Below are 72,089 nucleotides of genomic sequence, written 5' to 3'. Positions count from 1 at the left end.
GAATTTATCTCATTTATCTTTATCTCAATAAAGCTTTTTAAAGACACTTTAAAAAGACATATCTGTATAAGCTACAAAAATAACACACTGAGAGACTAAAATGCTTAATTTTTCCATTTTTCTTCTTCAGCGCAATCTCAAGTCCAAAAGTCTTTCCTTCCTATATATGCATATTTTGTCCAGTGAAACAAGAAACTCTATTAACCTTTTTATTAGAAATAAAAAAAAAGCCATGTGTGCTGGCTCACAGCTGTGCTTCCAGCTATTCAGAAGGCTGAGGAAGAAGGATCACTTGAGGCCAAGACTGGGAGTTCAAGACCAGCTGAGGCAACATAGCTAGATCCTGTCTTTAAAAATATTTTTTAGGCCAGGCACGGGGGCTCACGCCTGTAATCCCAGCACTTTGGGAGGCCAAGGAGGGCAGATCATTTGAGATCAGGAGTTCAAAACCAGCCTGGACAACATGGTGAAACCCCATCTCTACTAAAAATATAAAAATTAGCCAGGTGTAGTGGTGGGCACCTGTAGTTCCAGCTACTTGGGAGGCTGAGGCAGGAGAATTGCTTGAGCCAGGAGGGTGGAGGCTGCAGTGAGGCCAAGATCATTCCACTGCACTCCAGCCTGGGTGACAGAGCAAGACTCCGTCTCAGGAAAAAAAAAAAAAATATATATATATATATATATATACACACACACACATATATGTATATATGTGTATATATATATTTTTAGGTTAAAACGCTACTGAAATGAAACTAATAAAATAAAATTCAACTTAATTAAAAAATAGTTCCTGAAATATTAATTTTCAAACAATTCTATTTTAGCTTTGACTCTGAACAAAATATAAACGTCAATTTCAAAATATCACAAAGATTGGCTGGGGGCAGTGGCTCATGCCTGTAATTCCAGCACTTTGGGAGGAAGAGGCAGGTGGATCACTAGAGGCCAGGAGTTCCAGAGCAGCCTGGCCAACATAGGGAAACCCAGTCTCTACTAAAAAAATACAACAAAAATTAGCCGGGTCTAGTAACCCCAGCTACTCAGGAGGCTGAGGCATTAGAATCGCTGGAATCTGGGAGGTGGAGGTTGCAGTGAGTGGAGATCATGCCACAGCACTCCAACCTGGGTGACAGACTGAGAGTCTGTCTCGAAAAAATAAAAATAAGGCCAGGTGCTGTGGCTCACACCTGTAATCCCAGCACTTTGGGAGGCCAAGGTGGGCAGATCACTTGAGGTCAAGGAGTTTGGGACCAGCCTGGGCAACACAGTGAAACCTCCTCTCTACTAAAAATACATAAATTAGCTGGGCGTGGTGGCACACACTTGTAATGCCAGCTACACCAGAGGCTGAGGCAGGGGAATCGTTTGAATTCGGGAGGTGGAGGTTGATTGTGCTACTGCACTCCAGCCTGGACGACAGAGTGAGACTCCATCTCAAAAAAAAAAAGAAAAAAAAAAGAAAATTTAAATTTAAAATTTTAAAAAGTCACAAAGACTACAAATACTCAGGTTTAAGCAAATTCCCACCTTTCTTGAATTAACAGTAATTCATATTTGCTTTGTCAAAAATGTAGATATTTACCTGCCTCAACGGAATGAAATCCTAAAAGCCTAGTGTTCTCAAATGATGAAGACAAAGAAACATGCATATTTTAATTTAGAATTTTGATTCAGAATTAATTTTAACCTAGCTGGAGTATACATAATCATTTATGTATTTATTTACTTATTTCAGAGACTGGGTTTCGCTGTGTTATCCAGGATGGAATGCAGTGGCACAACCTTGGCTCACTGCAACTTGTACTTCCTGAGCTCAAGCGATCCTCCCACCTCAGCCTCCAGAGTAGCTGGGACTGCAAGTGCACGTTACCACACCCAGCTAATTTTTGCGGAGACGAGCCTCGCTATGTTTCCCACACTGGTCTCTAACTCCTTGGCTCACTACAGCCTCAAGCCCCTGGGCTCAAGCAATCTGCCTCCCAAAGTGCTGAGATTACAGGAGTGAGCCACCACAACCGGCCTAGTCGATAGTGTATACTAAGCAACATATACCCTGCTTTTGCCTAGAACATACTGAAAACATGGCATTAAAAACAACCACAAAAGTTGGGAGCTGAGAAAAATATACTGTAAAACAAATCTGACAGATATTAATCTCAAGAAGCTCCTGAAAATGTCTCAAGAACTCCTATGCTGCACTCTCCCTAATAATTTAGACTTTCTACAGATATTTTCTGATCATCTACCGTGTGCCAGGCACCGTGCCAGGTACCAAGATGCCATGGTGAGGTATACACAAAACCGGCTCCTGCTTGCGGGAAGCCTACTCTCTAAAACAGTGCGTGCCAAGCTCGACTGATCACAACTTGGGAGCTTGTTTAAGTTCCAAATCGGCTTCCCTGCTTAGGTGAGCCACAATCCATGGCATTTTTATCAGGCGCTCCCTGATAGAGCGTAGAATCTACGCTCTAACGGGTTTGGGAGGAAAGGGTGGGGGTAAGCTCGAGAGCCCAGACCCATCCCGTCCAGCGGGAGCCCCACCTCTAAAGTCCATGTCGCTCAGCATCCTTCCCCCTGACTAGTGGCCCAAACACAGCACGAAGCTGAGGTGGGTGGAACGCTTTCCAAAACAGCGCTCTGTGATGAGCCACCGACAGACTTGCTCGCCTCCGGGAACGAAGAGCTCACTCCTCACAAACCCCACCAGGGAAAGGTAGCACCTGAGCCTCCCGGGCTGCGCGGACACCTGTCTCCCCGCGGGTGCCGCCTACTGCTCCGGTGGACTCCAGTCCCCAGGTTCCGCCCCACGGGGACTGGGGGGAGGGGGGAGGCGCCGCGCGCATTAGGCGCTGACAGTATACCGACCCCCCCTCCGGTGTGCGCAGGCCAACACCCATACACACCCTCACACACCCGCACACACTCCCGTGGAAACTGAGGCAGGCAGGCGGCGGACCAGGTCCCGCCGCCTGACGGCTAGCGGCTGGGATGGAACCCGGACTGCGAGACGCCTTCCGCCTCACAGGCACTCCTCAGCCGCTGAGGCCCGGCCCGGCTCCCACCGCCGGAGTTTCACAAAGAAAGTCTCCGGGGCCGAGCCCCTCACGTACTCACCGGCGCCGACACCCGCGGCGACTGGGGCTCCCGCCTCCTTCAGCTCCTTGCGGCGGTCGGCCCTTGGGTCGGCTTGGGCGCCGGCAGCGGCGACTGCTCCATATCCACCGGGTCCGGGCCGCGTCCGCCTCGAGCTAACGGTCCCGCCAGCTAGGCGCGCGCGCCAGTTCCGCGCGCCATGTTCCCGCCGTGCTGCTCGCCGCCGAGGCGACCCTCACAGCCCGCCAACCGCGCGCGCTCCCGCGGTCATACACATGAACTGCGCACGCGCGTGTTCGCCGCGCCCCCCTCCCTCCCCGCGCGCCCCGCCTCGTGCCCTCTGGAGCTGGCCGCTGTTCCCAGTGTCTCGCCCACCCCCGCCGGGCCCGTCCGACTCCGCGGGTGAGTGCGTGGTTCCCGGCTCCGCACCGCCGCCTGCCTCTCTGCAGACCACCCCGGACCCGACCCTTCGGCCACTTCCCCACACTGCCCCTTTCGCTTCCCCCACCACGCGGGGCCTAGTACGAGGGTCTGGGCCAAGAGGAACTTCCCTGCAAGAAGTGCCGAGCTAAGGACGCTACTAAGGGGGCGGGATCGCCACCGTGGAGGTGTGCAAGCAGGTGCCTGCGTCCCGGAGACAGCCAGACTCAACGGAGAAGCTGAGTTGAAGTCCCACATCTCCACTAACCCTTGCGTGTTACGATCAGGGCTTCGGGACTTGTTTCTCCTAAATCTTTTTTTTTTTTTTTTTTTGAGACAGTCTCGCTCTGTCACCGAGGCTGGAGTGCTGTGGCGCGATCTCGGCTCACTGCAAGCTCCACCTCCCAGGTTCATGCCATTCTCCTGCCTCAGCCTCCCAAGCAGCTGAGACTACAGGCGCCCGCCACCACCTGCTGATTTTTGTATTTTTAGTAGAGGTGGGGTTTCACCGTGTTAGCCAGGATGGTCTCCATCTCCTGACCTCGTGATCCTCCCGCCTTGGCCTCCCAAAGTGCTGAGATTACAGGCGTGAGCCAGCGCGCTCGGCCTGTTTCTCCGAAATCTAAAGACTCAATATCATAATCAAGAGAACGCCTCAGCACCGCGCCTAGCACTTAGTAGGTAGTGATCAAGAGAGAAGACCTCTTAAGTGGTTTTAATGGTTAAGGACCACAGGTTCTCAAGAAAGGGAAATCTCAATTCAAGTCCCACCTCCATCTCTTGGAAACTGAGAAACCTTGAACAAGTCACTCAGAGGAGCCAAAGATCCTTGATTTCTACATGTGCAAAAGGGGAGTGTGGCAGTAGCACTGCACAGGGTTGACTGAGCTTTCAGGGAGATGATGACTGTACGATCATGCCTCTCTTAATCACGGGATGGTTCTGAGAAATGCCTCCTTAGGTGATTGCAGCATTGTGCAAACAGCAAAGTGCATTTACACAAACCTTGTATAGCCTACTAAACACCTAGGCTGTATGGCCTATTGCTCCTAGGCTACACACCTGTACCACCTGATACTTTACTGAATGTACCATAAGCAGTTGTAACACAATGTAAGTACTTGTGTACCTGAACATAGAGAAGGTACAGTAAGAATAGAGTATAAGAGAATTTAAAATGGTACTCCTGTATAGGGCACTTACCACGAAAGGAGCTTGCAGGACTGGAAGATGCTGTGGATGAGTCAATGAGTGTGAAGGCATAGGACCTTACTGTACACTACTGTAGACTTTATAAACACCATATGCTTAGGCTACAGCAAAATTTTTTAAAGCTTTTCTTCAATAAATTAACCTTAGCTTACTGAAATGTATCTTAAAAATTTTGCCAGTCGTGGTGTCTCACGCCTGTAATCCCAGCACTTTGGGAGGCCGAGGCAGGCAGATCATTTGAGGTCAGGAGTTCAAGACAATCCTGGCCAACGTGGTGAAACCCTCATCTCTACTAAAAATACAAAACTTAGCCAGGCATGGTGGTGTGCACCTGTAATCCCAGCTACTCAGGAGACTGACGCAGGAGAATCGCTTGAACCTAGGAGGCGGAGGTTGCAGTAAGCCGAGATCGTGCCACTGCACTCCCGCCTGGGCAATTACACGCATGGAGATGTCATCTCCTGTGATAACAATGCCTTCTTCTTCCAGAATGCTTCCTGAAGGACCTGCCTGAGGCTGTTTTATAGTTAACTATTTTTTAATGTAAGTAGAAGACATACATTCTAAAATTATGAAAAACACTAAATACACCAGGGCTGGGCACAGTGTCTCATGTGGGTAATCCCAGCACTTCAGGTGGCTGAGGTGGGCAGATCATTTGAGGTCAGGAGTTTGAGACCAGCCTGGGCAGTGTGGTGAAACCCCATCTCTGCTAAAAATACAAAGATTAGCTGGCCGTGGAGGTGGGTGCCTGTATTCCCTGCTACTCAGGAGGCTGAGGCAGAAGAATCGCTTCAACCTGTGAGGCAGAAGTTGCAGTGAACCAAGATCGCGCCACTGCACTCCAGCCTGTGCGACAGAGCAAGACTCCGTCTCAAAAAAATAAAATAAACAGTAACGTAGTTGTTCATTATCAAGTATTATACATTGTATGTAATTGTACATGCTATGCTTTTATAGAACTGGCAGCACAGATTTGTTTACACCAGCATCACCAGAAACACAGAAATGTATTACCCTAACATTACAATGGCTATGTCACTAAGCAATAGGAATTTTTCAGCTCCATAATCGTCTTATGGTACCACTGACTTACATGTGGTTTGTCATTGACTAAAATGTCATTATACAACACATGACTGCATATCCCAGGGCCCAATGCCTGGCACACACAAAGCTGAGTTTCACTGGTGTAATTCCCACCCTATCCATCCAAGAATCCTAAAAGTTTAATGAAAGGGGCTCTGCTCCCAAAACCCTGTGGTATAAGTAGCTGGGAGGAGTTCGCCCAACTTGGGGTTGCAAGGACTCTTTCTTCCCACCTCTTTGCTTTCCTTTCTCTCCCCCAAACTTCTCTGAAAACCCTAAAGTGGGCAGAAAAATGGAGAATGTTTTCCCTACTAACAAAAAGAATCTTCAAGAGTCTCTTGGGATTTGTAAATGGTTGCATTTACTAGTCTGGTTTTGTTTTTGTTTTTGTTTTTGTTTTTTTTGAGATGGAGTCTTGCTCTGTCACCTAGGCTGGAGTGCAGTGGCACGATCTCGGCTCACTGCAACCTCTGCCTCCCAGATGCAAGCAATTCTCTTGCCTCAGCCTCCTGAGTAGCTGGGATTAAAGGCACGCACCACCACGCCTGGCTAATTTTTTTGTATTCTTAGTAGAGACAGGATTTCACCATGTTGGTCAGGCTGATCTCAAACTCCTCACCTCGTGATCCAGCTGCCTTGGCCTCCCAAAGTACTGGGATTACAGGCGTGAGCCACTGCACCCAGCCTTCTAGTTTGGTATTTTTCTTATTCAAGTAACAAGGAAAAAAAAATAACTCCACCAAGAGTAAAACAGAAAAAAGGAACAAAACTGATAGCATGACTGAAAAGGCCTGGGGTGGTACCTCACTTCAGGCATAGCTGGATACAGGCACTTATACAAGATAAGTCTCTCTAATCTCTCAGTGCTTGCTTCCCTTTGATTACTTCATTCTCATGCAATTCTTTCCACATAGTGGCCTGAGCAGCTCCTAACTCACATCTGCGCAAGAAAGCAGAGGCTGTTCCCCAATAGTTCCAGCCAAAGTCCCAGGACTGACTTTCACTGGACCCGTTTGGGCCACATGCCCCTGCCTGAGCCAACCACCACATCCAGCCTGGCCAGACCTGGCTTTCATGAAGCCCCTTCAGGAAGCGGTTGGGGTCATCCCCTCCAGAAGGACATGGGGAAAACCAGAAAGTGGGAGGAGGGATGCTTCCTTCTGAAAAAATAGGGATGCAATTACCACAGGAGGTATCAGATACAGGGCTGGCACAAACAAGAGCTATCCACGGCACCATCATGTAGGCATGCAGCAGGTCCACCATGAAGCAACCTGGCTGCTCCGCAAAATGGAATCACAGTTAATTCAGCCAATGAGAAATATCCCTCTACTTGGGTTCCCACCATTCACCCCAGGCCTGGCACGTCCCAAATTTCCTTGGTCAAAGGCAAGAAAATTACCCGCCTTTTATGCTGCACAAAAAGCTGAAAAGATCATCTTACTTCTCTGGCTCAAGAACTTTCTATGACTCCCTCTGGCTACTTATGTGGCTCCCCCACCCTTAATGATAGAAGCCAACATTCATGAATCCCCTACCACATGCCAGGTACCTTATGGACCTACCTCCTCCAAATAGCATAGAAGAGGTTGGTACTCTTACTGCACCCATTTTATAAATATGGAAACAAAGGCTCAGCAATTTGAGGTAATTTACCAAGAGCCAAAGTTAGGAAGTGCAGAGTTCAGATTAGCACAATATTGTTCCCGCCATTGCCATCCCAGCTCCATTTGTTCATGTTTCAAAGTCCTACACCCACCTCTAGCTAGGGGCCAGTGGGAACAGCTCCATGGCAGAAGTAGCCTCTAGGAACCCCTTCAGCTTCTGCAGTGGTGGGGCTGGTGAGTAGGTGCAAAAGATACTTAGCTTTACCATCCTCTCCGATAACTTTTTTTTTTTTTTTTTGAGATGGAGTCTCACTCTGTCACACAAGCTGGAGTGCAGTGGTGCAATCTCAGCTCACTGCAACCTCTGCCTCCTAGGTTCAAGCAATTCTCATGCCACAGCCTCTGGAGTAGCTAGGATTACAGGTGCCCACCACCACACCTGGCTAATTTTTGTATTTTTAGTAAAGATGGGGTTTCACTATGTTGTCCAGGCTAGTCTCAAACTCCAGACCTCAAGTGATCCACCCGCCTCAGCCTCCCAAAGTGCTGGGATTGCTAAGCCACCATGCCTGGCCCCATCTCCCATAACTTAATGGGGTAGGGAAAAGAATTCCTCCAAGATAAAATTAAAGTGACGTTAGGAAAGGAAGTAGATGTTTGGTAACCTTCAATCAGCAGCTGATTTCTCCCATTGGTGAGTCAATTAGTTTTCTATGGCTGCTGTAACAAATTACCACGAACTGATTGGCTTACAACAACACAGACTTAATATCTTATTGTTCTATAGTTCAGAAGCCTCAAATCAGTTTCACTTGGCTAAAGTCAAGTTGTAAAGGACTGATTCCTTCAGGAGGTTCTGAAGGGAAAATCCGTTTTCTTGCCTTTTTCTGCTTTTAGTGGTTACCTATATACCCTGGATTGTGACCCTTTCCTCCATTTTTAAAGCATATCACTCCAATCTCTGCACAGTGCTATGCTTTGAATGTGTTCCCCAAAGTTCATGTGTTGGAAATTTAATCTCCAATGCAACAGTGTTGAGAGGTGGGACCTTTAAGAGGAGATTAGGTCATGAAAGATCTGCCCTCATTAATAGAGTAATAATGTTATCTCAGCAGAGGGTTAATTATCATGGGGATGGGTTCCTAATAAAAGGAATGAGTTCAGCCCCCTTTCTCTCTTGATGTGATACCTTCCATCATGGGATGACACAGCAAGAAGACCCTCACCAGAAGCAGGCCCCTTGATCTTGACCTTCCCAGCCTCCAGAACTCTAAGAAATAAAACTGTTCTTTATAAATTACCCAGCCTCAGATATTGCATAGCAATACAAAAAAGACTAAGACACTCAGTCATCATCGCATTGCCATCTCCACTGACTGCTGAGTCCCTCTTAAAAGAGCACTGTAGGCTGGATGTGGTGGCTCATGCCTGTAATCCCAGCACTTTGGGATGCCAAGGTGGGCAGATCACGAGATCAGGAGTTCGAGACTAGCCTGGCCAACATGGTGAAACCCCATCTCTACTGGAAAAACAAAAATTAGCTGGACATGTTGGCGAGCACCTGTAATCCAGCTGCTCGGAAGGCTGAGGCAAGAGAATCGCTTGAACCTTGGGAGGTGGAGTTGCAGTGATCTGAGATTGCATCATTGCACTCCAGCCTGGGCACCAAGAGCAAAAAACTCCGTCTCAAAAAAAAAAAAAAAAAAAAAAAAAAAAAAAAAAAAAAAAGCACTGTGATGGGACACTGGGCCCACAGGCAACATAGGATAAGTTCCCATCTCAAGATGCTTAATCACATCTGAAAAGTCCCTTTTGTCATGGAAAGGAACATAGTCACAGATTCCGGGGATTAAGTTGAGGACACTTTGGAGGGGCCATTATTCAGCCTGCCATGGAAGATATCATGAGAGGGAGTTAATACAAAATGCTCTGGAAACAGAGAAGGGCGGCCGGGCATGGTAGCTCATGCCTCTAATCCCAGTACTTTGGGAGGGAGGCGGGCGGATTGCCTGAGGTCAGGGGTTCAAGACCAGCCTGACCAACATGGTGAAACCCCATCTCTACTAAAAATACAAAAATTAGCTGGGCATGGTGGCAGGTGGCTGTAATCCCAGCTACTCAGGAGGCTGAGTCAGGAGAATCGCTTGAACCCAGGAGGCGTAGGTTGCAGTGAGCTGAGGTCGCACCATTGCATTCCAGCCTGGGTGACAAGCGTAAGATGATTGTCACCTTCATCTCGATTAAAAAAAAAAAAAAGAAAAAAGAAACAGAGAAAAGGTGGCTAACTCTCCACAGTGGGAAAAATGTCCCAGGAAACCACAGCCTCCACATTAAATATTCAAATGAGCTAAAACCCATCTAATTGGCAATCTCAGTCTTATTCCTTTAAACATGCAAACCACCTGAATTCCCAACAAACCCCCTACACCCGGCCAGCCAAGTCTCAGAATGCTTACATACCCTTTAATAGAAATTTTCAACCACCATCCCTATTTCCTAAGGAAATGGCTGTGTGCCCTCGAGCCTGCCTTGACTGAATCACCAGTGGCCTTTGAACCACGGCACTCAATTCATGGCATGGCCAGTGAGCTACAAAGTGTCCTAGCATCGACCAAGCAAAGTTATAAAAGCAGATTCAGTGGACAATAAGGAACATTAGTTTTAGAGTCAAAAAGACCTGGGTTGGGTCCCAGCTCTGCCATTTACCAGCTGCGCGACATCAGAAAAGTTACCTTCATCCTCCAACTTTGGTTTCCTCACCTGTGACATGACAGTGGCTAGAGGACCTCATAGAATCACTGTGAGGACAAGAGCAGCCAAGGGTAAGTCTTTGCACAGGGCCTCCCCGGTCATTATTGGGTCATCAAGACATAACCGTGCCTTATCTCCACTTCCAAAACCCAAACAGCTCTCAAAAATGAGTCATTGTAGCTCATTTGGAAGAAAAGACTGATATGAATCAATATGCAACTACCTATAATCTTTCTCTATCCCTCTTACTGTGAATATTTGCTGTGGAAATATTAACATGTTTGGTCTCCACTAGGGTAGGACTCCACATGTGTAGGACTCCACTGGGGTGCTACACATACACATAGTAGATCTGCCTTACCACCTTCCTAAAATTGGGTAATTAAATTTCACAACTTATCTAGCCCAAGGGTTTCAGAGACTGTAGACCTGTATCTTTATGAGGGCAAGGATGAGAATATAACCTGGCCTGTTATTATGAACCAAGGTACCTGCTGTTCTCATGAAGATGTCAGCAGCCAGCCAGCCAGTCTCTACAAACTCCTCCCCCAACCTCGCTATGCTCCTTTCCCTGGAACTTTCCAAGGGGCCCTTAGAATTTGCATTCAGCTCTCACAGGCTGAGACCAGGGTGACGTCCTGGGAAACCTGCCTAGTGATAGCCAAGGTGTAGCTCCAGATGAAAGGCACACAACAACTTTAAATATAAAAAAGCCATTCAGGCTAGGCATAGTGGCTCACGTGTGTAATCCCAACACTTTAAGAGACCGAGGCAGGCGGATCACCTGAGGTCAGAAGTTCAAGACCAGGCTGGCCAACATGGCAAAACCCTGTCTCTACAAAAAAATATAAAAATTAGCTTGGCATGGTGGCGCATACCTGTAATCCCAGCTACTCAGGAGGCTGAGGCATGAGAATCACTTGAACCTGGGAAGCAGAGGTTGCAGTGAGCCAAGCTTGCACCACTACACTTCAGGCTGGGCAACAGAGTGAGACTCCGTCTCAAATAAATAAATAATAAAGCCATTCAACTAAAGAACCGATTATCAAGCAGAAGCACAAAGCCCAGGTTCCATCAGGTTTTTAATTGTACATCAGTGACTGTGAAAAAGCAATTATTTCCATAATTAATATACAAACTATAAAAAAACAGACTCAAAGAAAAGAAAGATGACAGAGTGAAAGAAGGTACATTTCTTTCATGTTCAAACCACGGAGTTCACAACACAGCAGCACACACAGCCGGGCGCTTTGTGGTCTCGGCACCCTCGGCTTCCCCTTTAGGAGGCCGCTTTCGACTAGTAGAAGGCTGAAAATAAAGGAAAATGGAGAAATGTTCAAAAGAAAATCACTGGCTTCTTTAAGATTATCAAAGTTCCTCAATGTACTTCCAGTAAAGTGGGGTCTCTACCAAACGTACAGAAATTAGCTGGACGTGGTGGTGCACACCTGTAATCCCAGTTACTGGAGAGGCTGAGGCAGGTGAATCGTTCGAATCCGGGAGGTAGAGGTGGAGGTTGCAGGGAGCCAAGATCATGCCACTGCCCTCCAGCCTGGGCGACAGAGTGAGATCCCATCTCAAAAAAAAAAAAAATTAGCTGGGCATAGTGGCATTTGCCTGTAATCCCAGTTACTCGAGAGGCTGAGGCATGAGAGAGGCGCTTGAACCCAGGAGGCAGAGGATGCAGTGAGCTGAGATTGTGCCACTGCACTCCAGCCTGGGCAACAGTGAAACTGTCTCAAAAAAAAAAAAAAAAGAGAATGAAATTAATGGCTAATATCAGTCTGTCTTATTTGTGATGCAATTTCAAAGGAAATCAAAGATGTCAATTCACTCCCATTAAATATTTGAATAACCAGTCTTTGCTTGTGTGTCCCCCTGCCACGTTCCTGCGTATCTGGACTCCTCTCCCATTTGGCAGATCCTCATAAGCCCACCTGTGCCTGGCACTGTGCTGGGTGCCAGAGGTGCCACAAGCCCTGCCTGCGGGGCCCTTGGGTCAGTGGGGGATTCAAGTGGGAAGTGGAAGGGGTGCTTCAATGGAGAACACAGGAGAGACCGTGCCCCGAGGCTGGGGCCGGGAGACCGTCCTGTGCCTGGAATACCCTCCTCTTCCTTCCCTCTTCAACTCCATCAATTTGAGTTTTTAACCAGTCACCTCCAAATTCCATCAAGGAAGGGAAAAGGGATGAGATGCAGGGTGGCCCAAGTTTGCATCATGCAGCCCAGGCATTGCTTATAGGAATTAATCCTAGCATCACGAAAATTGCTTCGAATAAATATTTTATGTTCTTTTTTTTTTCTTTTTCTTTATTATTTTGAGACAGAGTCTCACTGTTTCACCCAGGCTGGCATGCAGTGGCATGATCTTGGCTCACTGCAACCCCTGCCTCCTGGGCTCAGTTGATCCTCCCACTTCAGCCTCCTGAGTAGCTGGTAATACAGGCGTGTGCCACCGTGCCTGGCTAATTGTTGCGTTTTTCTTTCTTTTTTATTGAGATGGAGTTTAGCTCTTGTTGCCCAGGCTGGAGTGCAATGGCATGATCTCGGCTCACCGCAACCTCCACCTCCTGGGTTCAAGCGATTCTCCTGCCTCAGCCTTCCGAGTAGCTGGGATTACAGGCCTGTGCCACCATGCCTGGCTAATTATGTATTTTTAATAGAGACGGGGTTTCTCCATGTTGGTCAGGTGGGTCTCGAACTCCTGACCACAGGTGATCCACCTGCCTTGGCCTTCCAAAGTGCTGGGATTATAGGCGTGAGCCACCAAGCCCGGCCAATTTTTGTATTTTTCGTAGAGACAGAGTTTCCCACTGTTGCCCAGGCTGGTCTCAAACTCCTGGGTTCAAGCAGTCCTCCTGCCTCAGCCTCCCAAAGTGCTGGGATTATAGGCATGAGCCACTGTGCCTGGCTTATTTTACTTTCCATGATAATCCTCTTAGTTGGCTCATCTTGGACTACTTTTAGTTTAGAAAAGAAAACATCTTATGACATTTTGACTATTACTTTTTTTTTCTTTCTTTCTTTCTTTTTTTTTTTTTTTTGAGCTGGAGTTTCGCTCTTGTTGCCCAGGCTGGAGGGCAGTGACGGCCATCTCAGCTCACTGCAACCTCCACCTCCCGGGTTCAAGTGATTCTCCTGCCTCAGCCTCCTGAGTAGGTGGGATTACAGGCACCCGCCATCATGCCTGGCTAATTTGTGTTTTTAGTAGAGATAGGGTTTCACTATGTTGGCCAGGCTGGTCTCGTACTCTATCCACCCGCCTCGGCCTCCCAAAGTGCTGGGATTACAGGTGTGAGCCACCGCTCCTGGCCAACTACTACTTTTAAAAAGCAATTGGTTAATACTTTGGAAGCACTTGACCTTCATTCTCAGAGACAGTGAGTTGTTTGACATAAATAGAGGCCTTTTTGACTGCTGCCTTGTTTAAATCCTGTGAGTTTGGGGTTTATTTTGGGACTGGAGAAGGGAAGTTGGTATTCTGAGTGTTTCAGGACTCAAGTTTGCTGGAAAGTTTATGTTCTGGGTAGAAAGCAATGAAAACAATCCAAGAATTGCAGCTTTATGCCACACTGCCACAGCCTGCCTGAACTTTTACGTGAGACTTATGCCCAGATGCAATGGTTCACACCTATAATCTTAGCGCTTTGGGAGGCTGAGGCAAGAGGACAGCTTGAGGCCAGGAGTTGGAGACCAGCCTGGGCAACAGAATGAGGCCTTCTCTCTCTCTTTTTTTTTTTTTTTTTTTGAGACACAGTCTCACTGTGTTGCCCAGGCTGGAGTGCAATGGTGCAATCTCAGCTCACTGTAACCTCCACCTTCTGGGTTCAAGCAATTCTCCTTCCTCAGCCTCCTGAGAAGCTGGGACTACAGGCATGCACCACCATGGCCAACTAATTTTTGTGTGTATATATGTATATTTTTTGAGATGAAGCCTCGCTCTGTCGCCCAGGCTGGAGTACAGTGGTGTGATCTCGGCTCACTGTAAACTCCACCTCCCGGGTTCAAGCAATTCTCTGCCTCAGCCTCCTGAGTAGCTGGGGTTTTTCAGAAACCCACCACCACGCCGGCTAATTTTTGTATTTTTAGTAGAGACAGAGTTTCACCATCCTGGCCAGGCTGGTCTTGAACTCCTGACCTCATGATCCACCTGCCTCGGCCTCTCAGAGTGCTGGGATTAGAGGTGTGAGCCACTGCGCCAGGCTAATTTTTGTATTTTTAGTAGAGACAGGGTTTCACCATCCTGGCCAGGCTGGTCTTGAACTCCTGACCTCAGGTGATCTGCCCACCTTGGCCTTCCAAAGTACTGGGATTACAGGCATCAGCCATCATGCACAGTCATCTCTTTCTCTCTCTGTCTTTTTTTTTTCTTTTTTAAGAGATGGGGTCTCCTCACTACGATGCCCAGGCTGGTCTTCAGCTCCTGGCCGCAAGCGATCTTCCTGCTTCCACCTCCAGCAAAAGTGCTGAGATTATAGATGTGAGCCACCACACCCAGCCCCATCTCTATTTTTATTTAAAATATACGTGTGTATATATAAATGCAAAAATAGATGTGACTTGCCACTGGTCTGTGGGACTCAAAACAATCCACCTGTTTGGAAATGTCTGTTGCTGCTATTGTAGAAGTTTCTTTACGATTTAATTTGTCTGTTGCTTGGTGCTGGGCTACAAGAATGTAAGCATTATTTTTTGAGATGGAGTTTCACTCTTGTTGCCCAAGCTGGAGTCCAATGGCATGATCTCAGCTCACTGCAACCTCTGCCTCCTGGGTTCAAGCGATTCTCCTGCTTCAGTTTCACAAGTAGTTGGGATTACAGGCATGTGCCACCATACCCAGCTAATTTTTATTAGCAAAGACAGGGTTTCACCATGTTGGCCAGGCTGGTCTTGAACTCCTGACCTCAGATGATCCGCCTGCCTCAACCTCCCAAAGTGCTGGGATTACAGGCGTGAGCCACTGCGTCCGGCCAAGAATGCAAGCATTTCAAAGGAAGAGTCTCTTGGAGAAACTTAGGAATTTTATAGGCATTTTTAAGGATTCAACTGGGTCATGTTCCGAATTCCACATTAAAGCAAATGAAAATATTCACATGTTGTGGACATGGCCAGCTGCCATTAGGCACAGGCTTCCAACCATGTCATTTTAGCCTAAAAGAGACTCTACAAATGTCAGTCATATGAAAATGAGAACGTTTGAGGGACTTTCTGTTGTATTTTTTCCCTTCCATATTTGAGAGAAACACAGGTACTGCAGAAGTGGTTCAGCAGACTGAATTAGGGCAATTCCATTTCAACTGTGACTTGTGTGTCCGTGTGATTTTTTTAATAATCAGTGAAGCTTCACAGTGTGATTTTGTTTTATTTTATGTATTTATTTATTTAGAGAGGGAGTCTCGCTCTGAAGCCCAGGCCGGAGTGCAGTGGCACAGTCTTGGCTCACTGCAACCTCTGTCTCCTGGGTTCAAGCGATTCTCCTGCTTCAGCCTCCTGAGTACCTGGGATTACAGGCATCCACCGCCACACCCAGCTAATTTTTATATTTTTAGTAGAGACAGGGTTTCACCATGTTGGCCAGGCTGTTCTCGAACTCCTGACCTCAAGTGATCCACCCACTTCAGCTTCCCAAAGTGTTGGGATTACAGGCGTGAGCCACTGCAGCTGGCTGATTTTGTTTTATTTTGAGGAAATAGGGCCAGGGACAGTGGCTCACACCTTTAGTCCCAGCTACTTAGGAGGCTGAGGTGGCTTGCTTGAGCCCAAGAGGTCGAGGCTGCAGTCAGCTGTGATTGAGCCCCTGCAGTCCATCCTGGAAAACAGAATGATAGCTTGTCTCATAAAAAAAAAAAAAAAATTCGAATCAATGAAAGAAAATGAAATCACATCTGTTCTTCAGTAAAATTTAATAGTTTTCTGCTTAATCGTATTAATTTTATCCCTAGAAATGTATTTTTGTTGCTATTGTGAAAGGTATTGTTTCTCTGTTAGGTTTTGTTTGTTTGTTTGTTTGTTTTTGAGACAGAGTCTCACTGTGTCGCCCAGGCTGGAGTACAGTGGTGCAGTCTTGGCTCACTGCAACCTCTGCCCCCCAGGTCCAAGTGATTCTCCTGCCTCAGCCTCCTGGGTAGCTGGGATTAGAGGCACCTGCCACCATACCCACCTAATTTTTTGTATTTTTAGTAGATACAGGGTTTCACCTTGCTGGCCAGGCTGGTCGCAAACTCCTGACCTCAAATGATCCGCCTACCTCAGCCTTGAAAACTGCTGGGATTACAGATGTGAGCCACCACACCTGGCTGTCTGTTAAGTTTTTCTAATTGGTTATTGCTTGTATAAGAAAGGAAAAATATTGACTTTTATTTTTTACTATTGACTTTCATGTGTTAACTTCTTTGCCACTTTATTGAATTCTTATTAATTTAGTAATGTTTCAGTTGACGCTATTGGGTTTTATAAACATGCTGTTGTGTTGCAAAAAATTATTTTGTTTCTTTCCAAGATTTTATGTCTCTTATTTTTCTTAATGTGTGGGCTAGAGAATGTTTGGAATTAGGCTAAGTAATAACAGTGATGGTAGAAATTCTCGTTTTGTCCCTAATGTTTACAGTGAGTTAGGATTTTTTTTTTTTTTTTTTAGATGAAGTCTCGCTCTGTCATCCAAGCTGGAGTGCAATGGCTCAATCTCAGCTCACTGCAACCTCCACATCCTGGGCTCAAGCTATTCTCCTGCCTCAGCCTCCTGAGTAGCTGGGATTACAGGCACCTGCCAGCATGCCTGGCTAATTTTTGGATTTTTAGTAGAGATGGGGTTTCACCAAGTTGGCCAGGCTGGTCTCGAACTCCTGGCCTCAAGTGATCCACCTGCCTCGGCCTCCCAAAGTGCTGAGATTACAGGGGTGAGCCACCGTGCCTGGCCAGTTAGATAATTTTTTTTATCCCACTAAGTACATTAATTTACCCTAGTTTACTAAGTTTCAAATTCAGGATCACATATATAATTTAATCAAAATCCTCTTTGACTTTTATGAGGTGAACATAAGATTGGAGTGCAGTGACGTGATCATGGCTCACTGCAGCCTCAACCTCCTGGGCTCAAGTGATCCTCCTCCTGCCTCAGCACGCCTGGCTAATTTTTTTATTATTTGTAGAGATGGGGTTTCACTATGTTGTCCATGCTGGTCTCAAACTCCTGGTCTCAAGTGATTCTCCCACCTTGGCCTCCCAAAGTGCTGGGATCACAGGCATGAGTCACTACACCTGACCCCTTTTAACCACCATGCCCAGCTATTTTATTTTTTTATTTTTTTAATTTTTAATGGAGACAGGGTTTCACCATGTTGGCCAGGCTGGTCTGGAACACCTGACCTCAAGTGATCTACCTACCTCAGCCTCCCAAAGCACTGGGATTACAGGTGTGAGCCACCATACCCAGCCCATGGCCAAGTTTAAAGAAAAGAGGCATAGTCAGCCGAGCGCAGTGGCTCATACCTGTAATTCCAACACTTTGGGAAGCTGAGGTGGGAGGATCACCTGAGGCCAGGAGTCCAAGACCAGCCTAGGCAACATAGGAAGACTCTGTCTTTATGAAAAATAACAATATTAGCTGAGTGTGATGGTGCACACCTATAGTCCCCTCTACTGGAGAAGCTGAAGTGGGAGGATGACTTGAGCCCAGGAGTTCAAGGCTGCAGTGAGCTATGATTGCACCATTGCACTCCACCCTGGACGACAGAGCGACACCCTCAACTCTTAGAAAAAGAAAAAGAAGGCACAGCAAAGTTGTATATTTAGTACAAATCCATTTTTGTAAGACAAGTGTTTGTCTGTGTGTCTGTACATTGAACACACAAAAACAGGAGGAGCTTTAATGTAGAAGTTGTGTAAAGAGGTTACACAGTCACTTGGGAAGACATAATTGAGCGATCTATGTGATCACCTTTCTTGCAGCTTGGGGGAGCCAGCACTTGTAGGGGCAGCGGTGGGGTGACGGGGCAAAACCCCATCTCTATTAAAAAATACAAAAATGAAATTAGCTTGTGGCACGTGCCTGTGGTCCCAGCTACTTGGGAGGCTAAAGTAGGAGGATTACTTAAGCCCAGAGAAGTCGAGGCTGCGGTGAGCCACGATTGCACCACTGCACTCCAGCCTAGGCAACCACGTGAGACCCTGCCTCAAAGATAAAATAAAATAAAATGCCTTTATAACATGGTTAAGGGTCTTCTTGGCAAAGGAAACCTGTATCTGGGGACTGTTATGACAGTCCTACCCTCAGGGTCTGTGCTGGGAAACTTGTCTGGGTCCTGAGGGAGGCCCAGAATTGCAAGTCTGAGCCCCTGAATATCTGCAGTGTTTGCAGTATGGTTGAATGTATAGTCCATAGACTAGTCTCAAACTCCTGGGCTCAAGTGATTTACCTGCCCTGTCTTCACAAAGTGCTGGGATTACAGATGTGAGCCATGATGCGCAGACACAAAGACATTTTTAAGCAAAAAATTAACTTCAACTCTCACTTTTACTGAAGCAACACAGCATTTAAAAACATACGCATGGGGTGCAGTGCTCACACCTGTAATCCCAGCACTTTGGGAGGCTGAGGCAGATGGACTGCTTGAGCCCAGGAGTTTGAGACCAGCCTGGGCAATGTGGTGAAACTCCATCTCCACTAAAAATACAAAAATTAGCTGGGCATGGTGGCACATGCCTGTAATCCCAGCTACTTGGGAGGCTGAGGCACGAGAATCACTTGAGCCTGGGAGGTGGAGGTTGCAGTGACCCGAGATTGCAACATTGCATTCTAGCCTGGGCAACAGGAGTGAAACCCTGTTTAAAAAAAAAAAAAAAAAAAATCTATGGCCGGACACGGTGGCTGACATCTGTAATCCCAGCACTTTGGGAGGTTGAGGTGGGTGGATCACCTGAGGTCAGAAGTACAACAATTAGCCAGACGTTGTGGTGGGCGCCTGTAACCCCAGCTCCTTGAGAGGCTGAGGAAGGAGAATTGCGTGAACCTGGGAGGCAGAGGTTGCAGTGAGCCGAGATTGTGCCACTGCACTCCAGCCTGGGCTACAGAGCAAGACTCCATATAAAAAAAACTACATAAATTAAGAAAATAAATCCCCCCACTTTGAAAATCACTCTAAGGTTTTCTTTATTCTGCCTTTTTAGAAACAGGTTCACAATTGACATATTACTGTTATGCACATACATGGTTTTCAATCACATTTTATAGTATCTAACCTCATTTTTCTTTAAGGATTTTATCCTGGAACATTACAGTGAAGATGGCTATTTATATGAAGATGAAATCACAGATCTTATGGATCTGAGACAAGTAAGTTTTTGTGTGCAGCAGAGAGGGGAGGGTGGCTTTTCCAAGTTTTCAGGGAACCCCATTATTGCATGCCAGCCTAGTCTTCAACTCCCGAGCTCAAGTGATCCGCCTGCTTCAGCCTCCCAAAGTGCTGGGATTACAGGCATGAGCCACTGTGCCCAGCCTTTAGCCATTACTTTCAATGGCAAAAACTGCAATTACCTTCAAACCAACCTAACAGACACAAGAATACACAGATGGACAAATATGTCAGGAAGCAATGCTGACAGTATGTTCTTGGAAGAAGTGAGTACACAGGGGTTTGCTAGAAAATTCTTAAAATTTTTTGAAAAGTCTGGAAAGTTTCATAATAAAATGTTAGAGAAAAAACTTTAGCTATTCTTCCAAAGACATAACCTAAACTGGATACATGATTTAAGAAAAAAATACACTATTAATAAAAGAGGATGTAAGTTTTAAATTTCAAAGAATATCCACGACAGACACTTCTGACGCTTCCCCTCCAGCTCTGAAACCACCCCGGTGCCCTGTGGAGGACCAGCACCAGGAAACACACATTCCATAGGTGACTCAAGGTTTCCAAATCCAGGGAGCTATTTTCCGACTGAGTTTCCCCTGGGGCCCACCTACTTTTTGAGAAGTCTCATGCCCACACTGAAAAAGCACGTAAACCCTTCTTTGAACTGTCTCAAAGTTATTTCTCCTTAAAAAGAAGCATTTCACTTAGGGTTTGGTTTTGTTTTTGTGTTTTTTGAGACAGGACTTCTTTCTGTTGCCATTACTGCAGTCTCGACCTCCCTGGCTCAAGTGATCTTCCCACCTCAGCCTTCTGAGTAGCTGGGACTGCAGGTGTGCACCACCATGCCCGGCTAATTTTCCTATTTTTTGTAGAGATGGGGTTTCACTAAGTTGCCCAGGCTGGCCTTGAACTCCTGGGCTCAAGCGATCTCCCACCTCAGCCTCCTGAGGAGCTGGGATTACAGGCATGAGGCAAGAGGGGCATTTCTTTCATAGTTAGATCTCCATTTTTGGAGATGTATTGCAATTCTGAGGGATGGTGTTGTTGGCTTTCACCTTGCAGAAATCGATTCCAAAATTGAGTTATGGAGAATGATATGATAGAGTGCCTTCAAAATTGACCTAGGAGCCAGGCACAGTGGCTCACATCTGTAATCCCAGCACTTTGGGAGGCCAAGGCGGGCAGATTACTTGAGACCAGGAGTTCAAGACCAGCCTGGCCAACATGATGAAACCCTGTCTCTATAAAAAAAAAAAAAAATAATAATAATAATAATAATAATAATAATAATAATTAGCCAAGTGTGATGGTACACACCTGCAATCCCAGCTACTCAGGTGGCTGAGGCACAAGAATCGCTTGAACCCAGGAGGTGGAGATTGCAGTGAGCTGAGATCTCGCCACTGCACTCCAACCTGGGTGAGAGAGGGAGACTCTGTGTCAAAAAAAAAAAAAAAAGAAATACAACCTTAAAAGGAGACTGGTGTGTTACTTTGTTTTAATTTGGATTTTTCTGTTTCAGTTTGTCACCTCCAGCTAGGAAACAGACTGCAGTCCAACGTAAATACAGTGCACAGAATCTCTGTGTGTGCATAGTGGCCTCCCCTTACAGGGTCAATTTTGGCCTTTGGCCTTAATCCCGAAGTATTTGCGTATGCTTTTTGTTCCTTGGCAAATAAATGAGAAAATAATTAGCCAACATTGGAAAGTTATTGTCCTAACAATGGCCCTTTAATGTTTCTTAGGAAAATTATGGTGACTCACTAAAATATCCTTGCTCAATGTCCGTTCAGTTGAATTTAATAACATATCTTGCTAATGTTTGCATGTCTATGAAATGTGACTATGCAGAATTACTGAAAATTAACTATAAAATCCAAGGCATCTAACTTTTAAACTTATCTTGGTTCATCACGTATATTTACACTAGATTTTATACTGTCTTCATTTTTTTTTTTTGTCTGTTTGTTTGTTTTGAGACAGAGTCTTGCTCTGTCAGCCGGGCTGGAGTACAGTAGTGTGATCTCGGCTCACTGAAACGTCCAGCTCCCGGGTTCAAGCAATTCTGCCTCAGCCTCTGAGAAGCCAGGATTATAAGTGTGCACTACCATGTCCGGCTATTTTTTTTGATTTTTAGTAGAGACGGGGTTTCACCATGTTGGCCAGACTGGTCTCGAACTCCTGACCTCAGGTGATCCACATGCCTCAGCCTCTCAAAGTGTTGGGATTATGGGAGTGAGCCACTGTGCCCGGCCTCACAAATGCCTTTTTGTTCAACACTGCAGATATTTCCCAACAAATGGGCTCATCCCTTCCAGTCTAGCACCTCACTCAACCCCAAACCTGATGGTTCTCTCACTTCCCAAAGTTGAGGCTGCCATACCCCAGTCTAGAACCCTATCTAGCCTCTGTGCAGATAAGGTTCGTACCCAGGTACCTCTTCATACCCTGGATGTATGAAGGATCTCTGGCTCAGAGGCTTCTGGAAGGTGTGCTGCTCCCACTTACTCTGTGTTCTGATAGACGCCCACCGAGATGTTCAGCCCCTCCAGCTCTTCCTTGAGCATCTGCAGGTCTGAGTTGACGAAGCTCAGCTCCAGCCGCACTTGCTCCCGCACCTTTGGGTTTGCGGCCACTCTGTTCAAAGAGAAGAGGGAGACAAGTGCCCTCAGCCAGGTATCCCAGCTTCTGGGTGAACAGACCCAATCCCCAGTCCCTGCAGGGAGGATCAGGGCACGGCTTGCAGAGGAGGGCCGGGAGTGTCGGGTAAGGTATCCCACAGACACAGAGCACCTGCCCAGCTTGCAGCACACCTGCCAGTACGTGGAGCTGGGGACACAGACAATGACACTGTGAGCTGCAGACATGAACTCTATGACATCCTACAAAAACTCTGTCTTGAGAAGAGAAAACAAAACTGCTCCTAGCCATGCCCTAAAATACCATAAGATATCCACTTGAAAAGAAATGAATGATTCTGGTCAGGCATGGTGGTTCACATCTGTAATCCCAGCACTTTGGGAGGCCGAAGCAGGTGGATTAGCTGAGGTCAGGAGTTCGAGACCAGCCTAGCCAACATATAGTGAAACTCTGTCTCTAATAAAAAACACAAAAACTAGCTGGGTGTGGTGGCGCACACTTGTAGTCCCAGCTATGCAGAAGGCTGAGGCTTGAACCTGGGAGATAGGGGTTGGAGTGAGCTGAGATTGTGCCACTGCACTCCAGCCTGGGCAACAGAGCAAGGCTCCCTCTCAAAAAAAAAAAAAAAAAAAAAAAAAAGAATGATTCCTTTCAGTAGGAGAAATCCAAATAAATAAATAAATAAACATAAAATTTGTTTTAAAAAAAGAAAGAAATGGATGATTAGCTGGGCATGGTGGTGCATGCCTATAGTCCCAGGCAGGAGGATCGCTTGAGTCCAGGAGGTTGATACTGCAGTGAGCTATGATCACACCACCGCAATCCAGCCTGGGTGACAGGGCAAGACACTCTCTCTAAAAACTAAAATATGATAATATGAAATTATATATATATATATATATGATAGTAAAATAAAATGAATGAATGAGAAAATGAAGGGAGAGGTAATGCTTCCCAATTCATTCTGTAAACTAGTAATAGCAACCCAAGCCTAGCAACATATAAATAGGATTATACACCATAACTAAGTGGGATTTATCCCAGGAATGCAAGGTTGGTTTAACATCTGAAAATCAATATAATATATTATATTAACAGAATAAAGGACAAAAAATACATGGTGACTTCAACAGATATTGGAAAAACTATATGACAAAATCCATCACAGATTCATAATAAAAATTCTCAACAAAGTAGGAATAAAAGAGAATTTATGAAATCTGATAAAAGACACCTATAAAAACCCACAGTTAACATCACACTTTGTGGTGAATGACTGCTTTCCTCTTCTCACCACAAACAAGGCAAAGATGCCCACCTTTGCTATTTCTAATCAATGAGGCAAATAAAGAAATTAAAGGCATCCAGATTAGAAAGGAAAAAATAAAACTGTCTTTATTTACAGATGGCATTATCTTATATATAGAAAATCCTAAGGCATCCATAAAATAAATATTAGTACTAATAAATTTAGCAAGGTCACAGGGTATAATCAATATACAAAAATCAATTCTTTTTTTTTTCTCTAGACAGGGTATCACTCTGTCACCTAGGCTGGAGTGCAATGTCACCATTATGGCTTACTACAGCCTCAACTTCCCAGGCTGAAGCCATCCTCCAGCCTCAGCCTCCCAAGGAGCTGGAACTACAGGTGCACACCACCACGCTGGCTGATTTTTGTATTTTTTTTGTAGAGATGGAGTCTCACTATGTTGCCCAGGCTGGCCCAGAAATCCTGGGCTCAAGCAATCTTCCTGCTTCAGCCTCCCAAAGTTCTGAGATTACAGGCATGAGCCACTGTGCCTGGCCAATTCAACTTCTATATAATAGCAATGAACAATCTTGAAACTGAGAAAACCATTCCATTCACAATAGCATCAAAAAGAATAAAATACTCAGGAATAAACAAAAGAATCACAAGACATGTAAACTGAAAACTACAAAACAATGCTGAGATATATTAAAAGAAGAGCTATTCCATGTTTACGGATGGGAAGGCTCATTATTGTCAAGATGTCAAGCCTCCTCAGTTGGCACATTCATTCAATGCAACCTCAATCAAAATCCCAGTAACCTTTTTAATAAAACTCGGCAAGCTGAATGGAAATGCAAAAAAAAAAAACCCACAATAGGCAAAATAATTTTGAAAAATAAGAACAGAGTTGGAAAACATATTGATTTTAAAATTTACTAAGAAGCTGGGCTGGGCATGGTGGCTCACGTCTGTAATCCTAGCACTTTGGGAGGCTGAGGCGGGTAGATCACCTGAGGTCAGGAGTTCGAGACCAGCCTAGTCAACACAGTGAAACTCCATCTCTACTAAAAATACAAAAAATTAGCCAGGTGTGGTGGCAGACGCCTATAATCCCAGCTACTCGCGAGCCTGATGCAGGAGAATCACTTGAACCTGGAAGGCAGAGGTTGCAGTGAGCCAAGATCACACCACTGCACTCCAGCCTGGGCAACAAGAGAGAAACTCCATCCCCAAAAAGAATAAAAAATAAAAAATAAACTTACTAAGAAGCCATAGTCATCAAGATAGCATGGTACTGACATAAAGATAGGCAATTAAACAGAATAAGAGTCCAGGAATAGGCCAGGTGTGGTAGCTCATGCCTGTAATCCCAGGACTTTGGGAGGCCAAGACGGATGGATCACGAGGTCAGGAGATCGAGACCATCCTGGCTGACATGGTGAAACCCCGTCTCTACTAAAAATACAAAAAAAAATTGTATTTTTAGTAGAGCGTGGTGGCGGGTGTGGTGGTGGGCACCTGTAGTCCCAGCTACTCAGGAGGCTGAGGCAGGAGAATGGTGTGAATCCAGGAGGCGGAGCTTGCAGTGAGCTGAGATCGCACCACTGCACTCCAGCCTGGGTGACAGAGCGAGACTCCGTCTCATGAAAAAAAAAAACAAGAGTCCAGGAATAAATGTTTACATTCATGTAGCAAATCTTTACAATTGATTTTGAACAAAAGTGCCAAATCAATTCAATGTGGAAAAGATTATTGTTTCAACAAATAGTGCTAAAGCAAGTTGACATCCATAGGTACGTCAGGGTCCCTAAAACCACCCCCAAGTTCAGTGTTAATCTAGGAGGACTTGCAAAAGTCATGGCTACGGTTTACTACAGCAAAAGACACAAAGCGTAATAAGCAAAGGGAAAGGCATATGGGGTGAAATTGGGAGGAGGCCCGGCCCAGGCTTTTAGGGGTCCTCTCCCAGTGGAATCCCACAGACCATGCTTAATTCTCCCGTCAAGGAGTTGTGACAACACACGTAAAATGCCAAGAAAGCCCCCAGAAAGTTCCAATCAGGACTCAGGTCCCACCGGGAGGTCCCTCCCTAGCTGACTTCTTGGGCTCCCTCCCAAAGCGGGCAGAAGGGTCTGGGTGAGGGACCTGAGCCTGGTTTTCACTTTCCTAAGCCCGAGGGTCCTCTTCCTAGCACAAGGCCTTGAGGACGCTTGGGAAGCCAGCCTTCAGGTCCCGCTGTTTTGTTATTTTGCCAAAGTATGTCCCGTCCGTAAGTTTGCCCCCTCGGGTCACTTTCTTCACCTTATCAGCAGGGCCCATCATTCCTGCTGCTTTCCAACAAGATGCCAGAGCATATTTTTAGACCAATGAAGTCGGTGGGACAGTGGGTGGGACCCAGAGAGTGACGGACAGTGAGTCAGCCTGGACGGTGGGAAGGCAAAGTGAGTTCCGCTCCTGGGACGGGGCTGGGAGGGGACATGGAATGGTCTGTCAGCTATGAGTTTGTGGAAGGCAGAGTCGGTGACTTTCAGCTGACCTGCCTCGGTCTGGAAGATTCCAGTAGAGAAAGGGAGGGCCAGGGGCCTGGAGGCTGGTTCCAGGCCTGGGTGCTGGGCCTGAGAGCATTTCCAAAGCACTGAGCCTGGGACTGAAGGTAATTCACCACGAGCGCTCAGCTGGGGAGGACTGTCTGTGTGCTTCCCCCACCTCCCAGTCCCTCAACTCACCCCCAGTCCCCCCACCTGCCTTAACTCAGGAAAAAGGCCTCCCTCATGAGCACTGGCAGCTGCCTTCGGAGGCATGTCACAGTCACACCCCAGGACACAACACAGAATCTCAGGCTGGCAGGGGACATTTGAGATCAGCCAGCCCAGCCTCTCATTTTACAGCTGGGAATGGGCACAAGATGGCCATGGCTGCCCAAGGTCACAGAGCCTGGGAGGGAGAAGCAGGCACAGTGGAAAAAGTAAGGTCACGTGAGCCAGGTCTGGGCACCGGGTCCAGGCCTGCCACTCCCTTGCATGCGGCTCAGGGCGATGGCTCAGCCTCTCAGCCTCAGGTCCACAGCCGAAGCAGGCAGAGGAACAGCTGTTTGAGGGGCTGCCTGGGGAGGAGTGGGGCTGGGTGTCCTGTGCGCACAGCGGACACTTCATCAGCCACTCTGTAGGCAGCCAAGCCAGGAGGGCCCTCTGGGCACCTGGGCCTCTCCGCAGGAAGAGGAGCAGGGACCCACTATCCTTTGGGTCAACGAAGGCCTTAAGCAATGGGCTCGAAAATCCCTGATTAGTGACTACCTTCTGTTGCTAGGCAAGATGGGGACAAATACGGGGTCCAGTTCTCCAGCTGTTAAACATCTGTCTCATCAAGAAGATGGGACAGCACATGGAAAATAAATTTCTATGGTTATAATAACTGTCCCAGATTCTCTGTGCAGTAATGGCCGACCTGCTTTCCCTCTGAAAACAAGCAAGAATTTTGGATAAAACAATAACAAAATTACGTTAAAAGCATCAAAGGGCTGCTAAGCTAGTGGGAAACCTCCAGGCCAAGTTTCAGGGGAAAATCAAGAACCTAGGGAGGAGCGCTGGGGCCATTGTTGCCTGTGAGCATTTGCCAACCTGGCAAGTTGGGCTTCGACCTTGGAGGGAGTAGGGGGGTAGACAGAGGTCAAGGCATGAGGAGGCTGATAGGGGATTCACCCCCATATCAAGCTGGGAGCCTGAAAGGCCTCACCTTGGGTGAAGACAGAAGAAGAGATAACCCTGGCCCCTGCCCCAAAACATGGAATTCATTAGCATTAAAAGGAGTGGGAGGAAAAAAGGAAAGGAAACTCACAGATTCAACCACAAAGAGCCTCTGGCCTCCTGCGGACTTGGACCGCTCACCCATCACACCTGGGAGGCCCGGGGATGGTGGGGCTTCTGTGCACTTGGTTCCAGGTGGTCTGGGCTGTCCATGTGAAAGCAAACACCATCCTCGTGAGAAGGAACCTCTGTCTTTGGCCTCACGGAAACCCCACAGACACCCTTCCAAGGGCCCCAAGAAGCACACAAAGATATCCGAGTCTGAAAGGGAAGAAGGCACCATGAGTAAGAACCAGCAGACAAGCTAGCAGACACCCGCACAGTCTCCCCATATTATTATACAATTACCAAACAAGACACTACGGTACATTTCAAACCATAATAGGAGAGATGGCCCATGTTCGGTGGCCAAGCATAGCACAGAGCTCCTCACTCCTCCAGGAATTCCACTGAAGGGTGGCAAGTTCTGGAGTTCAAGCCACTGGGGAGGCAACAGGAGTGCAAGCGGCCACAGTTCAGGCGCTGTTGGGCAGAGCGGGGGAGGGGGCGCTCCCAAGGAGTCCACTGGGAGACGCAGGCAGGGGGCTTCCCAGGAAGCCTCACCAGCTTCCCTTCACACTGATCCCCTGTAAACGTGTGTCCAGCCTCGATGTAAGAGGAGCAGGGAGAAATTGATTTGCTATTCATAAAATGTGGCCTCTCTGCGCCCGCGCCCGCGCTGGGCGCCTCTCTGCGCCCGCGCCCGCGCTGGGCGCCTCTCTGCGCCCGCGCCCGCCCTGGGCGCCTCTCTGCGCCCGCGCCCGCCCTGGGCGCCTCTCTGCGCCCGCGCCCGCCCTGGGCGCCTCTCTGCGCCCGCGCCCGCGCTGGGCGCCTTTGCGAGGGCGGAGCTGCGTTCTCCTCAGCACAGATCCAGATTGCATCGTGAGAGAGAGCTGAGTTCTCCTCTGCACAGACTTCGGAGGTACAGCGAAGGCGGAGCAGTGTTTTCCTCAGCACAGACCCGGGCGGGCGGGCCGGGGGCACCGCGAGGGCGGAGCTGCGTTCTGCTCAGCACAGACCCGGGGTACACCTCGAAGGCAGAGCAGCTTTCTCCTCAGCACAGACCTTGGGGACACTGCCTCCCTTTGAGCAGAACAGGTGAATGAATGAATGAGTGTAATCACATGCCCTGCCTTTCCCTGTTTATCAAGCCTGGCATCACTTTAGAATCTCTTGTTAGGATTTATGATACCCAGGCTTTACCTCAGAAGCTGAGCGTGGCACTCAGGTATAAGCATGTTTTTCCAAGCTCCCCAGGTATTCCATAGCGCAGCCATGTTTGAGACAGTGGGGTCTAAGAACCATGTAGAACTAATTAGAATCCTGAAGTGTCTGTGATAAAGGTAATAAGCTTTTTGTAAGATTACAGAGGACATAGGTTAAGTTGGAAAGCCTGAGTGTTGAGATTCCTAGGCTCAGGAATTTTAATTTAAGCACAGTTAAATGTCTTAACTTGCAAAGACATGAATCTGTAGATTCCAGATTAATGGCAGGTGTGAATTGTACAATAGAAACTGATCTAGCCTACGTGTCTTCTTGGACTGGCAGACTATGTTAATCTTTTTATTTTATGACAAGTTCAACATTATTCCCTTTTGTACTGAATTTTAGATTACTGATTTTGGGCACTCCAAGATTTTGGGAGAGACCTCTCTCGTGAGAACCTTATGTGGAACCCCCACCTGCTTGGCTCCTGAAGTTCTTGTTTCTGTTGGACTGCTGGGTTTTAGGAGTTATTCTTTTTATCTGGTAAGAAATATTTTCATTGCTTCACAGACTGGTAGGAGGTGATTAGATGAAGTCACAAATGTGTCTTGCTCTGTTGTCCAGGCTGGCATGCAGTGGCTTGATCTTGGCTAACTGTAGCCTCTGCCTCCTGGGTCAAGTGATCCTCCCACCTCAGCCTCCCGAGTAGCTGGGACTACATGCGCACACCACCATGCCCAGCTAATTTTTCTATTTTTTGTAGTGATGGGGTTTTGCCATGTTGCCCAGGCTGGTCTTGAACTCCTGGGCTCAAGTGATCCTCTTGCCTCGGCCTCCCAAAGTACTGGGATTACAAGCATGAGCCATTGTGCCCAGCCTAGCTCACTTTTTGACCATTGATTTAAAGAAAAATCAGACTTTTCATTATGCTGAAAAAGAAATCTTTATATCTGAATGCCACTGAGAATGCCACTTGATTTCTTTTCCTTTCTCTCTCTACCATTATTAAGCCTTAGTGGGTATCCACCTTTCTCTGAGCATAGGACTCAAGTGTCACTGAAGGATCAGATCTCCAGTGGAAAACACAACTTCATTCCTAAAGTCTGGGCAGAAGTCTCAGAGAAAGGTATGAATATGAAAGGGTTAAGAATTTGTGATATTCTAAAATGTGTGTGTCCTGTGGTGGGAGTTTCTCTCCAAATTCCATGGTGTTTTCTCCTGTCAATTCTGTTCTTATTTTCTATCGTTAGTTTCACACCATTTGAGAGGCACTGGAAATTATTAAGAGCATGCACTCAGGTCCTGGGTCTGCTACTACTTAGCTGTGTGGCCTTAGGCAAGTTATTTAACCTCTGTCTCCAATTTCTTTCTGTGTAAAGGGACCCTCAATAATCCCTACCTTAAAAGGTTTTTTGAGGGTTAGGGATAATGTACACAAGTGCCTGGTACCTATTTTAATGAGCAAAATAAATGCACTTGTAACTTTTTAGTTACAAGGTTTCCTTTGAGTAAGCAAGCGTGTAAAAACTAGATGTCTTTAGTTACTTTGTATTTTATAATTTATCCTGGCAACTTTAGTTCCCTGAAGAGAAAGTAGAAAATTAAATGTCAAATAACATAACATAGGTGATTGTGTTAAATGTCAGAATATTTAAGGAATAATAATGTTGTAATATACAGGCCAGCGTGCATTTGTTGCTTGCTGGAGTAGTCAAGTTTTATTTCTGACAAGTCTGCAGTTCCAGGGAGCCTCTCCCTGGCTGAGTAACTGTCACCCATCCATCTGTAGATGTCAGGGAGAGTTTGCTGTGCATCCCAGTTATCTTAGAATTGGGTAGAAGTTTAGCTTTAATTAGTTTGACCTTGAGTCTAGCAACAAGAGAGGGAACAGGCAACGAAGAGGTAGTGACTGATGTCCCAGCAGCAGGAGACAGGGAGTGTCATTGTCATTCCTGGTCTTCTCACAGTACTCTGAATACAGAGAATGAGGAAGATTAGGGGGCCCTGTCTGCTGACTCCCTGATGATCTCAGACCCTCTCTGCTCTTTCTGGATGGTGGCCTGTTAATTCTGGCATACTGTTACTGATAATATATTTATCCTTTTCACTGTGATTTGCCCAATTGTTGCTTTAGCACTGGACCTTGTCAAGAAGTTGTTGGTAGTGGATCCAAAGGCACGTTTTACGACAGAAGAAGCCTGAAGACACCATGGTTTCAGGTGGGTGTGGGACAGTGCCTGCTAGCATAAAATACATGGGAAGCCCTGCTGCCTGAGAGACATGAGACAGAGGACAGAAACATATTTACTTTGTTGAATCTGTTTAATTGTTTTAATGTACTGGGGGAATATCTTGGCGGATGGGTTACAACCTGTTTTTTTTTTTTTTTTTTTGAGACAGGTTCTCATTCTGTCTCCCTGGCTGGAGTGCAGTGGCACAATCTCAGCTCACTGCAACCTCTGCCCCCCAGGTTCAAGTGATTCTCCTGCCTCAGCCTCCCAAGTAGCTGGGATTCAAGGTGCATGCTACCACGCCTAGCTACTTTTTGTATTTTTTGTAGAGATGGGGTTTCGCCGTGTTGGCCAGGCTACAACCTTTTTGATGTTACTCATGGCTGTTGGATGTACAAGCTCACTTTATGTCCTGTTCTGGTTCCACCTGGCTGCCCCGAGTCTCCAGTTTGGCCTGTGTTCTTTTGAGGGCTTGTTCCAAAACTAAAGATTAATCCAGCAAAGCCAAAACGTACTTCCAACTCTTGGCAGTTCCAAATGAGGTCAGCATTTAATAATGGCAGCCCCAACCCCTAGCAGGAGCACAGCAGTAACACAGATGAAAGGTGCGGGTGACGGCCTTCACTAAGGACACATTTACTCACCTGAATGAACAAGCAGTGGGACCCTTTATACCCAGTCACTTGGGCTTGAGAAATAGCTGGATTCTCCCCAGGGAGGCTGCCCTCCTCCCCCTCCCCCACTTCCCTGATTTAAGGTTGAAGATGGCTAGAATGCACCGCACCTATGAAGAGCAGTGGACATGGCTGGGGTTAGAGCCAGAACAAGCCCTCAAAAGAACACAGGCCCTACTGGAGACTTGGGACAGCCAGGTGGAACCAGAACAGGACATAAAGTGAGCTTGTACATCCAACAGCCATGAGTAACATCAAAAAGGTTGTAGCCTAGCCAACACGGCGAAACCCCATCTCTACAAAAAATACAAAAAGTAGTTGGGCTTGGTAGCATGCACCTTGAATCCTAGCTGCTTGGGAGGCTGAGGCAGAAGAATCATTTGAACCCAGGGGGCAGAGGTTGCAGTGAGCTGAGATCATGCCACTGCACTCCAGCCAGAGTGACAGAATGAGAACCTGTCTCAAAAAAGAAAAAAAAAGACAGGTTGCAACCCATCCTCCAAGATACCCCCCATACATCTAAAACAATTAGATTAAACAGACTAAACATGTTTCTGTCCTCTGTCTCATGTCTCTCAGGCAGCAGGGCTTCCCATGTATTTTATGCTAGCAGGCACTGTCCCACACCCACCTGAAGCCACGGTGTCTTAAGGCTTCTTCTGTCATAAAACATGCCTTTGGATCCACTACCAACAACTTCTTGACAAGGTCCAGTGCTAAAGTAACAACTGGGCAAATCACAGTGAAAAGGATAAATATATTATCAGTAATAGTATGCCAGAATTAACAGGTCACCATCCAGAAAGAGCAGAGAGGGTCTGAGATCATCAGGGAGTCAGCAGACAGGGCCCCCTAATCTTCCTCATTCTCTGTATTTAGAGTGCTGTGAGAAGACCAGGAATGATAATGACACTCCCTGTCTCCTGCTGCTGGGACATCATTCACGACCTCTTCGCTGCCTGTTCCCTCTCCTGTTGCTAGACTCAGGGTCAAACTAATTAAAGCTAAACTTCTACCCAATTCTAAGATACTTGGGATGCACAGCAAACTCTCCCTGACAGATGGATGGGTGAGAGTTACTCAGCCAGGGAGAGGCTCCCTGGAACTGCAGACTTGTCAGAAATAAAACTTGACTACTCCAGCAAGCAACAAATGCATGCTGGCCTGTATATTACAACATAATTATTCCTTAAATATTCTGACATTTAACACAATCACCTATGTTATGTTATTTGACATTCAAGACCTAGAATATTATATAGGCTAGTGAATATTATCCTTCATCTCTGTAGTATGAAAAGGAGCGTAACTGGTGAAATTGCTGGTTTTTTGTTATCTGACTAAGTGTATTAACCAAATCCAGTGAACGTTTCTGTCTGCATCGTATTCAAGATCTTTGCAGCTTTTGACGCCAATGATCACTCTCTTATTGAAACACTTGTCTTTTTTTTTTTCTAATTCTGAGGCACCACTTACTGGTTTTCTTCTTCCCTCACTGCTTCTTCCTTTCTTGTCTTCCATATTCCATTCTTCTTTTTCTAACTTCTAAATATGAAATATCACTCAGGACTTCGACCTGAGCCTTTTCCTCTTTTCCTTTTATATAGTTTGTCTATGTGGTCTCTTCAATATCCAAGATATCATATTTATGCATGCAACCTTCTAATTTAAACATTATCTGGCCAGGCACAGTAGTTCACGCCTGTAATCCCAGCACTTTGGGGGATGAGGCGGGCAGATCACCTGAGGTTGGGTGTTTAAACCAGCCTGGCCAACATGGTGAAACCCCATCTCTACTAAAAAATACAAAATTAACCAGACATCATGACATGCACGTGTAGTCCCAGTTACTCAAGAGGCTTAGGCAGGAGAATCGCTTGAACCCAGGAGGCAGAGGTCGCAGTGAGCCAAGATTGCACCACTGCACTCCAGCCTCAAAAAAATATATATATATATCTATCTATATAAAATCATTATAGATGTAGTTGAAGCTTCCTGTGTACTATTTTCCAACCTCATTCCTCTCCTTTTCCTGGAGGTACCAGCTATGCAGATAAAAGCAGAAATTAATGTCAGTAGCAGTGTGTTCATCATGTGTCTATGCCTTCATGACAAAGGAAGTTTAAAAACTTGTGTTCCTGGCTTCTGCATTGGGAAAGTAATATTAATAATGTTATAAATTCTCCAAACATGGGGTGACTTATTAAAACCTGCTCAGGCCAGGTGCCATGACTGATGCCTGTAATCCCAACACTTCGGGGCACCAAGGTGGAAGAATCATTTGAAGCCAAGAGTTTGAAGCTAGCTTGGGCAACATAGTGAGATTTCATCTCTACAAAATAAAAACATTTTAAAATTAGCTAGGCATTGTGGTGTGTGCCTGTAGTCCCAGCTACTCAGGAGGCTAAGGCAGAGGGTCCCTAGAACCCAGGAGGTCAAGGATGCTGTGAGATATATGATCGTGCCACTATTCCAACCCAGGCAACAGGGCAAGACCCTGTCTCCTTAAAAATAATAAAATAAAATAAAAGCTGCTTGGGCAAACTGTTAAACGTTTGCTTCTATTCCTGAGATACCCAACTGGTCCAGAATTTTTTTAGAATACATTACTAGATTTACTATTATTTTATTTTAGATGTTTGTATCTAAGCTTAGTTTGGCCTCCAATTTTCTTGGATTATAATGATCTTAAATATTTATATTGCATTTATGTTAGCCTCACAAAATGAATTGAAGGTGTTCCCTCTTTTTCCATACTCCGAAATTATTTTGATATGATAGTGCTTATTTATATGTTCTTTGAATGTTTGGTAGAACTTTCATATTAAAGTATCTCATACTAGTGGGTGTTTTCTATGAGAAAGTATTTACTGATTGAATTTTTAAAAATAGATACATGAATATTCATGTGTCCCATTTCTTCTTGACTAAGTGTTTATAAGTTATAGTAGCCAACGAAGTTGTTCATTTCACTTATGTTTTTAGACTGTTGTCATATAGTCATTTATAGTATTCACTTTATTATTTTTTCACTCATATTTTATCTTACACTTCATTTTTTATTCCTAATATTGCTTATTTATACCTTCTCTTTTTAATTAATCAATGTTACCAGAAGAGTGCCTATTTTATTATTCTTTTCAAAGAATCAGCATTTGGTTTTGTGAATCTTGCCTATTGTTTCTTTGTTTTATAGTTTATTAATGTCTATTTCTACTTTTAGCCTTATTTCCTTTAATTTATTTTATTTAGGTTTACTCCAATTTTTTTTTTTTTTTTTAAGACAGAGTCTTGCTCTGTTGCCCAGGCTGCAATGCAGTGGCCCAATCTCGGCTCACTGCAACCTCTGCCTCCCTGGCTCAAGCAATTCTTCTGCCTCAGCCTCCCAAGTAGCTGGGATTATAGCCACCCACCACCACACCCAGCTAATTTTTGTATTTTCAGTAGAGACAGGGGTTTCACCATGTTGGCCAAGCTGGTCTTGAACTCCCGACCTCAGGTAATCCACCCTCCTTCGCCTCCCAAAGTGCTGGGATTACAGGCCTGAGCCACCATGCCCAATCTCTTTTTCTCTTTCTAAACTTCCTAAGGTGGACACTTAACTAATTTTCAGCCTATTTTTCAATATAAACATGTAAAGATATAAATTACCCTTTCAGTACTGCCTCAGCTCTATCTCACAAGTTTTGTTATGTAGTATTTCACTTCCAAATATCTTCTGATTTTCATTTTCATGTCTTCTTTGACTGAAAAATTATTTAAGGTATGCCTTTAGTTTGAAGATGAAAGAAATTTACATTTTTTTCTCTAATAAATTGCATTTTGGTTACAGAGTATAGGCCGCATGTTATAATGTTTGTTTATGTGTTGTGATTTGATTCATAGGCTAGCATAGGTTCAGTTCTCCTAAGACTTTATCAGGCTTCAAAGTATATATATATTCTCTAATTTGAGCATACAGAAGTCTATATATTTCCTTTAAGTTAAGCTTTTTAAATACAGTGGTAAAAATCTGAGATAATCTTACTACATTTTGATTATCATTGACTCAGAGGTTTAAGTTTCTTCAAGGTTGAGGATTTAGCCATTTTTCTTTGTAATTCTGCCAATTTGTGCTTCATATATTTTACGGTTGAATAGTTACATGCATACATGTCTTTACATAATGACTTTTATTCCTCAGAATGTTTTTTTGTCTTAAATTATAGTTTTTGATATGAAAATAGCTATATCAGCCATATATTGGTTAATATTTGTTTTATTTATCATTTACTCATCTCATGCCTTCAGAATTTTGTGTCTTCATGTTTTTAACTATTACGGGTTATACCTGGATTTTCACATTTTTATCCAGTCTTCAAGTGTCTGTCTTTAACTAATTTAGACCATTTAAGTTTATTGTGGTTATGGATAAATTTATATTTACTTCTGTCATCATATATTGTGCTTTCTGTTAACCATATTATTTCTCCAATTCTTTTCCCCAATGCATTCTATTAGATTGATCAATTTTTTCCCCTCTATTTGTTTAAAAGTTGTGTGTTCTAGTTCTATTCACGATTACCCTTGAAATGTAATATGTGTACTTGAATTAACAAGTAATTTAGAAAACTAATTGTAAAATTAAAATCACTAGTTTCATCTTGAAGGATGCATTAATTTTGATCACCCTCATTCATCCCCAACTTACTGTTTTCCAGTACTTTTGTTCCAATTTATATTTTATCAGCTTTTTTGAGGTATAATACACAGTGCACAAAATTTATTTATTTTAAATGCACATTTCGATGAGTTTTGGCAAATTTATAGAGTTGTACAACAATTACAAAAATTCAGTTTTTGAATACTTACATAATCTCAAAAAGTTTCCTCATGCTTATTTGCATTAAATCCTCACTCCCACCTACCCAAGTCCCAAGTAACAAATGATCTGCTTTCTTTATAGATTTGCCTTCCATGAAAAGTTACATAGATTGGCTGGGCACAGTGGCTCACGCCTGTAATCCTAGCATTTTGGGAGGCCAAGGCGAGCAGATCACCTGAGCCCAGGAGTTCAAGACTAACCTAGGCAACATGGTGAAACCCCATCTCTACTAAAAACACAAAAATTAGCTGGGCATGGTGGCGCACCTGATAGCTACTCGAAGGCTGAAGTGTGATGGATTAGGTTTATTGATTTGCGTATATTGAACCAGGCTTGCATCCCAGGGATGAAGCTGACTTGATAGTGGTGGATAAGCTTTTTGATGTGCTGCTGGATTCGGTTTGCCAGTATTTTATTGAGGATTTTTGCATTGATATTGATATTGGTCATCAGGGATATTGGTCTAAAATTCTCTTTTTTTTGTTGTGTCTCTGCCAGGCTTTGGTATCAGGATGATGCTGGCCTCATAAAATGTGTTAGGGAGGATTCCCTCTTTTTCTATTCATTGGAATAGTTTCAGAAGGAATGGTACCAGCTCCTCTTTGTACCTCTGGTAGAATTCGGCTGTGAATCCATCTGGTCCTGGACTTTTTTTGGTTGGTAGGCTAATTAATTATTGCCTCAATTTCAGAGCCTGTTATTGTTCTATTCAGGGATTCGACTTCTTCCTGGTTTAGTCATGGGATGGTGTATTTGTCCAGGAATTTATCCATTTCTTCTAGATTTTCTAGTTTATTTGTGTAGAGGGGTTTGTAGTATTCTCTGATAGTAGTTTGTATTTCCATGGGATCAGTGGTGAAATCCCCTTTATCATTTTTTATTGCATCCATTTGATTTTTCTCTCTTCTCTTCTTTATTAGTCTTGCTAGTGGTCTATCAATTTTGTTGATCTCTTCAAAAAACCAGCTCCTGGGTTCATTGATTTTTTGAAGGGTTTTTTGTGTCTCTATCTCCTTCAGTTCTGCTCTGATCTTAGTTATTTCTTACCTTCTGCTAGATTTCGAATTTGTGTGCTCTTGCTTCTCTAGTTCTTTTAATTGTGATGTTAGGGTGTCGATTTTAGATCTTTCCCGTTTTCTCTTGTGGTTATTTAGTGCTACAAATTTCCGTCTACACACTGCTTTAAATGTGTCCCAGAGATTCTGATATGTTGTGTCTTTGTTCTCGTTGGTTTCAAAGAACATCTTTATTTCTGCCTTCATTTCGTTATTCACCCAATAGTCATTCAGGAGCAGGTTGTTCAGTTTCCATGTATTTGTGTGGTTTTGAGTGAGTTTCTTAATCCTGAGTTCTAATTTGATGGCACTGTGGTCTGGGAGACAGTTTGTTGTGATTTCTGTTCTTTTACATTTGCTGAGGAGTGTTTTACTTCTAACTATGTGGTCAATTTTGGAATAAGTGAGATGTGATGCTGAGAAGAATGTACATTCTGTTGATTTGGGGTGGAGGGTTCTGTAGATGTCTATTAGGTCTGCTTGTTGCAGAGCTGAGTTCAAGTCCTGGAAATCCTTGTTAACCTTCTGTCTCATTGATCTGTCTAACATTGACAGTGGGGTGTTAAAGTCTCTCATTATTACTGTGTGGATGTCTAAGTCTCTTTGTAGGTCTCTAAGGACTTGCTTTAAGAATCTGGGTGCTCCTGTATTGGGTGCATGTATAGTTAGGATAGTTAGATCTTCTTGTTGCATTGATCCCTTTACCATTATATAAAGGCTTTCTTTGTCTCTTTAATCTTTGTTGGTTTAAAGCCTGTTTTATCAGAGACTAGGATTGCAATCCCTGCTATTTTTTTCTTTCCATTTGCTTCGTAGATCTTCTTCCATCCCTTTATTTTGAGCCTATGTGTGTCTCTGCACGTTAGATGGGTCTGCTGAATACAGCACACTGATGTGTCTTGACTCTTTATCCAGTTTGCCAGTCTTTGTCTTTTAATTGGGGCATTTAGCCCATTTACATTAAAGGTTAATATTGTTATGTGTGAATTTGATCCTGTCATTATGATGTTAGCTGGTTATTTTGCTCATTAGTTGATGCAGTTTCTTCCTAGGATTGGTGGTCTTTACAATTTGGCATGTTTTTGTGTGGCTGGTACTGGTTATTCCTTTCCATGTTTAGTGCTTCCTTCAGGAGCTCTTGTAAGGCAGGCCTGGTGGTGACAAAATCTCTCATCATTTGCTTGACTATAAAGTATTTTATTTCTCCTTCGCTTATGAAGTTTGGTTTGGCTGGATATGAAATTCTGAGTTGAAAATTCTTTTCTTTAAGAATGTTGAATATTGGCCCCCACTCTCTTCTGGTTTGTAGAGTTTCTGCCAAGAGATCTGCTGTTAGTCTGATGTGCTTCCCTCTGTGGCTAACCCGACCTTTCTCTCTGGTTGCCCTTAACATTTTTCCTTTCATTTCAACCTTGGTGAGTCTGACAATTATGTGTCTTGGTGTTGCTCTTCTCGAGGAGTATCTTTGTGGTGTTTTCTGACCCTAACATCACAATTAAAAGAACTAGAAAACCAATAGCAAACACATTCAAAAGCTAGCAGAAGGCAAGAAATAACTAAGATCAGAGCAGAACTGAAGGAGATAGAGACACAAAAAACCCTTCAAAAAATTAATGAATCCAGGAGCTGGTTTTTTGAAAAGATCAACAAAATTGATAAACTGCTGGCAAGACTAATAAAGAAGAAAAGAGAGAAGAATCAAACAGACAGAATAAAAAATGATAAAGGGGATATCACCACTGATGCCACGGAAATACAATCTACCATCAGAGAATACTACAAACACCTGTACACAAATAAACTAGAAAATCTAGAGGAAATGGATAAATTCCTCGACACATACACCCTCCCAAGACTAAACCAGGAAGAAGTTGAATCTCTGAATAGACCAATATCAGGCTCTGAAATTGTGGCAATAATCAATAGCTTATCAACCAAAAACAGTCCAGGACCAGATGGATTCACAGCCGAATTCTACCAGAGGTACAAGGAGGAACTGGTACCATTCCTTCTGAAACTATTCCAATGAATAGAAAAAGAGGGAATCCTCCCTAACTCATCTTATGAGGCCAGCATCATCCTGATACCAAAGCCTGGTAGAGACACAACCAAAAAAGAGAATTTTAGACCAATATCCTTGATGAACATTGATGCAAAAATCCTCAATAAAATACTGGCAAACAGAATCCAGCAGCATAGCAAAAAGCTTATCCACCATGATCAAGTAGGCTTCATTCCTAGGATGTAAGGCTTGTTCAACATATGCAAATCAATAAATGTAATCCAGCATATAAACAGAACCAAAGACAAAAACCACATGACTATCTCAATAGATGCAGAAAAGGCCTTTGACAAAATTCAGCAACCCTTCATGCTAAAAACTCTCAATAAATTAGGTATTGATGGGACATATCTCAAAATAATAAGAGCTATCTATTACAAACCCACAGCCAATATCATACTGAATGGGCAAAAACTGGAAGCATTCCCTTTGAAAACTGGCACAAGACAAGGATGCCCTCTCTCACCACTCCTATTCAACATAGTGTTGAAAGTTCTGGCCAGGGCAATTAGGCAGGAGAAGGAAATAAAGGGTATTCGATTAGGAAAAGAGGAAGTCAAATTGTCCCTGTTTGCAGATGACACGATTGTATATCTAGAAAACCCCAGTGTCTCAGCCCAAAATCTTCTTAAACGGATAAGCAACTTCAGCAAAGTCTCAGGATACAAAATCAATGTACAAAAATCACAAGCATTCTTGTACACCAATAACAGACCAACAGAGAGGCAAATCATGGGTGAACCCCCATTCACAATTGCTTCAAAGAGAATACAATACCTAGGAATCCAACTTACAAGGGACATGAAGGACCTCTTCAAGGAGAACTACAAACCACTGCTCAATGAAATAAAAGAAGATACAAACAAATGGAAGAACATTCCATGCTCATGGGTTGGAAGAATCAATATTGGAAAAAAACTACTTTAAAGTTCATATGGAACCAAAAAAGAGCCCACATCGCCAAGTCAATCCTAAGCCAAAAGAACAAAGCTGGAGGCATCACACTACCTGACTTCAAACTATACTACAAGGCTACAGTAACCAAAACAGCATGGTACTGGTACCAAAACAGAGATATAGATCAATGGAACAGAACAGAGCCCTCAGAAATAATGCCGCATATTTACAACTATCTGATCTTTGACAAACCTGACAAAAACAAGCAATGGGGAAACGATTCCCTATTTAATAAATGGTGCTGGGAAAACTGGCTAGCCATATGTAGAAAGCTGAAACTGGATCCCTTCCTTACACCTTATACAAAAATTAATTCAAGATGGATTAAAGACTTAATGTTAGACCTAAAACCATAAAAACCCTAGAAGAAAACCTGGGCAGTACCATTCAGGATATAGGCATGGGCAAGGATTTCATGTCTAAAACATTCTCCCCATCACTTTCAAGTACACCAATCAAACTTAGATTTGGTCTTTTCACATAGTCCCATATTTCTTGGAGGCTTTGTTCATTTCTTTTTACTCTTTTTCTCTAAACTTCGCTTCTCACTTCATTTCATTCATCTGATCTTCCATCACTGATACCCTTTCTTCCACTTGATTGAATCGGCTACAGAAGCTTTTGCATGCATCATTTAGTTCTTGTGCCATGGTTTTCAGCTCCATCAGGTCATTTAAGGTCTTCTCTATGCTGTTTATTCTAGTTAGCCATTCATCTAATCTTTGTTCAAGGTTTTTAGCTTCCTTGCAATGGGTTCGAACATCCTCCTTTAGCTCAGAGAAGTTTGTTATTACTGACCTTCTAAAGCATACTTCTGTCAACTCATCAAAGTCATTCTCCATCCAGCTTTGTTCCATTGCTGGCAAGGAGCTGCAATCCTTTGGAGGGGAAGCGGCGCTCTGTTTTTTTGAATTTTCAGCTCATCTGCTCTGGTTTCCCCCAATCTTTGTGGTTTGATCTACCTTTGGTCTTTAATGATGGTGACCTACAGATGTGGTTTTGGTGTGGATGTCCTTTTTGTTGATGCTGTTCCTTTCTGTTTGCTAGTTTTCCTTCTAACAATCAGGACCCTCAGCTGCAGGTCTGTTGGAGTTTGCTGGAGGTCCACTCCAGACCCTGTTTTCCTGAGTGTCACCAGTGGAGGCTGCAGAACAGCAAATATTGCTGCCTGATCCTTCTTCTGGAAGCTTCATCTCAGAGGGACACCTGGCTGTATGAGGTGTCAGTAAGTCCCTACTGGCAGCTCTGTCCATTCTCAGAGTTCAAACTCCATGCTGGAGAACCACTGTTCTCTTCAGAGCTGTCAGACAGGGATGTTTAAGTCTGCAGAAGTTTCTGCTGCCTTTTACTCAGCTATACCCTGCCCCCAGAGGTGGAGTCTACAGAGGCTGCCAGGCCTCATTGAGCTGCAGTGAGCTCCACCCAGTTCAGGCTTCCCAGCTGCTTTGTTTACCTACTCAAGCCTCAGCAATGGTGGACGTCCCTCCCCCAGCCCAGGCTGCCACCTTGCAGTTCGATCTCAGACTGCTGTACTAGCAGTAAGCAAGGCTGTGTGGGCATGGGACCCACCGAGCCAGGCATGGGATATAATCTCCTGTGTGCCGTTTGCTAAGACCACTGGAAAAGCACAGTATTAGGGTGGGAGTGTCCAGATTTTCCAGGTACCGTCTGTCACGGCTTCCCTTGGCTAGGAAGGGAAATCCCCTGACCACTTGTGCTGCTTCCCAGATGAGGCAACACCCTGCCCTGCTTCGGCTCACCCTCTGTGGGCTGCACCCACTGTCCGACCCGTCTCAGTGAGATGAACCAGGTACCTCAGTTGGAAATACAGAAATCACCTGTCTTCTATGTCAATTATGCTGAGAGCTGCAGACAGGAGCTGTTCCTATTCCGCCATCTTGGAACGATCCACTTTTTTCATTTATTTAAGAAATATTTGAAAAGCAAAGATTTCATCATTTTGGTGAAGTCCAATTTATCTGTTTTTCTTTTATGGAACATGTTTTTGATATTATATCTAAGAAACCTTTTCTTAGTCCGAGGTCATAAATATTTTCTCCTATTTTTTTTTTTTCCTAGAAGTTTTACAGTTTTAGCTCATACAATTAGGTCTATGATCCATTTTAGTTAATTTTCGTATATGACCTAAGGATCTAGGTTTAGTTTTTGTAAATGAATAACCAGTTCTTATAGAATCATTTGTTGAAAGAACATCTTTTTCCTATTGAATTGTCTTAGCATCTTTGATGAAAATTAATTGACTATTTATGTGGGTTGGATTCTGAACTCCACTTAGTTCCATTGATCTATCTCTCTCTCTTAATGTGGATTCTACACTGTCTCAACTACTGTTGCTTTACACTGAATTTTAAAATAAGGCAGTATTAAGTACTCTAACTTCATTCTTACTTAGCAAGATTGTTTTGGCTATTCTAGGTATTTTTGTATTTCTATATAATTTTAAAATCAGCGTGTCAATTTTTCCAATAATCTTTCTAGACTTTTGGCAGGAATTTCAGTTAATTTGTAGATCAATTGACATCTAACAATATTGAGTCATCTAATCCATTAACATGATATATCTCTCCATTTATTTAGGCATTTATCTGAGTGATGTTTCTTAGTTTTCAGTGCAAAGGTTTCACACTTATTTTGTTAAATTTATTCCTAATTATTATTGCTATAGTTTGAGTGTCTCTACCAAAACTCATGTTGGAACGCTTAAGAGGTGGGGCCTATTGGGAAGTGTTTGGGTCTTGGGAGCTCTTCCTTTGTGGGCAGCTTGGTACTATTCTTACACTGGTGAGTGAGTTCTCACTCTTGTGAGATTAGTTCTCTCAGGAATGGATTAGTTACCATGAGAATGAGTTGCTATACGGTGAGGTCACGCTTCATGCTTGGCCTCCTGGTACTTGCCTACTCCCCTTTGACCTTATTCTAACATGTTGTGACACAACACTAAAGTTTTCACCAGAACCCAAGCAGATGCCAGTGTCATTCTTTCCAGCCTGCAGAACTGCAAGCCAAATATACCTCTTTATAAATTACTCAGTCTCCGGTATTCTGTTTTAGCAACACAAAACAGACTAAGACAGAAAATTGGTAGTGAAAGTGGGATGTTGCTATTTAGATTCTCAAAAATGCAGAAGCATCATTGGAACTGGGTAATGGGCAGAAGTTGGAAAAGTTTGAAGGAGCAGACTAGAAAAAGACTGTATTGCCATAAACAGAGCATTAAGGATAATTTCAGTGAGGGCTCAAAAGACAACAAAAAGATGAGAGAAAGTTTAGAATTTCTCAGAGATTGGTTAAGTAGTCATTACCACAATGCTGATAAAAATATGGACAGCAAAGGCCATTCTAATGAGATCTCAGATAGAAATGAGGAACAAGGTATTAGGAACTGGAGACCAAGTCATCCTTGTTAGACCATAGCAAAAATTTGGCTGTGTTGTTTCTAAGGCTTTGTGCCCTAAGGTTTTGTGGAAGGCCAAACTTAAGAGTGATGAACTAGGGTAACTGGCAGAAGAAATTTCTAAGCAAAATACAGAGGAGCTATGTAGTTACTCCTTACTACATTCAGTGAAATGCAAAATGACAACGGAAGCAAACACAAAAATTTGAAAATTAATAGCCTGGCCATGTGGAAGAGAATGAAAGAGCATTTTCAGGTGAAGAATCCAAGGGTGCAGCAGAACAACCAATACTAAAGAGATTAGCACTGAGAGAAGAAAGCCAGTTGACAATTATTGAGACAATTTTTTTAAAGGCCCTGAAGACATTTCAGAAATTTTTGAGGTTGCCTCTCCAGAGGTCTAGGAGGACAGAATGGTTTTAAGAGACAGAACCCATGCATCACTGCCCTGTGCTGTTTTGAGATCCTGCTCCCCAAATTCTGGCACAGCCCTCAGCAGCCACCCAACCCATGGCACAATCATACTCAGGTGTGGCTCAGGCTGCCATTCCACAAGATACAAACCATAAACCTTGGTGACACGCAGTCATGGATCAAGCAGCCTCAGATACAGCTCATGACAGCACACTGGAGGGTGCAAGCGGTAAGCCTTGATGGCTTTTACAACCTTGTGGTACTAGTTTTGCAGATGTGCAGAATACAAGAGAAGTGGAGGCATGGTGGCTGCCACCTAGATTTTAAGGAATGTACTGAAAAGACTGGGAGCTCAGGTGGAGACTTGTTGCAGGGCCAGAGCCACTGCAGTGTACCTCCCCTAGGGCAAAGCTGAGGAGAAATGTAGGGTTGGAGCTGCCACAAAGAGTCTGTACCAGGGCAATGCCTAGTGAATCCACGAAGTGGACCACCACTGGGACTCCAGAACTATAGAGCCATTGCCACCATGCAACCTCAGCCTGGAAAGGCCACAGGTATCCAACTCCAACCAGTGAGAGTAGCCATGTGGCTATGCCCAACAAAGCAATGGAGGTGGGGCTGCCCAAGGCTTTAGGGATAAAAACTCCCCACTGTGCCCAGGAGGTAGCACATAGAGTGGAGAATTATTCTGGAGCTTTAAGATTTAGTGTATGCCCTGCTGAGTTTTGAACTTGCTCGAGGCCTGTCACCTCTTTCTTCTTTTGGCTTATTTCTCCCTTTTGGAATGGGACTGTCTGCCATATGACTATTCCACCATTGTATCTTGGAAGTAAATAACTTGTTTTTTATTTTTATTTTTATTTTTATTTTACAGGCTCATAGCTAGAAGGAACTTGCCTTGAGTCTTATATGAGACTTTGGGCTTTGACCTTTGAATTGTTACTAGAATAAATTAACACTTTGGGGACCATTGAGATTGAATAATTACATTTTGTAGTGTAAGAGGGACATGAGTTTGGGGTTCCAAGGGTGAAATGCCATGGTTTCCGTGTTTCTGTCAAAAATCATGTTGGAACCTTTAAGAGGTAGGGCCTAATGGGAGATGCTTGGGTCATGCGGGCTCTGCCATTTTGAGCAGCTTGGTGCAGTCCTCATATAGTGAGTGAGTTCTTGCTCTCATGAAACTGGATTGGTTCCTGTGGAAATAGATTAGTTGCCCTGAGAATGGATTGTTATAAAGCAACCCATTGTACAAGGTTGTACCTTGTGTTTGGCCTCTTGGCACATTCCCACTTCCTCTTTGGTCTTCTGCCATGTTGTGATGCACTGCTAAAGCCCTCACCAGAAGCTAAGTAGATACTGGTGCCATGCTTCTTGAACTTCCCAGTCTGGAGAAACATGAGCTAAATAAACCTCTTCGTACAGTCTCAGGTATTCTATTATAACAACATAAAACAAACTAAGACATTTATTTTTGATGCTATTGTGATTGGAATTGTTTTCTTTATTTCATCTTTGTATTGTTTGTTGCTACTATATATATAACCAATTTTTGTATATTGATCATATACTCTACAAACTTACTAAGCCCCCCTCTTAGTTGTAGTAAGTCTGGGAGGGGGTGTGGTATGTGGGTGTGTGTGTGGGTGTGTTCCTTAGGATTTTCTGCATACAAGGCTAACAATAAAAAGAGTTGTCTATTTTCCATACCTTTTTTCCTTGACTATTGCACAAACTAAGACCTGTGGTGCATTGTTAAATAGAAGTGGTAAACACAGATATCTTTGCATGTTTCCTAATCTAGAGGGAAGCACAGTCTTACCATTAAGTATGTTGGCTATAGGCTTCTGGTAGATGCCTTGATCATTTGAAGAAGTTCCCTTCTATTCATAAGTTGATGAGATTTTTTTTAATGTATGATTGTTGAATTCTGTCAAATGCTTTTCTGCATCTATTGAGGTGATCATATGGTTTTGTCCTTTATTCTGTTAATATAGTTTATTACATTGATTTTCGGATGTTAAGTCAACCTCACATTCCTGAGATAAACTTCATTTGATTATGGTATAAAATCCTTTTCATATGTTGCTCAATTACATTTGCTAATATTTGGTTAAGAATTTTTATGTCTAGGTTCACAAGGGATATTGGTATATAGCTGTGTTTGCTTGTAATGTCTTTGTCTTGTTTTGATATCAGGGTAATATTGATATCAAATGAAATAAAGTTAGTTGGGAAGTTTCCTTCATCCTCTATTTGCTGAATAAAGTTTTTGTAACATTGGTATTATTTCCTCCCTTACTAGTTTGATAGAATTCACCAGTGAAGTATATTTTTTCTCTATAGGAAGATTTGAAATTACTGATGCAATTTCTTTACTTGATATTGGTATTTGTTTTTTTTTTCTTTTTCCTTGAGTCAGTTTTGGTAATTTGTGTCTTTCTAGGAATTGTTCTATTTTATCTAAGTTGTCAAATTTTTTGCCTTAAAGTTATTATGCTATTTTCTTAACATCCTTTTAAGGGTAGGGTCTGTGGTGATATTTCTCTTTGATTCTTGATTTTGGGATTAGTGTCTTCTTTCTTTTTTCTTGGTCAATTTAACTAAATATTATTTATCTTCTTGACTTTCTGAAATAAGCAATTTTGGGTTTCTTTGGTTGTTTTTAATGTTATCCTGTTCTGTATTTCTCGTTGTCCACTGTGACATTTTTATTTCATACATCCTACTTACTTTCGGCTTGGTTTACTCATCTTTTTCTAGAGTCTTAAGATGGAAGTTTTAATTATCAATTTTAGATTATTTTTTCTTTCTGTTTTTAAAGCTATACATTTTCCTCTATACTCTGCTTTAATTGCATCCTGTAAATATTGCTATGTTTTTGGTTTTTTGTATTTTAAGTTTATAACATTTTATTTATTAAAATAGGCTGGGGGAAAAGGATTTATACCACTGCATTCTTTCCTGGGGGAGAACTATTTTGGGCCATTTTTGAAAATTTTTTTCCTCTTAACAATTTTCAGAGTCACATTTGAATTCCTTCAGAATGGTATTTGTCAACAAAAAAGTTCAAGTGAAAAGGAGGAGGGAAACTGGGGAAGCATGAAGAAAGGGAGTGAGAGAAGAAGGAGTGGGCATACAACAGTCAACACATAAAGAAATGGCTTTTACTGAAATGACTGTGCCCTGTGCCTCATGCACTAGGTGATGCAAGCATGCTGCTCAGACATCAACACCAAATGTCATTTAGAAATGGTAGTCTTCTCTGGGTTCTGAAGGACACTTGTTCCCCAACATGACACTATTAAATGATGCTTTCAAGGCAGACACTAAGACATTACTCCAAAGAGAAGGCTCTGGTGGCAGATGCTGGGGCCATATTCTTTATAGTCCTTCTTGGTGTGACAGACCTGAAATAACTCCAGAGTTGAGGCTAGCATTAAGCTTCCAAACCATAAGGCATAGTGCTGCATGTGACGGATTACCACCCGAACCTCTGTAAGCTTAGGTTTGATTATCCTGCCACTGAGCTCCTTACTGAGTTTTAATCTGGCATGTACCACTCTTCAAATCTCTCTGTAGTTGAGATTCATATCCCTGAATATGGCCAAACCCCTTGAAAGAACAACATTCTTATACAGTGGACAATGCACATCAATGGGACAGTTTTGTATTCATCAACAATATTCAAGATGGATTCCATAAAGTCTGGGTTGGCAAACTCTGGGTAAAAAAATATTTCAGATTGCAGGAGCCTTTTGTAACCGACGTCTATTATGAACTTCTCCTGGTTGATCACATTGATACCTGTGTACTGTTTGATCCACTTCCAGGGATCCACATCATACTTAGCAAATTCCTTGACTATATCAGGGCAAATGTAACAGTATTTCTCCTTAATGGCTTTTGTGGTCTCCAGTGACTGCTCAAGAGGGATTCCTACCTCCCTCTCCCTTAGTAGTCATTGAATGAAATACACAGTATCACCTACAATCAGGATGTGATTGATGCAGCTCTCAATTACATAACCTTCTACAACTGGGAGAACGAGGGTGACTCCATCTTCTTTGTCAATGACTGTACTCATTAAGATATATTCACCCACTTGCTGAGATGTCCAAGATACTTCCAAGGCTAGTACCTCCTGAACTGCAATGTAGAATCCTGGTACATTAAATAGTTCAAACATAATTTCTGCAAAAATGCTCTGTATTTTCTACTGTATTCAGTGGAAGTTCTGTCATTAAAAAATAATGGTCCTCAGATTCTGCTCAAAGATATTTAAAAACCACTTGCTCCATGAACCTTTCCATAATATCCCAGTCTTCAGTGATTCCATGTCATATTGACCACTTTGTAGCATACATAGATTTATCAATGGCTTCATCCTGTATGAAAAAGTCAAGGTCATCAACTCCCCTCAACATTCTCCCTTGGGCTTTGTCAACTACCTTTGCTGACTCTCTGATAGAAATGCATGAAAGAATAGTAAACTATGGCTCAGTGTTGCCTGCATAGCCAAGCTCAGAATATCTACTGAGGTGATCACAGGGCTGAGACCCAGAGCAGTGGGTACAACTCAATCTCCAGGTGTGGGCTGGATGTCAGGGGCTCAGAGCAAGGAGCCAGGGTGGGCACTGAGTGGCTCTTACCTGATGCCACAGTCTGCCACACAGGAAGGCAGGAACCCCGCCATGCTTGGAATACACAACACTTAGCCCCACTGGCCACCCTGGAGCACCCTGCCACCATCCACTTGGCAACCCACTCACCCCATACATCCTGTCTCTTGTGTGTTTCCACTTTTATTCATTTTAAGATATATTGTAGATGGGTGCAGCAAACCACATGGCACGTGTATACCTATGTAACAAACCTGCACGTTCTGCACATGTATCCCAGAACTTAAAGTACGATAAATTTTAAAAAAGGAATATTTTAAAGGATCAACCTACTATTTGACAGTCATGGAAATAGTGAATGGGAATTAAAGGGAAAAAAAATAAGTAAGCAAAGGAAGGGAGGAGGAAAGGGAAAAAGAAAGGAAAGAAAAGGAAAAGGGAAATACAAGAAAAGGAGACAAATAAATAAATAAATAAACAAATAAGTGACTGAAAGTCTGAGAGTTGGCAAATACTATTCAGACAACACCGACAAAATAGGCCTCTTGCTAAAAACAGCAGAATGCACAAAGTACAGGAGCATCCTGTCTGTCCTGAGAGGCTGGGGAGGTTTAGGAAAAGAGGCTGGGGAGATTTGAGACAGGTCTGAAGTATGTAGTCAGTTTTTGCTTAGTGGAAAAAGTAATCATGGGTGATTCAGAAAAAGGAAGATACTTACATAATAATTGTTTTGTACCTTTTTTTAGTCTTCTATTACTTTCATAAAATTATCTTTGCATCAAAAATTATTAACACTTTCAGGACTCCTTGTATGCAAAACTCTTTGAATTGCATTTCTTAATTTGTGATCACACTGGTAATTTATCTAGCACAATGAACTGAATGTGTGTCTTTATGTTTAAAGGGAAAAATAAAATTCAAAACAGCATATTTGATATAATTTATGATTAGATAATAGAGAAATATAAATTTTAATGTAATTTTTAGAAAGTAAAGCTTAGGCAAGTCACGATGGCTCCTGCCTGTAATCCCAGCACTTTGGGAGGTTGAGGCGGGTGGATCACCTGAGGTCAGGAGTTCAAGACCAGCCTGACCAACATGGAGAAACCCTGTCTCTACTAAAAATACCAAATTAGCCGGTACTAACGATTCATGAGAAATCTGCCCCCATGATCCATTCACCTCCCAGCAGGACCTATCTCCAACTTTGGGGATTACAATTCAACATGAGATTTGGGCAGGGACACATATCCAAACTATATCAACAGAGTTTCATTGTGTTGCTCGGGCTAGTCTCAAACTCCTAGCCTCAAGCAATACTTCTATCTCAGCCTCCCAAGTACCTTTGGGGATTATAATAATCAATCATCTTCACTTTTTACAATCTACTTTGGTTTAATAATTTTTACTTAATTCCAGTGTTATATAGCAACTTTGATCAATGTATGTCTTATATGCTATGAACTCAGCAGTATTGTTATAGTTATTGCCTATAATAATCAGATGATTTTTTAAAAAAAGAGATGAAATCAGAATACACACACACACACACACACACACATACAATCTTTTATACTTACAAATTTATTTACCATTTCCCGTGCCGTTTATTCCTTATAGGTTCAAGTTGCCATCTGGTGTCATATCCTTTTATCTTAAAAGCATTTTCTTTAGTGTTTCTTTAGCAAGGATAAGTTTATTTTTATTTATCTGGAAATGTCTTTATTTCAGCTCCATTTTTGAAGGATCATTTAAATGGATACAGAATTTTTAATTGACAGTTATTTTTCCCTCCACTTTTGAAATGTCACTTCATAAGGCCTCCATTTTTTTCAGATAAAAATGCCAGTATTGATAATATTATTGTTCCCCTGTATGTGATAAGTCATCCCTTGCTACTTTCATGATTTTCTTATTATCCTTGGTTTTCACCAATTTGACAAGGATGGCTCTAGGTGTGAATCTCTTTGTGTTTATCCTACTTGAGATTTGTTGGACTTCTTATATCTGAAGATTAATGTTTTTCATAGCATTTTTGAAGTTTTCAGACATTATGTTTTCAAATATTTTTCTGTCCTCTTATCTCTCTCTTCTCCTGGAATTCCCATTATGCATATGGTAGTGCTCTTGATGGTATCCCATAAGTTTCTGAGGATCTGTTTATTATCCTTCATTCTTTTTTCTTTTGGTTCTTCAGATTGATTAACCTCTATTGTTCTATCTTCAAGTTCACTGATACTTTCTTTCACAAGGTCAAATATGCTATTGAACCTCGCTAGTGATTTTTTCACTTTAACTGTTGTACTTTTCAATTCTAGATTCTATTTTTAAACATATTCTGTCTCCTTATTCATATTAGCACATTATCATATTTTTAATTTGAACATATTTATAATATATACTTTGAAAACTTTCTTTCTAAATCCAATATCTGAATTGAGACAGTTTCTATTCACTGCTTTTTTTCCAGAGTATGAGCCATATTTTCCTGTTTCCTTACATGTCTGATAATTTTTAATTGAAAACTAAACACTTTAATTACACATTATAGCAAATCTGGATTTGGTTTTTATTTGTTATTGTCTTTGTTGTTGTTATGTTTTGGTAACTGGCCTATACTTGTGCTGTGTAATCCTTCTGCCCAGTGGTTTTCAGCATTGATGTCTTTTATATTGTGCTGTTGTTGTTACTGTTGTTTTAGCCTGTCTTTCTAGGGATTTCCTTTGTGTCTGTTGCATAGCTTGATTTTTGAGAGACATTGTATTAAAGCTAGTAAGGCTTCCACTCTCTGCCAAATAATCTGTGGGTGGGTGGGTGAATGCATTCAAAGTTGCAATTAATACTCAAGTCTTACTTCATTTTTACTTTTTGTCATACTATCTTGAGTCTTTCCTGCACTTCCATACTTTTCCAATCGGCAATATGTGTGGAGAACTTTTCTCAAACTTTTTATGATTCTCTCCTTTCCAGGATTTCTCTCTCTCTCTTTTTTTTTTTTTAGTAATACTCAGGTTTTTAATTTTTTATAGTGAATGGATACAAAGCAAAATTAGCAAAGGAAAAAGTTGTATGTGGTAAAGTCTGGAGGATACCAGGCACGAGCTTCCTGGAATCATCTCCTGTGGAGTTACAAGGATATGTTTCTCTTTCCCAGCATGAAATTTTGACAGCACATGTGCAATGTCATCTACCAGGACCAGAGTCTCATTAGAGACTCAGTTCTCAGGATTTTACGGAGGTTACTCTCCTTCACATGTACCAGAATTCCAGACTCTCAGAGGAAAAGCAGCTGTTCAGAGTAAACCACATTGTTTGTATAAACAGTTTAAGCACAGTGAGCCACTCTTCTCAGTGAGAGAATTGGAACTTGGAACTGGAAAACTCTAGCCTAGCATGTGGGTCTTTTCTTTTCTTTTCTTTCTTTCTTTCTTTCTTTCTTTCTTTCTTTCTTTCTTTTTCTTTCTTTCTCTCTTTCTCTCTCTCTCTTTCTTTCTTTCTTTGTTTCTCTCTTTCTTTCCCTTTCTTTCTTTCCTTTTCTCTTTCTTTCTTTCTTTCTCTTTCTTTCTTTCTTTCTTTCTTTCCTTTCTTTCTTTCTTTCTTTCTTTCTTTCTTTCTTTCTTTCTTTCTTTCTTTCTTTCTTTCTTTCTTTCTTTCTTTCTTTCTTTCTTTCTTTCTTTCTTTCTTTCTTTCTTTCTTTCTTTCTTTCTTTCTTTCTTTCTTTCTTTCTTTCTTTCTTTCTTTCTTTTACTTTGAGTTCCAGGATACATGTGCAGAACATTCAGGTTTGTTACACAGGTATACATGTGCCATGGTGGTTTGCTGCACCTATTGACCCTCAGGATCTCTCATTTAAATTTTTGTCTTGTCTTCCACTTCCCCAGTTGAAACTGCAACCTCAGACTAGCAAATCTGCAATTCTCTCTGTTCATTCCCAAACCACTCTGCTATATTTAACTGGCAAAACCATTGATTTCTTCCCTCTGCTCCATACCAAATCCACCGGTGCCCCCAGCCCTAACAGGAAAGCTGCTGGGTTTTACATCCAGCTTCAAACTGGTAAAACTACAGTTTTTCCCAACTGAGCTTGGGGGTGAGAAGAGAGATGGGAGTGTATTAGTCCGTTTTCATTCTGCTAATAAAGACATACCCAAGACTGGGAAGAAAAAGAGGTTTAATTGGACTTATATTTCCAGGTGGCTGAGGAGACCTCAGAATCATGGCAGGAGGTGAAAGGCACTTCTTACATGGTGGCGGCAAGAGAAAATGAGGAAGATGCAAAAGCGGAAACCCCTGATAAAGCCATCAGATCTTGTGAGACTTATTCACTACCACGAGAACAGTATGGGGGGGAACCACCCCCATGATTCAATTATCTCCCACGAGGTCCCTCCCACAACACATAGGAATTATGGGAGTACAATTCAAGATGAGATTTGGATGGGGACACAAAGCCAAACTATATCAGGGAGAAACCCCAGTCAGGAAGGGCTCAGACTTTTACCAATCCTACCCAAAACCCTAACACTTTTTTCAAGAATAAATGCTTCTTAAATTTGATAACTGCCTTTGATGAGTTTTCAGGGTCCTGAAATGATTGTTTTTGGTATTTCTGCAATTTTTGGGGGGAGTTTTGGTGTGGAAATAAATTGCCAACCTTTTCATGTCACCTCCCAACCTTATCTTTATATCCTCTGATTAACAATTTTCATTAGTAATGTGTTACACAACAAATACTTGTTTAGACTAACCTACATTTTACCAATTTCTTTGCACATTGTCCTGTCTTTTTTGGTCCTATGTCATATTTCTAAAGCATATCTTTCAGTAGATTTTTCCCTGGTAAAAAATGGCATATGTTCTTAAATGTATTGGTTTGACAATATCTTTCATTTGTCTTTTGTTCGAGTGACAGTTAACTGGCTACAGAATTCAAGATTGAATGTTTTATTTATCTCTGTACTTTGAAGACTTTATTTAATTATCTTCCATCTTCTATTGTTGCTGATAAGAATTGAGAATCTGCTCTATTGTTTATTCAATTATGATTAATCTCTCTTTCTCTGTCTAGATTATTTAAGATTTTATTTTTGCCTTTGGTAGTCTATAGTTTCTCAACATTTTATCTAAGTATCTATTTTTACTTAATCATGATTAGAACTCATTTGACTTCCTGTGTCCAAATCAATAAAAACCCTAATCAATTCTGTAAAATTTGAAGCCAGTTTTCTTCTCAAATATTATATCTTCTTCATTCTTTCAATGGATGTTTCTGAAACTACCATTAGTTGTGTTTTAGATCTTTTCCATAATCTAAATCTCTCATTTTCCACCTCGTTTTTCTGTGTGTGTGCTATGCTCTTAAATAATTTCCTCATATCTACTACTTTGCTGTGTTCTCTCTTCAGCTTTGTCTAGATTGCTATTTGGGTACTTAGTGGGTTTTTTTCAGTTGAGTAAATTTTAAAGTTTTTTCTAGATGTTCTATTTAATTATTTCACAATACTTTCAAGTAATTTCTTCTTCTCATGTCTCCAATTTTTAAAAATTGTCTCTAGTCCCTTTGAAAATACATATTTTATAGTGTCTATCTAGTGGTTCTATTAGCTGAGGATTTTAGACATCTAATCCCATTCTTTATTGTTATCTGTTAACTTTTGCTCATGGGATATTTCTTCTTATTTTAAGTTCAGATTCGCTTGGCTTTACCTTTGAGACTTTATGCAGTCTGGGATCAGGAGTGTCTATTAGAGATTTTTTGAATTAGCATCTACTAAGTGTTCTAGGGATACTTCAATGCAGGGACACTTTTATGGTAGGTTTAGAACTTTGGGATCCCTAACCTGTGCACGTAATGTAATTTGAGCCCTACGCATAAGTTGGATGAGTCCAGTTTTACATATGAATTCTCAAAAAAGACTTTGCCACCCAGAGACCAGCTAAGACAAACTGCCTTGTCTTCTCAATTTGTCAGTAGGATGACATTTTCTGGTCCGTGTTTTTTATTTTTGTTTTTTGTTTTGTTTTGTTTTCTTGAGATGGAGTTTTGCTCTTGTTACCCAGGCTGGAGTGAAGTGGCGCCATCTCAGCTCCCTGCAATGTCCGCCTCCTGGGTTCAAGCAATTCTCCTACCTCAGCCTCCCAAGTAGCTGGGATTACAGGCATGCACCAACAGGCCAGGCTAATTGTCTGTATTTTTAATAGAGACGGCATTTCACCGTGTTGGTCAGGCTCATCTTGAATTCCTGACCTCAGGTGATCCACCCACCTCGGCCTCCCAAAGTCCCGGGATTACAGGCGCGAGCCACCATGCCCAGCCTGGTCCATTATTTTAGTAAGAGTTTAGCCCTCCAAGGCTTCCAGTTTTGCAGGATGACAATAATCAGAGGGGAGGAGGAAAAAAACTTTGTTCTAACTTTCTGCCTGGAGTGAGTCAAAATCCTCCTCTTCTACCCTGGCAAATTCTATACAGCCAGAAAGGGGTCATAGCTAAAAAATTCATGTAAGCTGTTTTAAGAATATTAAAAGCATTAGCAATTATGATTCATAGCAAATAAAGGTAGCCATTTAATTAGCAAATGGAAATTTACCACGTTATTGTCTGTCCTTTACAGAAACCTGTGGATTCCTCAGTGAGTAGCACCTAGTTGTCAGAAACAAGATGTCTAGTAACTTATATCTACTCATCTTAATCTACCTGTACCTCCTACACATAATCTAAGATACTTTATATTTATTCCCACAAAATCTAGGTTCATTTCTTCCAGCCATTTCCTCCTATAATACATTTATGCCAAATATCAGTTGAATTATCCTTTCAATAAAAAGATTTAGCAGGTTCCTGTTAAAAGATTTGGCACCTTGACACTGTGATCTTCAATAAGGTTGTGAATTCTTATCACAGCCAATCATCCTCTTATTTTCCATCCTGATGAAAAAGCTATTTTAAAATATAAAACGAAGTAAATCTCATCATATTGCCATGATGTTTTTAACTATCATATATTATAAGTTAGCATTTTCAAGAGTTCACATATAGGTTTTTTTTTTTATTTTTTTAATTTTTTTATTGAGACTGAGTCTCACTCTGTCACCCAGGCTGGAGTGCAGTGGCACAATCTTGGCTCACTGCAACCTCCACCTCCTGGGTTTAAGCAATTCTCCTGACTCAGCCTCCCATGTAGCTGGGATAACAGGCACGCACCACCACGCGTGGCTAATTTTTGTGTTTTTAGTAGAGACGGGATTTCACTGTGTTGGCCAGGTTGGTCTCAAACTCCTGACCTCATGTGATCCAGCCCACCTCAGCCTCCCAAAGTGCTGGGATTAAGGCGTGAGCCACTGCACCTGGCCCACATATAGTTTTTAAATATTTTTAAAGTGAAAACACTTTGTTTAAAACCTACTTCATAAATTGACAGGTTATTTGGAATATATGTTAAGCAGATATCTCTTTCACCAAACTAGTAAGCAATGTTGATCTATACCATGTATCATTTTATAGAACTGGCTATTAGTATATACGATAAAAGAGAATTGATCCTTTGTTTGTATACATCTATGTGTATGTGGATATATAGCTGTACACTTTTTTGTATTTCAGGAGTTACACTGTTTGTGATATGGTGTATGACCTGGTCAATCTTAGGCTCTGAAGCTCTCCCTGGTGGAAATTTATTTGGATTGTTAATTATTTTTTATAGTGCCATTATTGGGGGAAAAATTTTACAACTCATTAGAATACCTTTAGTGCCTCCACTTCCACCTCTTCTTGGTAAGTATATAATTAGCTCTCTTTTCTTTATTATTGACTATATGCAAATTTTGAACATTTTCTTGTTGAATTAGTCATAATTCAGAAATATTTCAATGTAGTATGTTTTATATAGTTTCTTCATGTGTGTATTTGCTGTATGTGTGTGTGTGTGTGTATAGCTCTTTTATAGGGCCATTTATTTCTCTCTCTGTCTACATATATACACACACAAGTTTTATCCAAAATTTATTTTTAAAATAAATTTAATATCCTTAGTACATTATTCCTGTTGCTTTATTGTTTAATAGAATCTTTAAAAATTTTAGATTCATGGAGTACATGTGCAGGTTTGGTACATGGATATATTGCATAATGGTGAGATTTGGGCTCTAGTGAACCCATCACCAAACAGTGAATACTATACCCTATAGGAAATTTTTCAACCTTAACCCTCCAACCCTCTCTCCTTTTGGACTCCCCAGTGTCTATTATTTCCATCTTTATGTCCATATGTACCCATTGTTTAGCTACCACATATAAGTGAGAACATGTGGTATTTGAGTTTTCTGTTTATGAGTTATTTCACTTAGGATAATGGTGTTCAGCTCTATCCATGTTGCTACAAAGGACATGATGCCATTCTTTTTTATGACTGCATAGTATTCCATGGTGTATATGTAACACATTTTCTTTATTTAGTCATTTAAGTTGATTCCATGTCTTTTTATTGTGAATAGTGCCACAATGAACATATGTGTGTATATGTCTTTATGGAAGAATGATTCACATGTTGAACCATCCTTGTATTTCTGGAGTAAAACCCACTTAACTATATTATCTTTTTGATGTACTATTGAATTCATTTTGCTAGTTGAGAATTTTTGCATCTATGTTCATCAGGGATATTGACCAGTAGTGTGTGTGTGTGTGTGTGTGTGTGTGTGTGTGTGTGTGTGTGTGTATGGCTTTTCCTGATTTGGGTATAATTATGATACTAGATTCATAGAATGTGTTAGAGAGGGAGTCCCTCCTTGATTTTTTTGGATTAAGTTTCAGTCACCTTTGACCCTGAACTAGTATTCTAGTGGATTGTACAATGACCCTGAACTAGTGGATTGTACAATGAATAAATGAATGAATATAAATTATTGCAAAATAAAATTTTGTTAAGTATATGATAACCATACAAATGCAAGACAATAAACAATGTGATGTGAAAACTCTCAGCCAGCCTACCATATTTGTGTTTGTTTTTGAACTGTATAGTGGGAGGAGGTGCTCCTTACAATTTTCACTTTGTAAACATTTATTCTTTGATTTTAACCATCACTGCTATAACCACCATCACTCGTGGATTCATCAAAAATTAAGTAAAGAATTATCTTATTTATTTTATAAAACTTTGTAAAATGTATGTAGAGCTCACATTTATTTCATTGTTTAATACTAGAAGTGTTTTGGATCTTTATTGAGAAGTTTGATGATGTTTTGTGACCAGAAATATGCTGTAGGAAATTGACTCTTGTTTATATCATTTAGCCTATGCTAAAATTGGTTTTATTATATACCATTTTACTCAAAGTTGCCATTTCCAATCACCTATCGACGATGTTAAGTGAGAACTTACTGTATTCAAATATATCTAAATATTCAGTACAGTGGGCCAGGCATGGTGGCTCATGCCCATAATCCCAGCACTTTGGGAGGCCAAGGCAGGAGGATCACCTGAGCCCAGGAGTTCAAAACCAGCCTGGGCAACATAGCAGACCTTGTCTTTACAAAATATTAAAAAATTTTCTGGGTCTCAGCTACTCAGGAGGCTAAGGCAAGAGGATCACTTGAGCTCAGGAGGTTAAGCCTACAGTGAGCCATGTTTGCATCACTGCACTCACCTTGGGCAACAGAATGAGACCCTGTCCCCAAAAATAAATATATATTCAGTACACTGTCAGTAGAGATAATCTCTACATCTTATCTCTGCTGTCCCTTCTGTATCCACAGTTTTCTTACAGCACCTTCTAAGTATTTATTGAATCATTTTCCTCCGCTCCAAACTTTCTCTTTTGCTCTAGCTTAGGCTATTGGTTTCCAACTTTTGCGTGGACTGTGACAGAGCCTTCAGTTTGGTCTCTGTCTCCAGTTTTATCCCTAACTAAGTCACCAAGACCCTCATACAAAAATCGCAAGACTCATTATATTACTTCCTGCCTAAAACCTTCCCATGGTGCCTTACTTTGCCAAAGTGGGGGGAGACCTTTCTATGATCTGGCCCACCAAGCTCATTCTCCTCCCTCCTTTCCTTGCCCTGTGTGTTCCAGCAACACTAAATTACTTGTTGAACCCCATTTAGGTGTATTGTTTCTTATCGCCATTCCTTTATTCATGCTGCCTTCTCTACTTGCTTGTAACCTGCCCTTTACCAAAATAATGAGAGACATAGTGCATTAGAAAATAAAGTAAACATTTCTGTTTTCTTTCTCAGAAAAATGAACTGTCATGTATGTTTATTTTCTTTCTTTTAAGGGATGTTACTGGCTGGATTTACAATTAGGAATGTTCCATTCATCAGTGAACATGTCCATGTTCCTAACGCATGGTCTTCAATTTTAAGAAGCATTGCTCTTAACATTATTCTAATACAAGCTGGGCTTGGACTCGATCCACAGGTAGATTTACAATTACAAATCGAGTAAGGTTATTTCAAATATTAGAGGATGGTGAGAAAGAAAAAGAAGCAAAAATTTTATTTACCTGTTCCAAGTGGAGTCTGTAAACAAACCTAAGATAAAGAAAAAAAGGCCGGGCATGATGGCTCATGCCTGTAATCTACAAAAATTAGCCGTGCATGGTGGCATTTACCTGGTAATCCCAGCTACTCGGGAGGCTGAGGCAAGAGAATCGCTTGAACCTGAGTGACAGAGGTTGCAGTGAGCTGAGATAGTGCCACTGCAATCCAGCCTGGGGGACAGAGTGAGACTCCGTCTCAAAAAACAAAACAAAACAAAACAAACAAACGTTTTATAAGAAAAACCTTATACAATTCTTTTTCTTTTTTTAGGGAGATTAAGGATTTCAGTAATTTTTATGACGTTTTCTCTACAGGATTATGTTCCTGATTATCTTTGCATTATTGTAAAATCTAATCTTTTAAAGCATTTCTTAAAATATTACATTCTAGGGATCATAAATCCCATCTATAAGAAGATGACTATTCATGAATATGACAGCCACTCAAATAAATGTGGCAAATGTGGTTTAATAGAAATAGCTCAAGAGCATAAATAATTATTGCCAATGAGATTATATTCTCCAGCAGAAACTATGAACCAAGGAGAAAATTGAAAAGTTCTCCCTTTTAAAATGAATTATGCAGTTTTTAAGTTATTTTCTTTGGCATGTTAGTATTGTATTTATACTTATTAAGTTAATCAAAGAGTTCATATCAAAAAGTTAATGGGAAAACACTACTAGGACACTATTATTATACTATGTATTAGGAAGGTTCAGGAAGGTAGCATTAGCTATTTAATCACAGTAAAATTGATATTTTAATAATTAAAATACAATAATATTTTATAAAAGATGAAATTGTTTATAATCCAACCTATGATGACATATAAAATATAATAGAGTTCAAAGTCCAGTGGGACAATCTGTTGAAATGAGATTTTGTTTAGTGAAAGCTTCTTATGAAAAAAGACTTTATAGTCCAACATTTGTTAAAATAATTTTCTTGTTGGCCATTGTAAATGCATCAAATGTGACTGTTTTGTGTTTCAGGCTTTGAGACATTTGAAGGTGGTTTGTTTCAGATTGGCTGTAGGTCCATGCCTCATGGAGGCAAGTGCTGCTGCTGTTTTTTCCCACTTCATTATGAAATTTCCCTGGCAATGGGCAATTCTATTAGGGTAATTTCTTTCTCATTTTTTCTTATGAAAATATTCAATTAAGGATGCTTGTTTAAAACTGTTAAAACATTCAGAATATTGTATAGAAAATCTCTATTAAAATTCATTTCACAGTGTTAAAATCCTTGGAAAGCAGTTGATTAAAAGCAGAGAATGTCCCAAATTGCACGAAATTTTTTTAACAAACATTCATAGCCCCAAATGTTTATCATAAAGAAAATTCACGTGATCAATTTATTCCTTTTCATCTATATTATAACGTATCTGTATGTTTTAGTCTATCTAATGGCCTCTTCCTCATAGCTATATGTAAATACAGTTGCACATTTCATATATATGTATGTGTGTGTATATATATATTTGAGAAACATTTTATATAGACATAGGTGTATAAATATAAACTCTCCCATTTTAAAGAAAGCAAGCAAACAAAAACTCTTGCCGTATATCCAATGCCCCATCCATCTTTATCTACCATCCATTTATCTTATGTTTGAATTCCTCAAAATAAGTCTATAGCTACTGTCTCTAGATCCTAACTCCTTTTCATTTCTTAATTCATCAACTTTTGTCTCTGCTTATCCATTCCAATGACACTCATAGCAAAGTTCATCCATTACATAGTTACTACAAAATCCAGTGAATTTTTAAATTAATGTTTATGATTAAATACTCAAATGCACTTTTATTTTAAAAATTAGAACTTTATAAATAAAGGAGGAATGACCTTAAACTATGCCTTCAAATCATAATGCCCATAACTCTACCCAAAGTGACAACTCTTAGGAGTTTTTTTCTTCTCCAATTTTTATTTTGGCTCAAGGGGTACATGAGCAGGCTTGTTATATGGCTAAATTGCATGTCACAGGGGTTTGGTATGCAGATTATTTTGTCACCCAGGTTGTAAGTATAATACCCAATAGGTAGTTTTTCTATTCTCCCCCTCCTTCCACCCTCCACCCTCAAATTCACCTAGTGATGATTGTTCCCTTCTTTCTGTCCATGTGTACTCAGTGTTTAGCTCCCACTTATAAGTGAGAATATGGGATATTTGGTTTCCTGTTCCTGTGTTAATTCACTTTGCATAATGGCCTCAACTCCATCCACGTTGCTCCAAAGGACATGATCTCGTTCTTTCTTATGGCTGTGTATTATTCTATGGTGTATATGTGCCACATTTTCTTTATCTAGTTCACCATTGATGGGCATTTAGGTTGATCTCATGTCTTTTTTATTTTTTTCATTAGTTTTTAAGGAACAGGTGGTGTTTGTTTACATGGAAAATATTTGTAGTGGTAATTTCTGAGATTTTGGTGCACCCATCACCAGAGCAGTGTACACTGCACCCAAGGTGTAGTCTTTTATCCCTCACCCTCCTCCTACTCTTCCCCCTAAGTCCCCAAAGTCCATTGTATCATTCTTATGCTTTTGCATCCTCATAGCATAACTCCCACTTATAAGTCAGAACATACAATGTTTGGTTTTTTCATTCCTGAATTACTTCACTTAGAATAATGGTGTCCGACTCCTTCCAGGCTGCTGTGAATGCCATTATTTCATTCCTTTTTATAGCTGAGTAGTATTCCGTCCATGGTCTGTGTGTGTATATATATACACACATACACATATATACACACATATATATGTGTATATGCACATATATACATATATACACATATATGTGTGTATATACACACATATATATACACCACATTTTCTCTATGCATTCATTGATTGATGGGCATTTGAGCTAGTTCCATATCTTTCACAATTGCAAATTGTGCTGCAAAAAACGTGTGTGCAAGTGTTTTTCTCATATAATGACTTCTTTTCCTCTGGGTAGATACCCAGTAGTGGGATTGCTAGATCAAATGGTAGATCTACTTTTAATTATTTAAGAAATCTTCGTACTCTTTTCCATAGTGGTTGTACTAGTTTACATTCCCCCCAGCAGTGTAAAAGTGTTCCCTTTTTACCACACCCATGGCAACATCAATTTTTTTTTAATTTTTTGATTATGGCTCTTCTTGGAGGAGTGAGATGGTATCGCATTTTGGTTTTGTTTGAATTTCCCTGATAATTAGTGATATTGAGGATTTTTTCATGTTTCTTGGCCATTTATATCTTCTTTTGGGAAGTGTCTATTCATGTCCTTAGCACACTTTTTGATAGGATAATTTGGTTTTTTCTTGCTGATTTGAGTTCCTTATAGATTTTGGATATTAGTACTTTGTTGGATGCATAGTTTGTAAAGATTTTCTCCCACTCTATAGGTTGTCTTTTTACTCTGCTGATTATTTCTTTTGCTGTGTAGAAGCTTCTTAGTTTAATTAAGTCCCATCTATTTATCTTTGTTTTTGTTGCCTTTGCTTTTGGGTTCTTGGTCATGAAGTCTTTGCCTAAGCAAATGTCTAGAAGGGTATTTCCAATGTTACCTTCTAGAATTTTTATAGTTTCAGGTGTTAGATTTAAGTCTTTGATCCATCTTGAGTTGATTTTTGTATAAGGTGAGAGATGAGGATACAGTTTCATTCTTCTACATATGGCTTGCCAATTATCCCAGCACCATTTGTTGAATATGGTGTCCTTTCCCAACTTTATGTTTTTGTTTCCTTTGTTAAAGATCAGTTGGCTTAAGTATTTGGCTTGATTTCTCGGTTCTCTATTCAGTTCCATTAGTCTATGTACCTATTTTTATACCAGTATTATGCTGCTTTGGTGACTATAGCCTTATAATATAGCTTGAAGTCAAGCAATGTGATGCATCCACATTTGTTCTTTTTGCTTAGTCTTGCTTTCATTATGCAGACTATTTTTGGCTTCCACATGAATTTTAGGATTGCTTTTTCTAGCTCGGGGAAGAATGATGATGTAGATTGCTTTTGGCAGTATGGTCATTTTCACAATATTGATTCTACCTATCCATGAGCATGTGATGTGTTTTTATTTGTTTGTGTCATCTATGATTTCTTTCTGCAGTGCTTTGTAGTTTTCACTGTAGAGGTCTTTCACCTCCTTGGTTAGGTATATTCCTAAGTTGGTTTGCTTGGGGTTTTTTTCTTTGGTTTTGTTTGTTTGTTTTGGTTTTTTTGTAGCTGTTTTAAAAGGGGTTGAGATCTTGATTTAATTCTCAGCTCAGTCACCGTCGGTGTATACCAGTGCTACTGATTTGTGTACATTGATGTTGTATCCTGAAACATTACTGAACTCATTTATCAGATCTAGGAGCTTTTTGGATGAGTCTTTAGGGTTTTCTCATTATATGATCATGTCATCAGGAACAGCAACACTTTGACTTCCTCTTTACTGATTTAGATGCCCTTTATTTCTTTGTCTTGTCTGATTGCTCTGGCTAGGACCTCCAGTACTATGTTGAATAGAAGTGGTGAAAGTGGGCATCCTTGTCTTGTTCCAGTTCTCAGGGGAATGCTTTCAACTTTTCCCCATTCAGTATAATGTTGGCTGTGGGTTTTTCTTTCTTTCTCTTTCTGTATTTTTTTTTTGAGATGGAGTCTTGCTCTGTTGCCCAGGCTAGAGTGCAATGGCCCAATCTCAGCCCACTGCAACCTCTGCCTCCCAGGTTCAAGCAATTCTCATGCCTCAGCCTTCCAAAGACCTGGGAGTAGCTCCCCAAACTCGCCGGCATCTATTACTTTTTGACTTTTTAATAATAAGCATTCTGCCTTCTGTGAGGTTGTATCTCATTGCACTTTTGTTTTGTATTTCTCCAATGATTAGTGATGTTGAATATTTTTTCGTATACTTGTTGACTACGTGTTTGTCTTCTTTTGAGAAGTGTCTTGTCCTGTCCTTTGCGCATTTAATGGGGTTGTTAGATTTTTGCTTGTTGATTTTTCTAAGTTCTTTTTGGATTCTGGATATTAGACTTTTGTCGAATGCATGGTTTGCAAATATTTTCTCCCATTGCATAGGTTGTTTGTTGATGATTTCTTTTGCTGTGCAGAAGCCCTTTAGTTTAATTAGGTCCCATTTGTCAATTTTTGTTTTTGTTGTAATTGCTTTTGGCATCTTTGTCATAAAGTGTTTTCCAGAATTGAAATTTCCTAGGATATGTCCAGAATGGCCTGTATCCAGAATGGTATTTCTTAGGCTATCTTCCAGGGTTTTTATAGTTTTGGGTTTTACACTTAAGTCTTTAATCTACCTTGAGTTGATTTTTGTAAACGGTGAAACGTATGGAGTCCAGTTTCAATTTTCTGCATACGGCTAGCCAGTTATCCCAGCACAATTTCCAAGTAGGGATTCCCTTCCCCATTGCTTGTTTTTGTCACGTTTGTTGAAGAGTAGATGGCTATAGGTGTGTGGCTTTATTTCTGCGTTCTGTAACCTGTTCCACTGGTCTATGTCTGTTTTTGAGTTCCTTATAGATTCTGGATATTAGTACTTTGCTGGATGCATAGTTTGTAAAGATTTTCTCCCACTGTATAGGTTGTCTTTTTACTCTGCTGATTATTTATTTTGCTGAGCATAATCATGCTGTTTTGCTTACTGTAGCATTGTAGTACCGTTCGAAGTCAGGTAGTGTGACGCTTTTGACTTTGTTCTTTTTGCTTAGGATTGCTTTGGCTATTTGTGCTTTTTTTTTTTTTTGGCTCCAAATGAATTTTAGAATGCTTTTTTTTAATCCTGTGAAAAATGTCATTGGTGATATGATAAGAATAGCATTGACTCTGTAAATAGCCTTAGACAGTATGGCCATTTTAACAATATTGCTTCTTCCTATCTGTGATCATGGGATGTTTTCCTTTTGTTTCTGTTGTCTCTGATTCTTTGAGCACTCGTTTGTAATTTTCATTTTAGAGATTTTTCAGCTCCCTGCTTAGCTGTATTCCAAGGTATTTTGTAGTTTTTTTGTGGCTACTGTGAATGGGATTGCATTCTTGATTTGGCTGTCAGCTTGGATGTTGTTGGTGTATAGAAATGCTACAGATTTTTGTACATTGATTTTTGTATCCTGAAACTTTGCTGAAGTCATTTGTCAGATCTGGGAGCTCTCGAGAGGCTACTATGGGGTTTTCTTGGTATAAAAGTGTTTCACCTATGAAGAGGCATAGTTTGACTTCCATTCTTCCTATTTAGATGTCTGTGTTTCTTTCTCTTGCCTAATTGCACTGGCTAGGACATCCAGCACTATGTTGAATAGGAGTAGTGAGAGTGGGCATCCTTGTCTTGTTCCAGTTCTCAAAGGGAATATTCCAGCTTTTTCCCATTCAGTATGAAGTTGGCTGTGGGTTTGTCATAAATGGCTTCAATTATTTTGAGGTATGCTCCTTCAGTAACTCATTTGTTGAGGGTTTATATCAAGAAGGGATGTTTTTATTTTTGGTTCTATTTTATGATGAATCACATTGATTGGTTTGTATATCTTGAACCAAACTTGCATCCCAGCAATAAAGCTTACTTGATCATAGTGGACTAGCTTTTTGATATGCTGCTGGATTCAGTTGGCTTGTATTTTGTTGAGGATTTTTGCATCTATGATCATCAGTGATAACTGTCCTGAAGTTTTCTTTTTTGTTGTGTCTCTGCCAGGTTTTCATATCTGAATGATGCTGACCTCATAAAATGAGTTAGGGAGGGATCCTTCCTCCTCATTTTTTTCAGAATAATTTCAGTAGCATTGGTACCAGCTCTTCTTTACACTTCTGGTAGAATTTGTCTGTGAATCTGTTGGGTCCTGGGCTTGCTTTTTTTTTTTTTTTTTTTTTTGGCTCAGAGACTTTTTATTACTCATTCAGTTTCAGAACTCATTTTTGGTTTGTTTAGGATTTCAGTTTCCTCCTAGTTCAATCTTGGGAGGTTGTATGTTTCCAGAAATTTACCCATTTCTTGTAGGTGTTCCACTTTGTTTGCATAAACATGTTCATCTTAGTCTCTGAGAGTTTTTTGTATTTCTGTGTGGTTGGCGGTAATGTCCACTTTACCATTTCTGATTGTGTTTTTTGTATCTTCTCTTTTTTTTTCCTTATTGGTCTAGCTAGTGACCTATCAAATTTATTTATTCTTTTGAAGAACCAGCTTTTAGTTTCATTTATCTTTTGTATGGCTTTTCATGACTCAATTTCATTCCATTCTGCTCTGATTTTGGTTATTTATTTTCTTCTGCTAGCTTTGGGTTGGTTTCCTCTTGTTTTTCTGTTTCCTTTAGGTATGATATTAGGTTGTTAATTTAAGATCCTTCTAACTTTTCAATATGGGCATTTAGCACGATAAACTTTTCCCTTAACACTGCTTTGCCTGTGTCTTAGAGAGCCTAGAATATTGTATCTTTGTTTTAATTAGTTTCAAAGAATATATTGGTTTCTGCCTTAATTTCATTGTTTACCCAAAAGTCATTCAGGCACAGGTTGTTTAATTTCCATGTAATTGTATGGTTTTGAGAGTTCTTCTTAGTGTTGACTTCTATTTTTGCTACACTGAGCGGTCCAAGAGTGTGGTTGGCATGATTTCAGGGGCTTCTTTTAATTTATTGAAAATAATTTTAGACTGATAGTGTGATCAATTTTACAATATATGCCATGTACAGATGAGAGGAAGATATATTCTGTTGTTTTTGGGTGGAGTGTTCTGTAGATGGCTGTTAGGTCCATTTAGCCAAATGTTGACTTCAAGTCCTGAATATCTTTGTGCATTTTCTGTCTCTATGATCTGTCTAGTACCATCAGTGAGATGTTGAAGTCTCCCACTATTATTCTGTGGTTATCTAAGTCTCTCTGTAGGTCTCTATGAACTTGTTTTACAAATGTGAATGCTCCAGTTTTGAGCACATTTATCTTTCAGACAGTTAAGTCTTCTTGTTGAATTGAACCCTTTATCGTTACGTAGTGCCCTTCTTTGTCTTTTTGATTGTTGTTGGTTTAAAGTCTATTTTGTCTGAATTAGAATAACAATGCTTACCCTTTTTTGTTTTGCATTTGCTTGGTAGATTTTTTTCCATCCTTTTACTTCAAGCCAATGGGTATTGTTGCATATGAGCTGGGTCTCTTGACAACAGATACAGTTGGGCTTTGCTTCTTTATCCAACTTGCCATTCTGTGAGTTTTAAGCAGGGCATTTATACTGTTTACATTCACAGTTAATATTGGTATTTATAGCTTTGGTCCTGCCATTATGTTGTTAGCTGGTTATTATGCAGACTTGATTGTGTAGTTACTTTACAACGTCAATGGTCTATGTACTTAAATGTATTTTTGTGGTGGCCGTTAACAGTCTTTCACTTCCACGCTTAGCACTCCCTTAAGGACCTCTTGTAGGGCATGTCTGGTGGTAACAGATTCCGTTAGCATTTGTTTGTCTGAAAAGGATCTTACTTCTCCTTCACATATGAAGTTTAGTTTGGCTGGATATTAAGTTCTTGGTTGAATTTTTTTTTTTTTTTTGCAACAGAGTCTTGCTCTGTCCCCAGGCTGGAGTGCAGTGGTGCTATCTCAGCTCACTGCAACCTCCACCTCCTGGGTTAAGTGATTCTCTTGCCTCAGCCTCCCGAGTAGCTGGGACTACAGACATGCACCACCATGCCCAGCTAATTTTTGTATTTTTATTAGAGATGAGATTTCACCATGTTGGCCAGGATGGTCTTGATCTCTTGACCTTGTGTTCTGCCCCCCTCAGCCTCCCAAAGTGCTGGGATTACAGGCATGAGCCACCATACCCGGCCAAGTTTTTTTTTTTTTTTTTTTTTTTTAAGAATGCTGAAGGCCGGGCGTGGTGGCTCACACCTGTAATCCCAGCACTTTGAGAGGCCGAGGTGGGCAGATCACGAGGTCAGGAATTTGAGACCACCTTGGCCAATATGGTGAAATCCTGTCTCTACTAAAATTACAAAAAATTGCCAGGTGTTGTGGTGTGCACCTGTAGTCCCAGCTACTTGGGAGGCTGAGGGAGAAGAATTGCTTGAACCCGGGAAGTGGAGGTTGCAGTGAGCCGAGATAGCACCAGTGCACTCCAGCCTGGGCAACAGAGTGAGACTCCGTCTCGAAAAAAAAAAAAAGAATGCTGAATATAGGCCCCCAATTTCTTTTGGATTGTAGAGTATCTTATAGTTCTTATAGTTCCACTGTTAGCCTGATGGGATTCCCTTTGTATGTGACCTGCCCCTTCACTTTAGCTGCCTTTCATATTTTTTTATTTCATGTTGACCTTGGGGAATCTGATGACTCTCTGTCTTGGGGATGGTCATCTTGTATAGTATCTCACAGGATTCTCTGCATTTCCTGGATTTAAATGGTGACTTCTCTAGCAAGATTTGGGAAATTTTTGTGGGCAGTATCCTCAAATATGTTTTCCAACTTGCTTGTTCTTTCTCCCTTTCTTTGAGTGATGCCTTGAGTCATATGTTTGGTCTCTTTACATAATCTCAGATTTCTCAGAGGTTTTGTTCATTCTTTTTTGTTGTTTATTTTCATATGACTGAGTTGATTCAAAGAAGTGGTCTTTGAGATCTGGGATTCTTTCCTCAGCTTGGTCTGTTCTACTGTTAGTACTTGTTACTGCATTATGAAATTCTTGAGGTGCATTTTTCAGCTCTATCAGTTTAGTTTGGTTCTTTCTTAAAATGCCTATTTCATCTTTCAGCTTTTATGTCATCTTATTGGATTCCTTAGATTATTTGGATTGGATTTTGACTTTCTTCTGAATCTCAATGATCTTTGTTTCTATCCAGATTCTGAAATCTATGTCTGTCATTTAGTCCTGGTTAACAACCATTTTTGGAGAGTTAGTATGATTGCTTGAAGACAGGAAGACATTCTGGCTTTTTACATTGCCAGAGTTCTTGCACTGGTTCTTTCACATCTGTGTGGGCTAAGGTTCCTTTAATGTTTTGACTCACTGTCCTTTGGATGGAGTTTTTTCCTTTTTTATATTCTTTAATGCCCTTGAGGGTTTGACTGTGGCACAAGGTAGTTTCAGTCAAATGGCTTCATTTCTGGAAGATTTCAGGGGGCAAAGGCTCAGCTCAGCACTCCTGAACTGCATGCTCTAACTTTGCAAGTCTGGTACCATACCCACAGATTTGTTGTCTGGCCCTTCAATGTTAAGCACTAAGGTGTTCCCAGTCCACTGGCAACAACACTCTGATGGGGTGTGCCAGCCAAAGTGCTTCACTGTAGTGATTGTAGCAAGGTCCCCACTCACACATATGTGCCAGCAGCAGCAGCACACAGCAGTTATGCATGTGTTGGCAGGGGTGCAGTGCCGGCAGGAGTGGGATGGGGGTGTTCTGCATACTTGCACGTGCCAGCCGGGGCAATGGTGCTGTGGGGTGCACTCATGTGCCGCTGGAGACAGAGTGGCAGCATCTTCATGAATTTTATGTTATCATTCTAGAGCTTTAAAAATAATGTTCTGGACTTCTAACAAATGTATTTGTGAACCCAGAGAAAAAAAGAGTATTATTTTGTGCATTTTTATGTAATCATACCCAAGAAAATTTTACTTTACAATTTGTTCTTTTCACTCAACAATAGTCTCGAGGTTTATCCATCTCAAGATGGATACACATGTAGTTTATTCCTTTTAATTGTATAAGATTACATTGTATGTCAACAGCAGATTTTATTTACAATGTTATAACAAAAATAGCATTTTATTTGTCTCATTTTACATAAATATAAGTTTGTCTAGAATAGTTACCTGGGTTACATGCATTTTTAGTTTGATATATACAGCCAAAATCCTTTCGGTATGGCCACTTTAATTTGCCCTAATACCAGTAGCTTATGAGCATACCTGTTGTTCTTGAAAATCCTTGCAAATCCTTGATATTATTAAATTTCATAATGTTTTCCAGTCTGATAATTGAAAAAATGGCATATTTTTGTTATTTTAATTTGCATTTCTGTGATTATTCACAAGCTTGAATATCTTTTATATATGTGTTGTCCTTCAGCTTTTCCTTATCTGTAACTAGCCTGTTCATATCTTTGTCCATTTTTTTGTTGAGTTGGTCTTCTTTATTAATTATATCTGTTATATGCATTTGTAAATTATATGTACTGCAAATATCAGTAGATATTTAATTTTGTTTGTGATGATTTTTTTCACTCTAAGAAGTGTATTTTGTTATTTTCAACAGACAGAATTGCCAATACACAACACCGTTCACTTGACTTTGAAAATGAAAAAGAGAAAAAGGGGGAGAAAGAGCAGAATTGCTTTTGAAGTAGTACTTTATTATAGTACTTTTGAAGTTGCTTTTGAAGTACTACTTTAATATAATTGAATGTATCAAAATCTCTTTTTATGTCTAATGCCTTTGTATGTATCAAAATCTCTTTTTATGTCTAATGCCTTTGTATGTATCATTCAAAAGGTCCTTTTTACCTCATGGTCACAAATATATTATTCTACATCTTTTTGTTGTTGTTGTTCAGAGCCTTGCTGTCACCCAGGCTGTAGTGCAGTGGCATGATCTCAGCTCACTGCAACCTCCACCTCCCAGGTTCAAGTGATTCTCCTGCCTCAACCTCCCAAGTAGCTGGGACTACAGGCATGCACCACTGCACCCAGCTATTGGTTTTGCCATGTTGGCCAGGCTGGTCTCAGATTCCTGATCTGTCTGCCTCAGCCTCCCAAAGTGCTGGGATTACAGGTGTGAGCCATCACGCCTAGCCCACTACATTTTCTTATTACTACTTTTCCTTTTGAGCGTTTAACATTTATTATGTGTAAGGATCTATCTATATTCCTTTCCACATAAATAGTTATCTCAACACCATTTGTGAAAGATTTCTTTCTTTCTCCCACTGATTTAAAATACCAATTTATGATGTAACAAATCCCATAGATTTGTTTCCACACTTTGTATTCTCTTTTCTCCCAATTTATTTTGTCTATTTATATGTCACTATTATTCAGTTTTAACTATTTCACCTTTACAAAAACAGTGTCTGGTTTTCTTAAGTTTACTTGATCTTTCATTCTAAGATCTTATTCTTCCAAATGAATTTTATAATCAGCTTGTCAAGCTCAGTAAAAGTCCCTGCAAAGATTTTGATTGGTGTATCTCTGATTAATTCATTTGGGGGAGAGATTACATCTTTATATTATTGAGGCTTTGGCTGGGCATGGTGGCTCACACCTATAATCCCAGCACTTTGGGAGGCCAAGGCAGGCATATCACTTGAGGTCAGGAGTTCAAGACCAGCCTGGCCAAAATGGTGAAACACTGTATCTACTGAAAACACAAAAACTAGCCAGGCGTGGTGTTGGGCAATGGTAAAATTGAGGCTTTTTAGTTCACACTTGTGAAATGTCTCTCTAAGTATTCAAGGTATTATCTTAATTATTATATTATTATATTCACAATTTTTATAAAAGTATAGACTGTCTTCACAGTTTTGTTCTTAGATACTTTGTGTTTTAAAATTAAAAATTTAAAAATTAATTTTTTAAAAAAATTAATTTCTTTTTAATTTTTTAATTTAATTTTTAATTTTTGCCAAATTAAAAGAGGCAAAATGAGAAAAAGTTCTGGGGTTATGGATTGGCACAGACCTACTGAGAAGGAGAAAGCCTAGCACTTGATATATAGTAGGCACACAATAAAAGATTGTAAGATGAATTTGTTGAATGAAAGAAAATTGGAATTTGGGAGCTCAGAGGTTATGGGCAAAAGTTGACATACCCTATCTCTGAAGGAAACA

The 72,089-nt window shown here is 41.4% G+C and overlaps 1 protein-coding gene and 1 pseudogene across 1 annotated transcript; one reads left to right on the top strand and one right to left on the bottom strand.

Annotated features, from left to right (window-relative positions):
- The first annotated feature begins 28,938 nt into the window (after positions 1 to 28,938).
- LOC129394280 (sodium/hydrogen exchanger 9B1-like) lies at positions 28,939 to 60,577 on the top strand. The gene is made up of 5 exons (XM_063597970.1): positions 28,939 to 29,011; positions 29,479 to 29,594; positions 56,363 to 56,533; positions 59,039 to 59,181; positions 60,296 to 60,577. The coding sequence occupies exons 3-5, from the start codon at positions 56,389 to 56,391 to the stop codon at positions 60,425 to 60,427; spliced, it is 420 nt and encodes a 139-aa protein (XP_063454040.1). The 5' UTR covers positions 28,939 to 29,011; positions 29,479 to 29,594; positions 56,363 to 56,388; the 3' UTR covers positions 60,428 to 60,577.
- Positions 43,743 to 49,768, bottom strand: LOC129394279 (actin-related protein 3B-like; annotated as a pseudogene).
- Positions 60,578 to 72,089: the final 11,512 nt, after the last annotated feature.

The sequence above is a fragment of the Pan paniscus genome, chromosome 18 (assembly GCF_029289425.2).
Source record: "Pan paniscus chromosome 18, NHGRI_mPanPan1-v2.0_pri, whole genome shotgun sequence".
Taxonomy (NCBI): Eukaryota; Metazoa; Chordata; class Mammalia; order Primates; family Hominidae; genus Pan; species Pan paniscus.
Note: the sequence above shows the minus strand (reverse complement) of the source record. Positions and strands in the feature narration are given on the sequence as shown.

Bases quoted from the DNA above. Each gene is read 5' to 3' on its own strand.
- LOC129394280 (XM_063597970.1), top strand. From the start codon at position 56,389: ATGACCTGGTCAATCTTAGGCTCTGAAGCTCTCCCTGGTGGAAATTTA. The intron at 56,534-59,038 runs GTAAGTATATAA...CTTTCTTTTAAG, and splicing joins TCCACTTCCACCTCTTCTTG to GGATGTTACTGGCTGGATTT. The intron at 59,182-60,295 runs GTAGATTTACAA...TTTGTGTTTCAG, and splicing joins GGCTTGGACTCGATCCACAG to GCTTTGAGACATTTGAAGGT.